Below are 71124 nucleotides of genomic sequence, written 5' to 3' on the forward strand. Positions count from 1 at the left end.
TGTTTATGGTCTCACTTGACTGACTACAACATGTTTTTCCTTTGGCCACCGTATCTAGGATTATACACTTGAATCAGGGACAAAAGAACTCAGTTGACTGATTTCTGCAATCTACTGACATGTAGCGGTTAGATTGTAATTCAAAAACCCGAAGAAATCATGGAATCTCTGTGTGTCCCTGTATTGTTGACTAGACATTAAAACAATTGTTTTGGGCCAAGGAAAAAGTTATAAATATAAAATTCATACACAATTACTTCTTAACGATCACTTTGACATATTTGAATGTCCCATTTGAGTCATTTATTTACCTGTTTAATGTAATGTCTAAATATCATTCTCCACAATTTGCATAGGATCATCAAAACTGAACAACAGAAGATTGGAAAATCATTGCCTGGTCTGTTGAGACTCAGTTTTTGCTGCAGAAATTCAGATGCTAGGGTCAGAATTTTGTGTAAACAACATGAAAGCATGGATCTATCCTGCGTTGTATCAGTGATTCAGGCTGATACTGGTGATGGTGTAATAGTGTGGAGGAGATTTTCTTGGCACATGTTGGGACCCTCAGTATCAACTGAGCATCATTTTAACACCACAGCCTACCTGAGTATTGATGCTGACCGTGCCCATCCCTTTATGACCACAGTGTACCAGTCTCCTTCCAGCATGATAGTGCGACAGGTCACAAAGCTCAAATCAACTCAAACTGGTTTCTTGATTTGTTGAATGAATTCACTGCACATAAATTGTCTCCACAGTCACCGGATCTCAGTCCAATATAGCATCTTTGCAAGTTTGTGGAACTGAATATTTGCAACAACTGTGTAATGCAATCAGGTCAATATGGATCAAAATCTCTGAGGAATATTTCCAGCATTTTGTTTGCTGTGTTTAAGGCAGCTCTGAAGGCAAAAGGAGACGACTGTAATAGCAAAGTATAACTAATGAAATGCCCAATGAGTGTATATTTCTGCTTAACCAGACTTGAAGGTAAAGTTTAGACCTACCAGCAAGTCAGAAGTGAAGCTGAAAACTGGGTGTTATAAACAAATTGGATTTATTTATTCATTTGTTCATTTTATAAAATCTGTATTACAACAAAACAATGCAAAGAATCCCTGATATTTAAAAAGATTGGCACTTTCCTTTTTCCTGACCACATTAGACATCATCATGACATGTTTTTTTTTAATGTCTCAGTTCCTGAGATATAAAACTTGCTAGAAGGAGAATCTCTTTGGTCATTACTTTTAAACATAAGAGGACATGCTTGAGCTGTAGGGTTTTTTAGTATTTTGGGTAGATGGCCCTGGAGATCTTTCCATCTGCCTTCTTAGAGTCCAGCCATTTCCCGCAGAGAAAGATAGTGGTAACACCATTGGCTGTGTTGGTGACTTCCACACGATCGAGGAGCCAGCCAGGGCTGAGACCGGAGTTGTCGTGTTCTACCCGGACTTTCTGCAACTCCCCCATGTCCAGCATTTCCACAGAGAAACGGTCTGTTTGCCCACGTTCAAAAAGGTTACGAAACTTCTGACGCAGTTGCCTGCAACCCGAATCTCCATTGGAGCCATAGAGAGTAATGAAAACATTGGCATCGGTTCCTGCACCCTTTTCATCACCTGTGATGACGATGATCTCATATTTGACAGGTACCAGGCTTCGAGCTTTGCTTGCAAAGCTCTCGATGGTCTTTGTGCACTCAACGGTGATGAAATCGTCCCTCTTAGGAGAAAGAGGAATGAGGGAATTGCATTTGAAAATGTACCTGGAGATAATGGAGCAGAGCAGAAGGAATATAGTCTAACCATTTGAGAATATCAAGAAATTGTTTGATGGTGGAAAATAAATGAATGGCTACAGTGGGGAAGCAGCTGCCTTACTTGTTTCCCAGTTCTCTTTCGGTCACAACAACCTCCTCCACGTGCCAGTAAACCTCCCCCTTTACTTTCTTTCCATCCTTGGGTGTATGGCCCAGACAGATGCCAGCAATATCACCCAAGTTCTTGGATGAAAATTCAAACCTGTCAACATTTCCCCTAAAAAGAGAGAGGAACATGGATTCGTTGGTGAAAGTAGCTATTAGAGCAGGGCGATATGACCAAAAATATTTCTCACGATATACATTTGAAAATTTGCGATAACGATATAACTGACGATATAATTGACACTAGACAAAATACTTTACAACTCCACAATTGTATTAGTGCAAAAAACCCCATCAATGTATTTTCACTTAAACAAGCAGCTGTTTTTTGCATTAAAGTTATATAAAAATGTAACAGTGCAAATGCAAATTCCTTGCTGACAGTTTAACCAAAAAGGCATTTCCAGTGGAAATTGGCCAACATATCCTCAGCATAACCATGTATAATATCCACAAAACTTAAAAAGAGCTTATACACACGCAATACGGTAATATTATGTTGAAGCACAGTACGTATCACTCCGCGAGGCTGTTCCCTACGATAGACGTAATGCTCCGACAATCCATCAAGTGGTGCAGGTTTGTAGCTTAGCAAAGTCGTACTAAAACATCAGTCAGTAAACACAACCAGAATCCAAACATAAGGCACTCGGTATTATAAGAGGCAGTGTCGATTTTCAGAAAAATCAAAGGATTGATTTTAAGTGTGCCGTATTTTCCAAAAAACACGGTAATAACCACGGCCCGCTAGCACGCTCTACCAAAAATAGTGCTTTGTTGTGTATCTGACGGACGAAAGCTAAACCAGTTCCACACCACTGAAGTTGCAGCATTTTTACAAACCAATTATGGTTCATCCTTTTCATTCAACGATCCGCTTTCGCCCATGTCATTCTCCGTCGCCGCCGTGCCTTTTTCGCCATGTGCGTATGAAAACAAAGGCACTGCGCATGCGCGTTTTACCCACATTCTATCGCGATATTTCATTTTCTTGTCATTGCCCAACATTATACCGGTATTACCGTGAACGGTATGATATGGCCCAGCCCTAGTAGCTATTCCCTTAAATTGCTTTGCCTTAATTGAAATTCACATCACTGCCAGTTTGTTCTGTGTCAGAATTAATCTTTAACAGGATGGAGTGTAGTCATGACATCAGAGTGCGGTGCTGGTCTGGTCTTAAGTATTTTGGATAATCATCATGAGGGCAGAGAGAGAGATGCAGAGGGAAAGAAAGCACATTTCTTTTTCATGCAAACAAGCTGCCGGTGACTGAGTTAATCTTGCAGCAAGTACCTACCGCAAGAACCTCTTCTTCTTTGAGGAGTTCTCCATTACAAATTCTTTTGATCGACCCTTTCTCCCTTCAAGTACAATCCAGGCATTTTCCTTGGTTTCAGCTGCGTCTCCAGTTGTGATACAAATTTCATACTCTGTCATAGAGAAAAGGAGACTCAGTTACAGTAAAATGTTGTTGCACTAAACTACAAGGGGGGATAATTGAATGCTGTGAGGTGCTAGCCTTACTGGTCTTTTCATTGAGGTCCAAGTAGTCATTGTTAGCACAGGCCAGCTCTCTCATTATCTGTCCATCATCATCGTTCTTGGCAAGCCAGCGGTCACAGGGGAAACGAAATGTTTTGTCCATGATCTCGTCCTTCACGTCAATATACTCCAAGTGCCAGCCTGGAGCAATACCTGCATGTAACGAGATGCAAAAAATACCAGTGTGCAGTGCTTTCAAACTTTTCATTCTAAGAACAGTTGAGCTCAGTCTAAGCTGTTCACCGTGCCAGTTAGAGCAGCTGACCTGTGTTATCGTGCCAGACTCGTACTTTGGAGAGGTCTCCCATGCTGAGGATTTCTGGGAAGCGAAACGTGTCCACCTGCTTGCGTTCAAACTTGTTGGACTTGTTGCACTCTTTCAGCGCCAGTGTTCCTGTGTCCCCGTTCTCTCCAAAAATAATGATCCACACGTTGGCATCAGTGCCTGCCCCTGAAGAGATGCAGCAGTTTACTATTTAGAAAAAAAAATCCTCGACAATAATAAGGGATTTTTCTTGGTTTGGTTACACTTTTAAATAAACATGGGTGGAACCATGGACAGAACTTTGCTTGGATTTTAGTCTATAAAGTCACAGCTTCCCAGTCTACATGGTCACTGAATGCAATTAACTATAATAAAAATGATTTACTGTCACTCGAGCTAGCTCTAATTATATACGTGCAAAGCAATTAAGCTATATCAAAGAGTTGTATGGCAGTAAAAAGGCTGTACAGCAATAGCAAATCACCACCTGAAAAGTAAACTGGGGAGCAGTGAGAGCTGGGTTCTCTGACTCATACAGCGCATCTATAATCCCCCTGTGCTTTATTATTTTATCACAGTCGGTTAGATCCTGAGTGAAACCTCACTCAGCCTGCAGCATGTTTTCAGTGTCCTTGCTTAAACTCGCTTCTGTAGAGTAGGCAAGAATGTTGATCATTTAACAATCCAGCAGTTGTAATAAGAAATTATCACGCTGGCAATATTTGAGATCTGGATATTTTTAAAGTTATATGTAACATATGTAACTTATGTGACATATATTCTAATGGACACACTTGATCTTCAGTACCTCTTTATAGTATACGTGCATAGGAACAGCTCTGCCTATGTGATGTTGTTTGTGGGTGTGTTTGCATCTATCAGCCTTGCTCATTTTTTCCTCCCAGAGCCTTAGTGGCGGTGCAAGGCTACATGTCAGCTTCCAGTAACTGACAGTGGCAGAGAGCAGCCCTTTGAAGTCGGCTCAGACTTCTTGCCATTCTGATCGTATTGATCAGCAGAGCAACTGAGCTAGATGAGAATCCAGGGTGAAGAAAAGATGGAGCAGCGGTGTGGAGGGCTTCTGAAGAGGATCTCTTTAATTGCCACGAGGGATTCAGCCATGAATTATTCCACCTTTGCCTTTGCCTAGGAAAACAACAAACCCCTGCACAAGGGCAGGCAAAATGAGGCTCTAACTCTGCATTGATCTTTGGGTAGTGACTGAAAACACGGGATGGCAGTCATACAGTAATTAGTCTCTTCCAGGCAGCAGCTCGTTTGGCTTTGATGGGGAGGGTTTCACAGGATGTTCACAGTATAGAGCCACTCACAGGTGCTCAAATGCAGAATACTCTCTGGTGTATCCTTTGAAAGTGGTCCGAAAAACAGATGATGAGGATGTGATCCAGGAAACGCTTGACAAATTAAATGTGTCCGCTGACCACAGAGTCCTTCAGGATCCCCCGGGAAGAGCTGGAGGATGTTCCTGATGAAAGAGGATGTCTACTCTGCTCAGTCTCAGCACCCCTGAACCCAGAGAATAAAGGCCGAATGGACAGGGAATGCTCATAGGCCTGTTAAGTATACTTAGAGTGCCCTCACTGACCCCACAGCTCAGACCTCAACATTTCAGTTATTATTTGGTTTTATGTTGACACATTAAGATATGTGCAATCAAAACTGGGTATTGGGACTCTTATAGAAAAAATGTGCTTCATGTTTCTAATCTTACCTATTTGCTTGTGAATAAGTAATCATTTGATATCGTCAAGCCCCTAAACATGTTCAGATCAAACAATATGAATCTTAAAATGGCCACAACAAATATTGGCAACCTGTAACTAGTTTAAAAAACAGTGTCTGAAAGAAGCTTTTATGCTTTTCATTTCTTCTGTCACATATATCCTGTTGCAATGATGGGTTCTCATATTAAACACAGACAAATTTTCAAATAATTATCTAGCATATGTGCAAAATCCCTTCCCTCATCAAAGTTGTCCCTCATATCTTCATATTTTGCTTCCAAAGAGTCAGACTTTCCTGTATTTTTCAAAAGCACTTTGAAAAATACTTTTCCTGAATTTATGAAGAGCTTTCAAAGTTTTTCTTTGGACACTGGGCAGTCCAGTCATTATGCTTGACCTGATTATACTTGAAATTTCAGAGGAAGGTTTTGTTTGTTTGTTTGTTTGTTTGTTTGTTTGAATCATTTAACATTGATCTATGACTCATTCAAACATAAAAGGACACCTTGAAGATTTCCATGTATGTTTGGACAAGTACTGCATATTTCGAATGGGACCACAGAGCTGGGTTGAGAACCTACCTGCGACGTCACTTGTCTTGACCTGGACAATGTAGGTAGTGACCTCCACCATCACCTCCTCGTCCACCAAAGCTGCCATCTCACAGATCAGTGTCCTCTTGGGTCCATGTGTCCTGGACAGCCACCCTTCATAGGTAAACACAGACACCTCCTCCGTGGTCAGGTTACGCATGATCACCTGAATGCACAGAATTAGCTTATAAATTAGCAAAGCGTTTGGAAGATTGCATTATAATTATTAAAGGTAAGATTTAACAGTAATAAATGCTGCTGTGGTGTGATGTATTACAACAGGAGTATAAATATCAACCTGCAGATGAAAGTTCAGGGCATCATCAGTAGTAATGCATTCACTTATGATTGATATTGCTATTACTTGAACCACAGTACTAGTGTATTGAATGCTGTGTCATATTATGGCTGGATGACTACTGTGTTACCAGCAGGTACACTAATCCTGCCTCTCTGAAGGTTTCGAGTTTCTAATAACAGGAAAAATCTTCTCTGTTAGGCCAAGAATCAGCCAGACATCTATTAGCTCTCCCTTCTGCGTATTTATCTGGACAGATTACTATGCTGGCAGTCCACCTGGTGCACCATTGTGTCAGTTTCAAGGCGACGACCTGTCCATAAAGGCAGCATATCTGCTTGTGATGCTGAACACACAAGGCTCTGTTCAGGGTCAAGTCAAGGAGATGTTCACAGCGGCTGAGACTCGGGCACGGATGGACAGGGCTTTGTATTGTTTCTGACTGCTCTGCCGCCCTACAGGCATGGTGCATTTAGTAGAGAAGACATTTGCATAGGAAATGTGTTCTACTTCATCAAAACCTTTAGCCTGAGACTTCACACTAAATTTAGTGGTGGGAAGTGATATCATCCTCACAGAATCATTTAAAAAAATCTTTCAGTACTGAGGCAGTCAATTCCAATATGTTGCACTAGTATTCTGTAAATTAATTTATATATAAGATGAAATGATTTCTCTCTCGAGGCCAAACACGGTGCTCATTTGTAGCGTGTGCGTACTGTAAGAGAGAGCGTGTCCGTGATTCAAGCAACAGCGGCACGGAGAATAAAATGGGTCAATATGCTCACTCCAGGAGTTCTGGGCCCTGCTCTGTGTGTGTTGTTGCCTGTGTCTTTGTGTGTGGTTGAATCATTGACCGTTCTCCTGCAGGCAGGGGTAGATGTGTGTGTGTGTGTGTGTGTGTGTGTGTGTGTGTGTGTGTGTGTGTGTGTGTGTGTGTGTGTGTTTGTCTGTGCCATTTAATAGATTGAATGATCCTGTGACCTACAGCATGTGGTGCCAGGATAAAAAAAACACAAGCCTGTGAGTGCTTTGTACTATTGATCTTGGAATGAGATAGCGATTACTCTTCTGCTTTTTATGTTGCTGGTTTTATGTTTTATGGTTGAGATCTGCAGTTTCTTCTTTATAACAAATTAGGCCTCGACAAGAACAAAAAATTCTATGCATGATATTACTAAAGAGCTCAATCTGCACACGTTCCCTTTTGCTCTAGCTGTTCCTGGGGGTTTTTTCTAAACCCTTTTTACCAAATAAACATCTTCTAAATGACTGCATTGTATCTGTGTGCCTGGTGAGCCGACCTTGTCAAGAAACCAGTCGGGCCGACTGCCTGATCCATCTATCCGGAGTCGCATTTTTCTCAGTGGGGCAACGTCATCGATCTCCATGTTAAAGGTGTCCTCTTGACCTCGCTCAAACCTTTTGTTCACCACCACATCAAAGCACAAAGTTTAGAATCTTGAGTATGAATTGGTCCTCTCTTTATTTTACAGTTAGATACATGAATGAAAATAGAAATCATTGATGCTACCTGTCCTCATTCTTCTGCAGCAGCATCTCCTCTGTACTGCCGTTGGCCCCAAAAACAGTCATGAAGATCTGGGTGTCTGTTCCCGCATTCTGCACATCTCCGGTTACCACTGTCACCTCATAGATAATCTAACATGGAAAGATTATCAGACATCAAACAATACTATCCTCCCACAAGTACATCTACAGCTTCACTGGACGAGCACATACGAATTAATTCAGTCATTTTAAGGTTGTAAACAGTGATAAAATAAACACAAATGCAGACATTGGTTATTTAATAGCTATGCCATGAAAAGGGAGGTGACAGCCAATATTTTGGGGCTTCCAGTGTAGCAACAGTTGTGAATATCTGGGCTAAGAATTCCTGTTCTGTGCACCAGTGAAATATAAAGGAGCTAAACCATCGTGTAGATGGATGCTGATGGTTTAGAGTAGTTGTAGGCAACTCCAGGCCTCGAGTGCCGATGTCCTGCAGGTTTTAGATGTGTCCTTGATCCAACACAGCTGATTTAAATGGCTAAATGACCTCCTCAACATGTCGTGAAGTTCTCCAGAGGCCTGGTAATTAACTAATCATTTAATTCAAGTGTGTGTATACAGGATGAGATCTAAAACCTGCAGGATACCGGCACTCGAGGCCTGGAGTTGCCCACCCCTGGTTAGAATCCAGTTTGGCAAACACAAATCCTGATGTTGCTAGGATTTTCACATCAACTGCTGTCTTCTGTGCGTGTCAACCACCATGATGTCTGGCTGGTTGGCCAGAAGCTGCGCCTGTGTGACAGTCAAAGTCCCATAGGACCTTCGCCATGTTGCTCTCAACTACCTCTGGAGGTGTCTCCCATCAGGACTTGTGGACTTCTCTATATGCCACACAGGTGTTCATCTACACCATCCTAGCCACTAGGTTTTGTCTCTATGGAGCTAATGCTTAGGTCCTGCTCCTGTGCTGCCGTGATCACCATCTGTGCTGTCCTTTAGGCCAGCTTTCTCTAGACACTGAAAGGATTTCTTAATTTCCACTTCTTCAGTCTGTTGATGGCAGACCCCATGGAGGCCCTTGATCTTCCTCCTGTTCTTTATCACAGTCTCCCTTCAGCTGCCTGAGACACTGTTGTCATGCTGTTGCTTTTCGTTTTATCCTGAATCACGGCTCTGACAGTCACTAATGATAACCCTCCTGCTTAGTAGAGCCTCAGCTTGCAAAAACCTCTGTGCAATGTGAGGTGTTTTCATGTCTTGAAATCAGTGGAAATGATGTCCTCTTGTGGACAGCTTATTATATATTATTATACATGTACTATGGTAAGTTTACTACTTTGTACTTTCTAAATTATTCTCTTGTCTTAATTTAACTCAGTAACACCATGATGTATGTATGTTGCCTGCAACATGGCTTTGCTTTCAATAACACGTCTACATTTACAGACCTTATGGGAGATAGAAATGGCTTCTGAGTCCAGCACACTGAATACTCTAGCAGTCAACCCATCTCCTCGATCTTTGGCCAGCCAGCACTTGCAAGCAAATATATATTTGACCCCTTTGGTTGGCACAGCAACACATAGTTCATCAACCAGCCAGCAGCTCTCTGGAGTGGCCCCATCATGGCCGAGCTGCAGGAAGGAGAGAAACAATCACTGCCAGGAACGTGGGTGTATTTTTTCTGTGTGTTTCAGTGTGTGTGTGTGTGAGAAGCTATGTTAGTGCAAAATCTTCAGTGAAACAAATTCACCTGTCACTCACCTCAACCTTTTTGATCTCCCCCACATCTGAACCGTGGGACTCGAAGCTCTCCAGAGAGCCGGCCTCAAAGCCCTTCCTCCCGTCTTGCAGGTCCAACCACAACCTATCTGTCTGGGTGTGATTAGCCCCGATAATGATGACATAAGCCCTGCTGGTGGTGCTCGCATCCCTCTCCAGTCCAGTGTAGATGGTGATGTGATAAGGTATGACTGCATAGAAAGGGCCGAGCAACTATTCGTTCATTTGATGCATTCAAGGGATTAACAACAAACACATGAGAGAGCATCAGGTGAACTAGCAGTGCAGAAGAGACTTGAGTTTTCTTACTTGGAAGATCAATTTTTTCTTCTTTCTTCTTCTTGTTCTTCTTGTTCATGTTATTGTCGACGCTTTTCTGCATTAGAGCCAAGTTCTTCTTTTCACTGGCCGAGCTCTCTCGAACTCCTTCATAACCCTGAGAAAACAGAACGGACACTTAGTGATGCAGCAGCCATATCTGCAGAGATACAGACCCAAGTCGATGCTAAGCCACTAAATGTTTTACAAAGACTTCAAAAAGGTGCTGAAATTATTTCAGGTGGTGTGCCACGAAAGAACAAAAAATGAATCCTAGTCACTTTGGTGATCAATCGCCATTCACTTTAAAGTGGATCTGTCACACTTTTTCTCATGTTATGTAACATATACAGCAGGGCTCTGTGTTACAGTGGTAAATGCGCTTATACAGCCAAAGTTTCAAAGAATGAGGTCAGCATATGTGCAAGTAATTCATATGAGCCAAACACTGATGTGAATTTCAAACTTTTCAAATTCATTTATTTTTTACTCTTGGCTCTGTTGTTGGGAGAAGATCTCCCTAATATGGTCTTCTCAGGCACACAGGTCCGGCTGTGAGCACAGAAACCCCACCCACTTGCTGTTCTCTGTAATTGAGGGGCTGCCAATGAGAATAAAAGGGAGCTAAAATGGCTTTTATTTGGTCTGTAAATGAACTGAAGGGCAGTTATTATTTTTTTGCTATTGTAAAAACATCTAAGAATAAAAATATGGAGCTAGAACTGAGGACATTACGTTAATTGTGCTCAACTAGTGTAAGAAATAGAAGAAATCAGTATATCAAAACCTCTTTCATGTAAGAAGTAGCACTTTAGATTGTTCATGTTACCTTGACATAAAAGTATCTTTGGATGCGTCTATCCTCTCTCTTCTTGGAGAGCCAGCGTTCACATAAGAAGAGGAACACCTCTTCTGTATCAATGTCCAGCACCTCCACCTGATCCAAGTACCAGTCAGGACTCACCATACTGTTATCATGGCGAATTTTTATTTTGAAAATCTGACCGAGGTCTACTGCCTCTATAGTGAACTTATCCACCTGGGAGAAGAGAAACATTCAGGAAATAACATCAATGTTGTGTACTTCTTTTTTGCTCTGTAATCTGGAATATATATATCTACAGTGTAGGAGACAAGAATTAAAAAGGTCACAAAGTTCAAGCTTTCTTACAGATCCTCTTTCAAACTTGTTGCTGTTTGTCTCCGACTTGCTCAGTTTTCTCTCCCCGGTGTCCCCCAGGTCCCCGTAAATGGTGAGGAAGACGTTGGCATCAGTGCCGGCTCCACACACATCACCTGTCATCACGGAAACTTTGTATGTGTGGGCTGTAGTGGGAGACAGTGATCACAGACAGGCAGGGGATTTTGTGTGAGGCTGCTGCCAGGAAATAGATTGAAAATGAAGCAATTTTGCATCGTAGTTTGATGCTGCTGTCATAACAGAGACTTAGTTGGGGGTATAAAGGACCAGAAGGGAAAACTGTCTCCAAACTAATGCTCAGAAGGGCAGATAAAAAGACAGGATGACAAATCGTTTTTGTGTTTCTAATAATGCAGCCAGCAGGTAACATACTCTCCAGAGCGTCTTCCACCTCGACTTCAGTCACTTTCAGGCTTCCATCTCTTGAAAGTTTCTCTGTGATGATGTCAGAGGGCACAAGCTCTCTCACCGTTTCTCCATCGTCCTCTGACTTGGCGAGCCACCGCTCACAGGGGAAGATCACGGTCTCTGAACCCTACAAAGAGACGATTAAATTCTGCAGTTTAATCTGTGTGTTTGTGTCTCGGAGGAGGATCAGCAAACAGAATATTTAGACTGGCTGAGCAGCAACCCAATATGTTGAATCACAAATGAAATCACAGTGCTGCTTGACCAGCTAAGAAGACAACATCACCACCTGCTGATTAAAAACAGAACTGTTCCGTTATTAGAAGAAGGGAATCAGAGGATGTGCTCCTGAGTGCTGAAATCAATCTTGTGAATGAGGCTTTCGGGTGTGGCAGCCCAAATACAGCCCTAATAGAGTGTCAGTCCTCTGCGCAGTGAAATGTAACTCTGGGCGTTTGATATACGGCTGCACAGTTTTAAAAACTTGAGTGCTGACATTTAATTTATTTTTTATATTTGCACTCAAAAAGCAAATATGGTTCTTTTTAGGTATTTAAATGTTTTAGATTCACAATTTACACACAAAACATGCAACAGTTTCATGAGATATGATCACCTGTACTAGGTTGAAGTACCCATAATATACACTCACTGGCTACTTTATTAGGTACACCTTATTGGACCCCTTTTTTGCCTCCAGAACTCCCTGAAATTTTCATGGCATAGAGTCAGGTGCTGGAAATGTTTCTCAGAGACTTTGGTCAATATAGACATGATAAAATCACACAGTTGCTGCAGATTTGTCAGCTGCACGTCCGTGATGCCGAACCCCTAATCCCACCACATCCCAAAGGCCATTTGAGGACATTGGACTCATTGTAATGATCAAGAAAACAGAAGATGGGTAAACTGTGGTCATAAAGGGGCGGACATGGTCAGCAACAATATTCAGGCAGTCTGTGGTGTTGCTCTGTGGTGCTCAGTTGATACTAAGGAGCCCACATAAAATATCTCCAACACCTTTATACCACCACTAGTCTGAACTGTTGGCACAAGGTAGGATGGACCCATGCTTTCATATTTGTTTACCTAAATTCTGACCATATCATCTGAATGTTGTGGGAGAAATTGAGGGTCAGACAAGCCAACATTTTTCTAATGATCTATTGTCCAATAATGGTGAGCCTGTGTGAATTGTAACCTCAGTTTCCTGCTCATAGCTGACAGCAGTGGTTCCCAATTGTGCCTTTAAGGTATGCCTTCTGCATATCTTGGTTGCAACAAGTAGCTTTTTGTGTTACTGTTGCCTTCCTAACAGCTGGAAACAGTCTGGCAATTCTCCTCTGACTCCCAGCATCAACAAGACACTTTTGCCAAGTGAATTCACTGCATATTATCTCTTGTCCAGGCCGTCCTCTGTAAACACCAAAAAGGTTAGCGCAGGAAAGCCCCAGTGGATCAGCAGTTTCTGAAATATTCACACCAGTATATCTTGCACCAACAACCATGCTACCTTCAGAGTAATTTAAATCACCTTTCTTCCCTATTTTGATGCTCAGTTTGAATTTCAGCAGTTTACAGTCATGTCTGCATCACTAAATACATTTGGTTGGTGCCATCTGATTGGCTGATTAGATATTTACTTTAGCAAACCAGTTGAATAGACAAACCCAACAAAGTGGCCCTGAGTATATCAAGTAGTTCAAATTACCTTCACCTCTTTCTACAGTACAATGCTACTTGCACACTTTCTGTGCTGTCAGCCATCAGTAATATTAATTCACCAATATATTACTGCAATATTCACCAAAGTTTTCTAAACTGCTATTATCAGCTACTATCATATTTTTTACTTAAGCCAGTAAAACACTTTCCCTCTGTTCATGTATCCTCCGCAGACAGTACCTTTCCTTTCCTGAGGAGGCGTCTGATTTCCACTCTGTCCAGATGCCAGCCTGGGTTCACCCCACGGTTGTCATGGCCAATACGAATCTTCTCAATTACATCTCCGACATCTTCTAGCTGCACAGACAACAGAACACTTGGATAAACGGACAACTTTCACAAGTGCAGTTCATTGCTGTAAATGCAGAAACACGCTCATGACTTTGCTGTTCTAGTCCCCAAAGCAGGATGAATGTATTTATTGCTTCCCTTATTTAACTTACCTCAACAATAAACATGTCCTCAGCTCCTCTCTCAAAGTACATTCTCCTCTCCCTCTTGTTGACACACAGGGACTTCTGCTGGGTGCACACTGCATCTCGGCCATACAGGATGATGAAGACGTCTGCGTCTGTACCGGCTCCAAACACGTCACTTGTGAAGATTTTGATCTCATAAGGAACGACTATAAAATGGAATAATAACCAATTAAGTTACACTTTTAATACAGTTAGAATATGGTGCACTTTTCTGACTTACATGGTGTGTAAAACTCTGTTTGAAGAGGATTAGGGAAAAGCTCCCTGACGATGGCTCCATCATCCTCTCCTCTGTCCAGCCAGCGGCCGCAGGGGAAGTGTAGTTTCTGTCCCAGAGATGGAGCATCAATCTCCACCCAGTCAAGAAACCAGCCTGCTGACCCTCCCCCTTAAACATTAACAGAAAAGACTGTGATCATTTATGTAGATGTAGTCGGAGTATTTCTGCATTATTCTCGGCACAGGCAGCCAGTCGGTCCTAATGTACCATTGTTGTCGTGTCCAATACACAGCTTTTTCAGGGGTCCGAGGTCCACGGCCTCCACAGTGAACACATCAATCATACCTCGCTCAAACTTGTTCTTATGGGTCTTTGAAGCCTTCAGGTTAATAATTCCTGTGGATACAGAACAGACTAATTATCATTTTAAACACAGAAAGCAGGCAAAAAGCGCAGCAGTCACTTCCAAAGCTACCTGTGTCATCCTTGGTGCCATACAGGATCATAAAGATGTTAGCGTCTGTTCCTCCGTACTTCTTGTCACCAGTTTTTATCCTCACTGTGTATGTTGTTGACATGGCTGCAGGAAGAAGTTACCACATTTAATAATCTCTGTGTTATATTTCTCAGAAAAACTCAGAAAACGCTCGATATCTGACATCGGTCAGACACTTCTTTCTTCGTACGCAGTAACGTTGCTCTCACCTTTCTGTTCCAAACCAAGAGTAGCTTCAGAGTCATCTTCGTCATCATCATCTCCCTTCTTCATGAACGCCTCATCCACAGGAACAAGCTCTCTGGCAAGCTGTCTGTCATCCTCATCGACAGCCAGCCACCGTTTGCAAGGAAAGAAGTACCTAAAATATATATGCCAGGATACATAACTTTTCCATGTCAAAAAATTTGTTTAAAATATTTCCCACTTCACACCACACAGTGGTGCTCTAGCACACACGCAGAGGCTCTGTCTGCTATGTAGGATGGGGATTTTTTGTGAACCCTTTGTGTTTCTGAATTTGTGTCTAGTATGACTCAGCAAAGTGCAAATTTGCTTTCTCCATTAAGGGGTCCGTTAAACATATAACATCAATGTGCTGGTGACATACGTGGTGTCATCTTTGTTGTCCACAATCTCCACTCTGTCCAAAAACCAGCCGGCGCTGGCCTGGCTGTTGTCATGGCGGATCCTCAGCTTCTTCAGGGTCCCCAGGTCGACTGCAGAGATGTCGAAAACGTCTTCCTACGTCGCCCGCCAACAAGCCCGGTGACAAAGGGTCAAGAAATGCCACAGGTTAGCGGACCATGAGAACCTCATCACTTATTCATCTGATCTTTGTTTAACCCAGAAGGCTACCGAAGCCAAACATTTGTTTGATGAGAGACTTTGCCAGGAAAACAGTATCAATTACAGCAATCCTGACAATGCCAGACGGCATTGTCAGGATTGCCTGACACATCCATTGCCTGACACATCCATGACGGCATTATAAAAACATCAACATGAGATTTAGCATTTTAATAAGGCTGATTTTTAGGCCTTGGTCAGGTCGGGCTGCCTGTTTCCCCCATATACAAAGTCTCTGCAAAGCCAATGCAATATCCTTCATGGACAGACATGGTAGTGATATCCATATTCTCCTTTAACTCTTTGCAAAATGTCAATACATGAGTCAGTGCGATTCAGTTTTCTTTATATAACACTAAGTCACAATAACAGTCACCTCAAGGCTCTTTAAATTGTAAGGTAGAGATCCTATAACAGATGATCCCCTATGAGCAAGCACTTGGCAACAGTGGGAATGAAAAACTCCCTTTTAACAGGAGAAAAACTCCAGCTAAACCAGGCTTAGTGAGAGGGAGTCAATACCACGACTGGTTGGGGGTGAAGGGAGGAAGACAGGAAAAATCAAGAGTTAACAAATTGATTTCCTTCGGATTTTCAGCAAACCGGGTTTACCTGGCCTTTCTCAAATTTGTTTAGGTTGTTGGATTTCTTGAGGTGTCGCTCTCCCGTGTCGCCTGTCTCTCCGTAGATGTTGATGTACACATTGGCATCTGTCCCTGCCCCCCACATCGTCCCAGTGAACACATGTATCTCATAGGAGTTCACTGTCGGAGAAACACAGTAAATCATCAGCGACATTATGAAAATGCACATGAGGGCATTGGCTTGATTTTCAGGCTCACGGGCTTCAGCAGCAGATATCAGTGAGTCAACATGACCACATTCATGCTCTACTTACTCTCCAAGTCGTCATTATCCTCAGTCAGCAGCTCAACCACAATCTCCCTGTCCTCCTCATCCCTGGCTAGCCAGCGGTTACAAGGAAAAATAAATGTCTCCACCACTTCCTGCAGTTCTTCAATTATCTCCACCTCCTCCTCCTCTTCCTTCTTCTTCTTTTTCTTATCTTTCTTCTTGTCCTTTTTGCTCGTCTCTTCTTTCTTCACCTCAACCTGCACCATAGCCATCGTCAGGCGCTTGATGTCCACAGTCTCCAGAAACCATCCGTCTCCAATACCCTTCCCGTTGTGGTAGATACGTATCTTATAGATCTTACCAACATCCTGAGCCTCAATCTGGGTTGCAGACATGAAACAAAAGTCAAACCAGCAACTCAAATCTCTGACAGACGTTGACATAACCTAAGCAGTATTAATACAGACCTTAAAGATGTCAGTGGTGTCACGTTCAAAACTGTTGGAGCGACTTTTTAGAGGCAGAACTTCAGTTTTTCCTTCATATCCATAGATCTGACAGAAGACTTTGGCGTTAGTTCCACCTGCACGCACGTCACCTGTGACTACTGTCACTTCATAGTTGATCACTGTTATAGGCAAAAGGATTAAGCATTATGAGAAGCAGTGTATCTCAACCTATCACTTTAAAAATGATTAATTCTGGCTGTGCAAACTGTTTTTTGCTTTTGTGCCTTTTACATTGTTCAATGTCCAACGTCTCGCTGGGATAGAGCTCCACCTCCACCTTTCCATCAGCTTCATCTTTACAGAGCCACCTGTGACTTGGGAACATGTACTGCTTTCCGTGAACCGGCACAGAGATCTGCACGCTGTCCAGAAACCACCCGGCCCGCAGTCCCTCGTTGGTGTGACCTATCAGAAGTCGGTTGATCTGCAAGCATCAGAAAGCACACAGGCAAAAAGAAACAGAAATAAATGTCTTAATGTCTGTCTAATTACATGCAGTACAAGTCTTGCAAACTTACCTTCCCGATGTCAGAGGTTTCGAAGGTAAAGATATCCGTGCGACCTGTCTCAAAGTAGTTCCTGAGATCATTGTCGGAGACTGCTAATATCACCTTGCTAGTATCACCCTTCTCCCCATACAGCTTGACGAACACCTTGGAGTCCGAGCTGGCCCCGTTCACACTGCCTGTCTTGATTGCTATCTGGTAGCTGACATCTGAGGAGTGAAAACAATCGGTTTAAAAAACTGATGTATGCCTACAAAACTGGGCTTTTTAAAATGTTCTTGTGTACTCACTGAAGAGACGCAGGCCGTCTCCCGCTGGAACTAACTCACGGACAATCTGTCCATCATCCTCATTACGGTCCAACCACCTGAAGAAAAACACACATGTAAATGTACCTCAATGGCGTAAAAACAGAATCAGAGGAGCCTTCCTACACACTTAGAAAATCCCTGGAAATGGAAATATTAAAAAGATGACATAATATTTATGTATTCATAACTTCACTGGAAGAATGATGCTATAGGACTGACAGAACCTCTGAAGCCACTGAACAATAAGAAGAGGAAAGAAGAGGAAACAGACAGAACATGATATTAACTGACTTACATTTTAACGGTTACATTTTCCAGATTAAAATCCCAATCATTAACTTAATAATTACAAAACATTTAAGTGGCCTAACATTATTCATGTAACAATTTCCACACTGAAAGTGGGAATCAACTTTCCCTGACTGCCAAATCAAACAGACAGGAGGAGGTAACACTGCACCTCAGCCTTGTGGTTTTGGCACCACTATTAGAAGCACAGAGCTGGCCACATTCATTTAGTCTCCATTTGTAATGGCACACTCGTCCATCAGCTGCCTAGCTATTTACACGCAAGCCACTGGAGAGCTAGTGAAGGTAAGAGCGGTCAATTTACAACACTTAAGAGAGATTTCGAGCTGGTGGGAGGATTTTGTCTGACTGGATTCTGTCTGTGTTGGTTTCAGAAGAAAGTGGACACTACAAAATTTATGCAATTTCTGTATATAAAACATATATAAATATGTATGTAATATACAAAGTAAAAAATTTTACACTTCTTGTGAAAAGATTGACATCCATCCATCCTCTTAGTCAATTCAATGTCGCCGGGGGGGCTGGAACCTATCCCAGCTGACTTTGTCAGAGAGGTAAGGTACACCCTGGATAGGTCGCTAGTCTGTCGCAGAGCTACCACATAGAGACAAACAACCATTCGCACTCACATTCACACCTATGGGCAATTTAGATTTACCAGTTCGCCTAACCCCACTAACTGCATGTCTTTGGACTGTGGGAGGAAGCCGGAGATCCACTGAAGAATATGAAGATGCTAATTTAACTGGGACTGATCGGGATGAACACAATTAGAAATTAGTATATCTCAGGGTCTCAGATTGAGTAGTTTGGAGGCAAAGCGAGGAGGCATAGTGGGTATACTGGACATAATGTTGAATACGGAGCAGTCAAGCAGAAGCGAAAGAGGAAAACTACAGAGGAGGTTCAGAGAAGTAGTGAAGAAGGACGTGTAGCGGGTTGATGTACCAGAGGAAGATGGGAGGGATAGGGTGAGTTGGAGGCAGATGGTCCTCTGTGGTGAGCCCTAAAGAGAACAGCCGAAAAGAGAAGATGACTGTATGCTAACTAAAGCTCCAGCCCAGGCACGTGCAGAGGGGGGGGCTAGAGGGGCTTGAGCACCCGCCCCTTTCCTGATGGGTGCCCAAAGTGCCCTTTTGTTGAGGCAACTTTTTTTAAAAAAAATTTTTTTTTATGTGTGTGCCCCTCAACAATAATATTTAACTATTAATCACAGTTTTGCTAAATAAAAGGATCTGGCTTGCATCAGTCACATGATCACATTTAATCAATGATCGCCCTTGACGGCAGAACGCGCTGGTTACGAGCCGGGAACGAGCTCACAAAGAGCACGCGCATTTTTAGCGGTCCGGAGCTGTAGGAGAAACACAAGTTAACTCAGAGACACAGACTGATGCGACAAAACCAGTAAGTAGGTGTACAGCGTACACTGTAGTGTGTAGCACCCAGGAGTATTAACTTATTACGTACACGTTGGTAAGTTGTCTTGTTGCAACTGACGAACTGAAACAAACGAGCGTGCTGTGTGTGCAACAGCGCGACAAACATTACCTGTCCTTTTATGAACTGCACATGTAGTGCTGGTCACAGCTGCTGGCTACCTGTGTAAGGCTGTCATGGGTCTGTAGCTCTGTCACCGTTTTAGGGAACATATTTAGTTTTAAAGTAAGTTTCCAGGCTTTTCCTGCCTTTCTGGAGGGATTATATTTCACTAAAAAACGATCTAATATGCATGTCCACATAATAATTATTATAATTATAATATATTAAAAAACACAAGCTGCATTTTAAAGAACATACATTAAGAAGCAGATTATATTAGATTTATATTTTAAATAAGACAAATTTGGATTTTACAGCAGTAAAATTATTGTATCTCTACAGTTTAAAAATGTAATAAGCTTTCTCCCTGCACAGAGTGGATAGTGAAACAAATGGAATCATCATAAATACATTATTTCATATTTATTACTTCCCCCTCCTCATTGCTTTATTATTGTAGCTCTAGTAATAAATAATAATGTAAGGATTCTGGATCAGCACAGTGATGCCCATAGTACAGTATTCTGAAGAAGGTCTAAAATGTCACTGTGTGTGCGTGCATGTGTGTGTTTTATTTAGATGGATTTTTAAAAAAAATATTACTCATGATATAACATTGTCCAGACATGCCTGGTAAGGACATGAGGAGGAAACAGTAGGAGCTGTGTGAGGCTACTAAAGGCAGTGCTATAACATTTTTCTGTCATCATTTTATTATAGATTAAGTGCAAGAGTTGTTAGGTGTGGATAATTAGATTATAGCTTATTGCAATAGCAAGTTGTGCCTTGTTCTCACATATTAAGTGGAGAGTGATATATGAAATGATGGGATGGAAGGAAGAAGAGAAGCAAAGAGTGATTCACAGGCAGAGCCTAAATTATTTCTCACAGTTTTTTGTTGCCTTATGGTTCCAAGCGCTGTCACCAATCTTTGCATTTTGTTATTATCTCATGACACTTGTTTAATCAGCTACCATCTCTCCTGTGGACTTTTTAATGTCTACAGTCTCAGATCAACACAGCCCTGCCCTTCCCATATTAGATTCTTAATGAATGCATGTTGTTGTTATTCAGCCTGGTTCAATGTGCCCCTTTTTAACTTTGAGCACCCGCCCCTTTAAACCTCTCTGCACGGCCCTGCTCCAGCCAACGATTGGTTAACTTAACCTAGCATAAAAACAGGAAACAGGAGAAAACTGCTAGGCCACTGTCCAAAGTTCAAACCTGAGGAGTTCTGTTAGTGATTTTTAATAGTGTCAAGCATCCTGCTGCTTCTAGTGCTTTTAGTTTAAGATTTAGCATATAGTGACAATGAAATTAATAATCTGCAAAGAAACCATATCTGTGAGAGCATTTGAGTTATTTGGAAACTATTGTCTTGCCTGTAACAAGGAAATTCAATGGCCATACTCTCTGGCTGGCCTTCCTCCCTGACCATCACCTTATCGAGGTACCAACCGCAGCCTCCACCACGGCCGTCATGACCCACACGGACCCTGCGCACCTGGCCCAAGGATACGGACTCAATGAGAAACTCATCGTGCTGAGGGAAGAGAAAGAGACAGCCATGTAAAGATGCTTGCTGTGCATTTCACACATATTTACTTAATTATTGGGTTCATTCTTGTTTATTAATACACTCACGTTTCCCTTTTCAAATTTGTTAACGTTGTTTTTGCTCATAATCATGAGTCGATCGCCCGTCTCACCTAGGTCACCAATAACATTGAGGAAGACGGTGGCATCGGTGCCACTGCCACTGACATTTCCTGTGCAGATGGTGACTCTGTACTTAATCACTGAAGAAACAAAGAGAGAGTAAAGGAGCTACATTCACTCAAGACATAGTGTTTGTAATTGACTGTGAACATGGAGTCTGAACATCTGCAGTGTTCTGCAGAGCCCTCTTACAGGGCAGTGGCTCATCAATAAGTACTCCTGTCGCTGGAAGCTCTCTGACAATCTCATTGTCATCCTCGTTGATGTCCAGCCAACGGCCGCATTCAAAAGAATATTTCTCCATGGTTAGCGTCTTGAGCAAGGTGACCTGCAGAAAATCATAATTTGGTTCACAATATTCCTTTCAAACAGGACTGCAGCAATGACAGCATCTAAACTGCTCAAAAAAAGAAATAAATAAAGGAATGCTTTGAAAACACATCAGATCTCAAAGGGAAACAAAAGTCTTGCTGGATATCTATACTGATATGGCCCTGTCCAGCTCTTCTAGAGTCCCTGTCGCTTCCTTGCTCTTGAGGCTGTGCTGGGAGACACAGCAAACCTTCTCACAATGGCATGCATTGATGTGCCATCCTGGATGAGATGGACGCCTTGTGCAACCTCTGTAGGATCCAGGTATGACCTCATGCTAACAGCAGCGACACTGAACCTAGCCAATGCAAAATTAGTGAAAAAACAGCCAGAAAAGATGAGGAGGAAAAACGTCAACCTCTCCAACTGTTAATTTCATTAACACCAAAACAGCTGAAGCTGATGAGATCGGCTTCAAGGTACATTGTTTACTATTTCAATACATAATAGCATGCTAGCATTTGTCAGATAAAGTTGAAGATATAAAGTTAAAGCAATCTTTAAGGTTTCACTTAATAGTTGTCAAAGCACGGGAATCAACAAAGTCCAAAGGCAAACATTCCCAAACAATTGCTGAGATAGTTCACACCGGAGCGAAGTGTTGAACTGGTCCAAAGACTTCAACATCCACAGTACAAGTAACACTTGCTCAGTGCCAGATTCATTGCTCAAAGGTGACCCTGTACAACAGACTTAACAGCTTATACTGACAATTTTTTCACCTTTCCTAAATGCCAACCAGCGAATGGATGTCTCTTCTCGTGCCAGATCCGCAGTTTCAGCAGTCTCCCAATGTCTGGCATTTCAATCTACAATTATCCCCAAATGCAAAATAAGAATGGATAGTTTAGGAAAAAAGTTTCTTTGACAGACTTTATGATTATTGTGCTAAATGAACAATAGATGAAGCTGTTTTATTCACCTTATCAGGTGAACTCAAGACTTACCATGAATTTATCAACCTGGCCTTGTTCAAAACTGTCCGAGTTGTTTTCTAGTTTCATTTCATCAGACTTGCCCTTCTCTCCATAGATCTGCAGAAACACCTGGGCATCTGTCCCTGCCCCTTTTACATCTGAGGTCCAAATCCACAGCGACCATGGGTACTCTAAATGGAAACAGAGTAAGTGTGACACTAAAGTACATATAGAAGATTTATGTTTTGATGTTTTATTCACTGAGTAAAGCAGAATGAAGACACCCACTCATCTGTTTTTTCTGCCTGAGAGAGACCATCTCATACAGCTCCCTCTCAATCAGCCCATCTCCCTCATCCTCATCCAGCCACATCCCACACGGAAACGTCTGCTCTATCCCCGTGAACGGACAGTATATAACCACCTGGATGAGAAATGGTTGATGGATGTATGACACTTTGAGAAGTGATCTGTTCATACTTAAGAAAAAGAAAAAAAATACCTTTTCACAGTACCATCCAGCACCAACTGCGCCATTGTCGTGCCCGATGGTGACCCTGCTGAGTGGGCTCATCAGTTCACAGATCTCCACATTGAAGATGTCGATGAGACCGCGCTCAAAAGCCCCGCCTTCAAGGAAGACTTTGCCGCTGTTTTTTATGCCCTTAGCTCCATGCATCACCATGTGGATCTTAGAGTTGGTCCCCGCACCCCTCACGTTTCCAGTCATCACTTGGACATTGTACACAATTCCTAAGGAGCGACAGGAAAATGCACGACACATTTTTGGTCCAAAGTGTTAACACTGAAATTAACATTGGCATCATCATCATCACACCAGTAGTCTCTTCTAGCTCCTGATGTCCTCTTGACTCATTTAGTAGCTAAATGCTCCACTACATTGACTAAGCACCCAGTGTCACACCTGAGAAAAGAATGTGCAGTACATTTTTAGAGCTATAAACTCTATTGAAAAAAGCAGGTGAACCTGGTATATTTTACTGTTCATATAGGTCCACCACTAACAGTGTTCCCTTTAAAAGTTTCTCAGGAGTTTATGGTTTGTTTGTTTTTTTCTTTATACCTACAGTGGCATCAAATAGTAAGGTGAGTCAACTCTAAGGGTTCAGGACATAATGAAAACAATCTGGTCTTTAGCAAGTCTTAAATTTAGGCCAGCACAATCAAATGATCAACCAAACATGGCATATTACACAGTGTCATTACTTATTTTTTAAGGGGAAAAAAGCCAAAATGCAGTCCACTCTCACTCCTTCGATTAGGATTAGGAGGGTGATGAAATGCACTTGATTTATTGATCATTAGCTATTGTGATCACGTCTATAAAAGCAGAGGTTTAGTCAGTGTGCTGGTCAGGAACAGTGAGGGGTGTGTTAACACAAAGCCAAGGAGGAAAGACATTAGCAACGATCTTAAAGAATCAGTTGTTGCTGTTTAGCTGGGTATTTATGAATAATTTAAAGCCCATCATTCCACAGTGGGAAAGATTATTCACAAATAGAAAAGACAGTTGCCAGGTGGAAATTACGGTAAAAATCCCCTCTTGGTAAGACTGCTGTGCTCAGAGAAACAGCAGAAACCCAAGAGCTACATCACAGACTCTGCAGACCTCAGTTAGCATGTTAAATATTTAAGACTAAACAAGTATTGTTTGTTTGAAGAGGCTGTCAGGAGAAAGTATTTTCTCTCTAAAAAGAACATGACAGCGTAGCATCTGAACAAACCACAAAACCTCTGGTACAATGTTCTCTCGAGACCAAAGTGAAGCTGTTTGGCCTTAATGCACAGAGGCACGTTTGGCAACAACCAAACACAGCAGATCAGCGCAAATGCCTCCTACCAACTGCCAAACACGGTGGTGGAAGGTTCATGATTTGTTTTTGCAGCTACAGGACCTGAACACTTTGTACTCATGGACTTGATTGCAAACTCATCTATACACCAAAGAATCCTATAGTCTCATGTGAAGCCATCTGTCTAAGAGCTAAAGCCTGGCTGAAACTGTGTCATGCAATAAGGGAAAGATTCCAAGCAGAACAGCAAATGTAAAACAGAATAGCTAAAAAGAAAAAACAAACTGGTAAGACCTGGTAAGGACTAGATCACTTTTTATTATGTCCTGATATGTAAAAAATGGACATAGTGTCTACTGTCTTTTTCTGCTCTTTTCTACAGCATGTCTTTTATCCTGTTTTCCTTCTCTCACCCCAACTGGTCGCAGCAGATGGCCGCCCCTCTGTATCTGGTTCTGCTGAGGGTTGCTTCCTGTTAAAATAGTTTTTCCTTCCCACTGTTGCCAAAGTACTCGTTCATAGGGGGTCATATGATTGTGGGGTTTTTCTCTGTATGTATTATTGTAGGGTCTACCTTACGATATAAAGCGCCTTGAGGCGACTGTCGTTGTGATGTGGAGCTGTGTAAATAAAATTGAATTGAATTGAATTTTTTGCCATGACTGTTTACATGCTCTCCAATGTGAATGAATTTTCGTAGAATTTCAATATTTGACCTAAAAAACCTCTACATGGGAATAGAAATACTTGTCAGCATTTGCAGTTGTAACAGGGCTGTTAAAATTCTTCAATTTTAAAGATGTTACGAATTTGAAAAACTGGCCTTTTAGCCAACTGTCTCCACAGACTTTGAGCTTTATACATTGGTCCAAAAAGTCCATTTATATTTTAATATTATCCACAGTAATTTTGCATCAATTTGAACTATTTGCAATTTCAGTTACCCTCGAAAAATTGGTTCCAACAGTTTTTTTCTCACCCATTGGCTGCGTGGCTCCAACCAACACATCTCTCTGTATTTTGCCATCACCTTCATCCAAGGCAAACCAGTTATACACCGGGAATTCGTACAATTCTTTGTTACCCATGTCATCTATTACCACCTACACAGGAACATTACACACTATCATCAGCGTTTTATATATATATATGTACACATCTGAGCAGATTGCGTATGCTGGTTTACATGCCTTATCCAGAAACCATCCAGCTGAAGAGCCTCTGTTGTTGTGACCTATAGTGATTTTCTTCAGCCTCCCGAGGTTTGGGGCCTCTATTGTAAACTTGTCCTCTGACCCACGTTCAAAGTTGTCTTTGTCACTGTCCAGTCTTCTCTCCCCTTTGATAATAAACACACAGTTTATAGCAAACACACACACACACAATAACCACGTATGTCATTGCAAAGCTTACCAGTGATCATGGTTTAATGTACCAAATGTTGAACACTTTCTGGCTTTAGTTTAATAACTATGAAGATTTCACACAGTTACTTCTGTTTGTGTAACTGTACATTTACAGTATTATCTTTCTAATTTTATTACTTTGTACAGCTTTACATTTTTTTGTCAACCATATTAAAAAAAAACCTTTGTTCCCACCCTACCTGTGTCACCGTTCTCTCCAAAAATATTCAGGAAGACATCAGCATCGGTTCCACTTCCCTTCATATCAGCAGTAAACACGCTCACTATATATTTATTCACTGCAGAACATGGGACATAAAACAAGTCAAGCAATCTGAAGGGTATGTAAGTAGCACATAGCAGTCTCTTCGACACTCAGATGGCTTCCATTTTAAATATTCATAACAGTGCGTGTCTGTTCATTACAGTTATATTGCTGTGACCACTCCCTCACCGCACAGCACCCTTGTGTCTTTACGTGAGCCTCAGGTTCACAGTGCTTTGCTTGATTGGCTACAGTCGCTTAAATGCTAGATCACGTTGCCACAGAGGACACATGGGCTGTACCTGAGGATTACACTCTAGTGGAATTCAATGACAGCCTGAAACTCTATCTAAAACACTAAGCTATCGAGCACTGGTTGTGTGCAACTGGCCAGACACATGGCTCTAACACATAAAAAACATCAGACGTAGTTCTCATTTAGAAAAATAAATATTTAAAATGATTGTCCACTTTGAGTGGTAGAGACCAGAGTGCTTTCTAGAGGCATTACATAATATTTGGCTTTTAGACATCTTATTACAACAAGAGTCAACCATTTCTAATCCCCGGGGTTTCTCTGACATGTGGAGAAGGTATTTAGGACTGTTATTTTGTTTTAACCTCTGTGAACATTTTGGTCTGCTTATTATTACAGGTTTGTCCCGGATTGACCTACATTTCGGGACGTCCATGGGGTTCATGCTGCCCAGCAGGTCCCTGACAAACAGGTTGTCGCCCTCCTCCCGACTCAGCCAGTTGTTGCAGGCAAAATAAAAGCGCAGATGGGGTCGGTTCATGTCAGTCACCACCACTCTATCCAAGAACCAGCTGGCACTCATCCCTGTGTTGTCGTGCTCGATCCTGAGGAAATCAGCAGATTCAGAGAGAGACACGAATGCAGCCTGGAGGTAATATCAGATGAGACCCTCACATCTCATTTGTTTTTTATTTTAAATGTCTGTTTGAATGTCTTCAGTGTTTAATACTATACAACAATGGTTGTTGTGTTTAAGTATTGCAGCTTACACTATCAGACACTGAAAATGAATACGATGGGGTAGAATAACAAAATGAATAATGCACTCCCATGTCAAATCTAGAAATCTACACTATGTAGATAAAAATACCAAGCCACCTACACATTACAACAACGGGAGCTGCTTATCCATAGAAACACATGGTGTGAAGCTCCTGGTGCACAATTTGTGTGCTGATGTTATTGCCACAGGAGGTTTAGAGCTCTGCTGTTATTGAACAACATTGGTAACTTTTAAGAACTAACCATCTCAGCATCTGGTCAGTGCTCTGTGTGTGGCTTATATAGTGAGTCACAAACAACAATGACAGGACAGGTTAAAAGTTTTACACTTTTACTGCTGTTTATGTTCGGTTTGCTAACTCAAGATTGGTGGAGCTGCTCAGACTTTCCAAGTAGGAAATCTGAGTTGAAGGGGTGTCTCAAATTGAAACTATAACTGGGAACTTGGAAATGTCGACGTCTGACTTAACCTGGAATGCGGCATTAGTTAGTGACTTCCTTTGTCTCGGGATGCTTGATTAGTTTCAGCTGTGTCTTATTACCCTTATGGTTCCCATCTCCCCGATTATCTCTTCTGTGTATTTAAAGCCTCAGTTTGCTTGTGTTCCTTGTTGTGTTGTCCTATCGCCTGCTGTTCTACATCCAGCATGTTTCCTGGACTTATTATCTTTGTAGTTTGGGCTTGTCTTTGTTTTGTTTAGTTTTGTTTTTATCTGTAGATCTTTATTGGCCGAATAAACAGCTTACTTGTGTTGATCTTTGCCTCCCTGTGTATTTGCATTTGGGTCCCCACCTCAGCCCACTGCAATATATATGACAGCACTTTCATTACAGTAAGGATTAACACTGCCCTGGCAATGTCTACAACAGGAGAAGCTTTATTAAGTTCTAGTTTGGCCAAATAATCCCCGCACATAATCTCCTTACCATTTTAGCTTTTTCCAGAGTTTTGAACTGTATTGCTTTTTTCTACAGCAAATGTTGAATTATTCACATGCAATTTGAGTAGCCCTTAGAATTTTAAGTTCTTCTTAAAATGTCTTAAGCTGATTTGCCTTGACCTTGAAAAAAAAAAGCAAATAGGTGGACCTTGACTGAGGATCGTCTCCATAACAGGTAAGAAAACTGTGTCTGGCATGCTAGAAAAAGAAACAAAGTTTTAAATCAGAATGCAACATTATTCTTTTAGCAAATCCTGACAATTCAGCATGTTTAAATCTTGGGGCCTGTTTTCAGAGGTCATGTCTTGTGGCTGCGATGTAACTCTGTGTCTTTCTCTCTAGAGGAGACAAACTTCACACAGCAGATGGGGCTTAACCTTCTGTCACTGGATGAAATCCTTTGATGGCCCGCCGCACAGCGAGAAATGTTCCTGTGGGATCCTCTTAGTAAGCTGCTGTTATGCTGTGTGAGGAATGCTCAACTATGAAGCAGAAATTGTGATGTTGTCAGTGACCTGTAGTTGTGCATTCTGGGTATTTAATCCAGACACAGTAATGGGGTATTTAAAGCGTGCATACATGTGAGTTTTTATACTAGTTATCACAGTCGACTATTAGCGATACACTACCTCAGTTTCTTTAGAGGCCCCACGTTGTGTGTTTTGATTCGGAAAACATCCGTCTTATTCTTCTCAAATGCAGTCCGGCTTCTGGAAAATGTCAAAATGTGAATAATATCAGTACAATGCTCTGAATGTCCCAGTCTAGAGACCCAGAGACACGTGACCTAAACTCTGGAACAGTAAATCGTATCCCCCTTAATGACGCAGATTTAGGGTACCCTGGTTGTCTCGTGGCAGTGGTATAATCTGAAACCTTCACCTCTCCTGCTTCCTCCTCAAGTACATTTACCCCCTCCCGGAGTCGAACCAGGCCCATGAGCACACCAGACCCCCCTCTGCCCAACACCGTGAATCAGACACCCTCTTTTCCATTAACAGAGAATACCTGCCTTTGTGTCTGACCCATATCTCCATCTGTTCTCATCTTCCTGCAACATTCAGTGGACAGACAATGCCAAGGCTCACAAAATAAGGTGCACAGTGTCATCATACTGCAACAAACTGCCAAGATTGAAATACTGTACAACACACATGAATACATGCCCTCATTCTCAATGTCAAATCACCTGCAAGAGAATGAAGGGGAGAAACTGATTATCCGGTGGAGGGGTGGAGAAAACTCACAGCAAACTTTGGAATTCATGCAATTTGAACGTGTTTTATAATTACACTGAATTTCCAAAGAGTTGCATTTTTAATCTGCCTCACTGATCAGTGGGGCAAATATTCTCGGAGACATAGCAACCCTCCCTTACCTGTATCATGCTGTTAAAGTTTCCAGTGACGATAACACAATACAGGCAGGACCTAACTTATATTGGAGTAAGGTGAAACTCCTTACAATGCAGTTTGTTTAATATGTCACCAAAAGGGGCTCCTGAACATCTGTGTGTGTGTGTGTGTGTGTGTGTGCGTGTGTGTGTGTGTGTGTGTGTGTGTGTGTGTGTAGCTCATCGGCTGAGCAACACTACAGTCACACAGCAGATAGACAGTAAATGCAAAGGATGTGGACGCTGTCTGAAGTGGATGGGTGAGACCACCACAAGGTGTGGGTGACATGGTCCAGAGTGGCTGACAGTAACATGGTATATCTGTTACGCTTCACAGGTAATCCTATCTGTCAATCAATGTGTGCAGAGATAAAGGAAGCCTGCTGCTAAGATCCCCTGAGAGTCATTTGATCGTCCCCAGAAATGACATCGTGGTCTTCTTTCATTTATCTCTAAATGGAAATGAAGACCAGCCATGTCACATAGTTCCTCCTTACTCCAGATATCCTGTGTCCAACACTTAATGCACTGTATATAAGAGACATTCCCATTTACCAACAAACCTCTGCTCTGTTGTCTGATGTCAAAGAATTTACTGGTTAATATCTTTTTTAATGGCTGGTGTGCAAAGTCATTTTATCTTGCATCACTGGTTCTTTGGACATCAGGTTTTGATGTTAAACAGGAATTCTCTCACATACAGTGTTATATTGACAATACAAGCCAACACAAGGACAGGATCATAAGCATCATTTTACAGTTTGATTAAATAAAAAATACCTCTTTTCTGTGCTGAAGGAATGGAGAAGAATAGAAAAGATTAAAAAGTCAACAACTGACATTGAAAAGGTGCTAAACTGGCATAACAAACTGAAAAAGGACGTATTAAACATCATATGATGGTGAAACAGAGTAAGTCACTTAGATCTGATTTAAACAAACGAAAAAAAGCATATTCATCAAACGAATTCAAGAACACCACCAAAAGCCCTTTTAAACTCACTTGCTTGCCAGGTGGACCTTGGGCGTGACGCCAAAGTCTCCAAAAAGGGTAACAAATACATTTGCATCTGTCCCAGCTCCTTTAACATCACCAGTGACAGTAACTACCTCGTACACTGGAAGAGAGGGGAGAAGGGAGAAGAGAATAAAAGGGAAAATACAATCTGAAATACAGTCACAAATTACATTATATCTAATACAAAAACTTAATGAATAATCACTTGAACCAAAGGACGAACACAAAGTCACATCCTCAGTGTCCAATAATCTATAAACATTATGGAGCATTATGTTTCCTTCCATGCACAGTTGCCAGGGAATTCAATGAGGCGAAACTGCAACGAATCCATGTCTGGCATTATACATCAGCCAATCCTCTCTCACATTTCATCCGTCTGTAAAATCTACCTGAGGTGGTGACATTCACATCGTTTGCATGGAGGAGAAGAGAGGACGAATCAAACTAAGAAAAAAATCAAGTCGTGCAGAAAATAAATCCTAATGACTGCTGATCGCTCGACTTCTACTCAAGAAACACCCTTTCAATTTGTGGGTTATTATGAAGTACGGGATAAGTGGTGGCAGCATTTAAGTTCCCTCTGTTTTACATTCATATTCATTAGCAGATCAAAATAACTATTTTCCTAAAAGTAATACTTTGGTTTAATCCATGAAAAAAGTTTTAGTGTTTTGGAGCTTTAGAGTAACAATCTAAACAAAAATCTGCTGTTTTAGAGAAGATTTCAAAAGGATGTTCATTCTGTTACAGACTATAAAAAGGTAACACTTTGGTCCAGCAACGTTAAAGTATCAAATGGATTTCTTCTGTTTTGATTTCATTTGAAAGTATCGGTCTTTGAGATGAAAGTCTATGACCCAGGGATGAAACAACCAGTATAAAGTATGCCATACATAGTGTGGGAATGAGAAGCACCACTAACCCTTTCTAATATGTGGGTAACATTTTGAAAAAGTTCCTAGCCTTATCATCTATTTTGTAAATGAGTGGCTCATTAAATGCAATAGATTTGGAGAAGTTTATATATAAGAGAGTCCTGTGAAAGTATACCCCCCATGATTTAATACCTCGTAGAACCACCATTAGCAGGTGAAGTCTTCATTTTCTATTTGGCTTTATCCATCTCCCTCCTAGCTGTGGAGGAATTTTATCACACTTTTCGTTACACAGTTGCTTCACTCCATTGATGTTTGTGGACATTTGTTTATGCTCAGCTTTCTTATGGTCCAGCATCTCAATCAGGTTGATGTCTGGACTTTAACTGAGCCATTGTAATACCTTAATTAGTTTCTTTTTCAGTCAGTCTGTTGGGCAAAGCTTTAGCTGTCCAATAGATGGCCTAATATTTGACTGTAGAATACTTTGATAAACAGAGGGGTTCACGGTTGACTCAAAGACTGCATGGTGCCAAGGTCCTACAGCTGCAGAACGAGCCCAAATGATCACCCCTCCACCACCATGCTTCACAGTTGGTTTGAGGTGTTTGTGCTTATATGCTGTGTTTGGTTTTTGCCATAAATGGTGCACAGCAAATCCAGCATGTCCAAATTAACACTGTCGGATTTGATTTCAACACTATTAAAGTGTCTATATGGGTCCACACCAGTGTTAATTTAACTCTTTTTGGAGAGTTGGTACGTTAACTCTGATTTAGTGTTAAACACCAAATCTGTCTGGAGTTGATAATTTAACACTTGGTGTTAAGAGTTTATATATTAGCTCTCAAAGAGTATTTTAGTTTAACTACGTAAGAGTTATCTTCTAATTCATTCTAAAAAGCGGGAATTTTACTGTTCTGAACTTCTAGAAATTTCTTTTGGAAATAAACATTTACTAAAAAGATGCAATGGTTTTTGAAAAACATTTATTCTGAACTGTGCACCACAATTTCAAAACATTTTCTGAAAGATGTAACAGTATACATGTTCTCACTTTCATTAGAATTTTGTTTATCAAAAGGTCTGACATAGGTGAGCTGGTAAATGCAAATAACAGCATCTCATCACTTATTTCTTCAATACAATATGCATGTCCTTCATTCATCCCTTTGTGGAACTTCAACGCACTTCTGCTCTCCCCCATATTCCATCTTCACAAGCATATCCTGTGCGGAGATCGAATAAAAATTAGTTGACAGTAATTAATGGCACAAATAATCCAGTAAACAATTGCAGCACAGTAAAAAAAAAAAAAAAGGAATCCTCTTTGAGCCATTACTTGTGTAAAGTATTTTCCCAAAAGACAAAGGCAACAGGTAATACTGAACTAAATGTAAAACCTCAACCTTTTTCATTTTTACCTAAACCGTGTGCACAAAACTCTGGAGGGATCTATGCTAACGCTGAATCCAGTCAGGACGTCTGCTACTGCTGTTTGCTCGTTTTTTTTAATGGGCGATCGTTTTCAGGCTTCAAGTAGCACCATTATACTAACATTTCACATTCTAGACATTGTTTTAGGTGTATTTGACCAAAAGTTTGACTGAAAATTCACATGCAAGCTTTTTTTCAAGGCTGTGGTATTTGCCTGCAAACAATACCTTTCAGCTAGCTAAAACAGAATATTATGCTATCACCGAGCAACATGGCTAATGCCTTTCACACAGCTTTGTCTCAACTCCAAAGAGCCACAGAAGTAAAAGCTAATAACAATTGAAACAATCTTTGAAAAAATGACTTACCAAGCATGGCAAACAACTCAAATATGTAGAGCAAAATGTTCTGAAACGGCTTCACTTCAGCTTCGATTGGAGCCGTGCTGGGGGCGGAGTCTGTGAATTTACTCTGTTGGTGTCATAGCCCCTCTAGGAGTTCAGAGTTAAGAGGTCAAGACTTAATGTTTCCATTGTAACACCTCCAGATTTGACAGAGAAACACTCATTTTTAACACTCGATTTTAACTACTATCATTTTACACCTCAGAGTTACATTAAAAGAATGTGACTCTGCTTAGAGTAAAATTAACTCTACTTTTGCAAGGAGACTATTAACACCAAAAAATTTAACACTTTTGAATTTGCTGTGTGCGATTAATTATGACCACTTTGGTCTCCAAAGGACATTGTTACAGAAGTTCTTTGGTTTGTTCAGATGCAACGCTGCAAAACCTAAGCTGTGCTGCCATGTTGGTTAGACGGAAGAATCTTTCTCCTGGCAAACCTTCCAAACAAGCCATACATGTTCAGTCTTTTTGTACTTGAGCTGTCATGAAATTTAACATTTACATTTAAACCGTGGCCTGCAGAGTCTGGAATGATAGCATTATGTTAGCACACAACACACCTACATGCTCCAGACCAGCAAAATGCAAAAATGTCTGCGTTTATAGAGGTACTCAGACTACATACATATGAGATAGTAAAGTGACTGGTTCTTAACTCTTTTCTACATGTTTATATGACAGGCCTAATTCACCCAAGCACTTTGTTATGCTTTGTATCTAACATTCACACTCTTACGGATGATTATTACGTTGCCCCTACTGAGGCATCCAGGGATAAAATGAGATGACCTGTCCTATCTCCTGAGCTACAGCTGGAGTTGGTGGATAAGGAGCTGTTTCGAGAATGTCCTGCTGCCTCTGCAAGGTACCTACTGTCTCTTTCCTTTGCACCAAAGCAGATAAAATAAATTCACAATGGTTAGTGCTTTCTAACTGGTTGGACTGATATCCCTGAAATTAAGTGGCTTTGTGTTATCGAGCGTTCCCTTCATTTTTAGTATATAGGACTACAAAACTAGACTAAAGTGAATCTGACATATATGCTGCAGGGTGTCCACTGTTCTAGGTAAATGTTAAAAAAGCCAGTTTGAGGTGTCATATGAAATAAAACTAAATACTAAGGATAAATGCATAAGAAGGCTAGACAGCAAGAGAATATCTTAAACCTTCTAGAAGATGGAGAGAGGAAATGTACAGATCTGATAAAGGAGCAATTTGATCAAAGTCAATCTGATACCTAATTAACAGTGAGGCGAGCTATTAAACCCAGCTTAAGGAGAAAGAGAGACACCTGATAAAATCAGATAGACAGTGGCCTGGTAAAACTCAACCATGATAATCTCCTTGGAGTGTCAGAAACCTGAGTGGGTCAGTTAGGTAACAAAGATGTTCTCACTGTAGAGGTGTATCACAGCTACAAATACTTAATGTTCCTTTTATAATCTGCAAGATGATCAAGAGCTTCAAGTAAATCATTAACTATATAAAGTCAGTTTTATGGAGGTGTTTATGTGGAAACACATAAATAATGTAATTGAATGTAATAGACAAATTATGATGTTGCAGTGTTGCATGTCTTGTAAGCTCTTGCAAACACGTTCAGAAATGTAAAAAAACAAAAAAACAAAAACTGAAACAAAGCAAAACTTCTTTTGGGGCAAAAGTACTAAATCTGTGCCTTTCCCAAGGTTGTTTGAATATATATCCAGCAAGATATATATGGAAAAAGTGCTTGTGCATGTGTATGTGTGTTTGTGTGTTTGTGTCTGGAGCACTGAAGCACAGTAAAAAAGCATTATATAAGAGCCAGTCCATTTACCATTTAGGAGTCTGCTCAATTCTTCATTCTGCAAATAGCTTCCACTGTAAAAAGTTCACAAGAAGGACAAGAAGGAATAAAGGGGCTTTTGAGCTTGACCTTTTGAACTATGACACCATCTAATTAATTTCTCTCACTGGATGCACACAAAGAACATTGTGTTAGGATATTCATGATGACTGATAAACTGCGATAAATATTCTAGTAAGCATGTTTTATATTGGGTTATTTCATCAGCAGTACTCGTGAAAAGGCATTTTTAACCTAATCCTACTAACTGCATGTCTTTGGACAGCAGAAGGAAGCTGGAGTACCCATGCAAACATTGGAAGAACATGCAAACTTCACACAGAAAAGCTCCAGCCAGATTATGAATTTGAACCCTGGACCACTTTACCCTGAGGCACGCTACCCGCCTGGTTTTTGTTTTTAGCTAAACTGACAGAAATTTCTTTATCATCATCTTGTCCCCAACTGGTAACAGCAGATGGCCACCCCTCCCTGAGCCTGGTTCTCCTGGAGGTTTCTTCCTGTTAAGATGGAGTTTTTCCTTTCCACTGTCACCAAACACTTGCTCATAGGCGGTAAACTGATTGTTGGGGTTTTCTCTGTATTATTGTAGCGTTTCTACCTTACAATATAAATCAGCTTGAGGCGACTATGCTATGATATTATGGTATTGGTTTTTTTTTTCAGAATAAACAATCAAAACAATTTAAGTAGGAAACAATTCCAACATTCTGTCAAAAAGTCAATGATTTGCATGTCAAAAACCTGACTTGCAAGCTTAAATTGAATTCCATATCTGAAATCAGTGTAAAAAAATAAGTCTAGTCTAATCAGAGGATGCTTAAAATATGTTACATGACAAGAAAATCTTATGCTATTAACATTATTAACAAAAAACACACAAAATAGTCCTGCAGAGTTGATTAACATCTTTCTGAGGGCCTCTGATCTGCTTTAAGAAAGCTCCTTTGACTCGCAGGCCTGATTCTGGCCCCGGCTGTGCTCCCAGCCCCTGGGACTGGGATGGCACCCAGCACCTGTCTGCCCCCGAGCCACTGTTTGGCGTCATTCATGTAGAACATAACTGAGCTTTCACCCAGAACAATAACAGAGGGATTCCCCGGAGCGCTCCAGCTCAGTGCTGACAGAACTGGAGTCAAGGTTTGAGCAGCTGATACACTCCAACATATTGACTCAGATTTTTTATTTTAAAAGCAACATGTGAGGTTTCTCCATCTGCTCTGCAATCAGATGCTCTTACCTTTCTTTTTGAAGTATTCATCTTCATATCCATCGGATGAGTCTGTGTGGTAGTTCAGCAGTTCATTCTGGTAGATTTCAGAGTAGTCCACCTGTTTGCTTTTGGACTTTTTCCCCTTCTTCTTTTTATCTTCATCACTGTCTGCTGATCCCTTTTTTGCCTTCTTTTTCTTCTTTTTCTTTGTTTCCTCCTCCTCTTCCTGCTCCTCAATTAAAGGCTCCTCATCATCGTCATTGTGAGACTTTTTCTTTTTCTTGCCATCTTTGGACTTTTTATCTTTGGAACCCATCTCCGCGTCCCCCTCCGGGTTCTCTGCAGAAGATTTCTTGTGCTTTTTCTTCTTTTCCTCCTTCACTCCCTCGGTCACTTCTTCTTTGAGTTTCTGTGATTTCTTCTTTTTGGTATTGGTTGAGGGATCATTGTTGTTCTGCTCACCCTCATCATCTTTGCCTTCAATCACAGCCTCAGCATCCTCGTCCTCATCTGCTTTCTTTTTCTTCTTTTTCTCTCGTCCCTTTCCCCCCTCTTTTTTAGCTTTCACGTTCTCTGAAAGCTCCTGATTCTCAGTGCTCTCGGAGCTCTTGTGTTTCTTCTGACTCTTCCCCCTTTTAGTGGTGTCCCCTCGGGTCAAACCGTTGCTCCTCTCCTTTAACTTTGGCTCAGTTTCCTCCACTTCGTCATCAACCTCTTCAGTTTCTCCTGAAGCTGTGGATTTTTTCTGTTTGGACGGCATCTTTTATTCATTCACTTCCCTGACCCTTAGTTTCGTAAGAGCTGCGTAGAGTTTCTAATGGTGTAAGACAATTCATTTGACCCTTGGCTGCAGAGATGCTCTGGGATCGTGGGGTCGGAGCAGCCACTGAGGACACACAGATGGAGGGATGACTGCCTGGACGTCTCCTACCTGGCCACACAACCTGCAGACACACACACTCACACACACACAAACACACCATGCATACACACACATCACTCATGAAAAATTAGTGTCACTTCAGCACTCACATGACCCACAGGAGAAAGCCCTGTGAAAAAGGAGCCTTGCACAGACAACTTATCCTCTCTGCCACGGCACCCTGTATTATTCATGGTGTCAGGATCGCTTTACGGGCCGGGGGTGTCTCGCTTTTACCTGCAGTCGCACTCATACAGACAGGACCACAGACACGCATGTACACATCCACACACACCCCTACACACAGACACACACACACACACACAACTTTACAATTACTTCTCTTTGTTTATTGTTGCATCGAGTGTGTCTAATTCACATTCACAGGGTAAAAGCAACTTATAATTCTATGTAATACTCAGACAGCATTGATTTATTCTACTCAGTGCAACTTATAATGAACTCTAACAAAGGTAAGAGCAGCACGTTTTAGGAAATATGCTGCTTGTGAAAAGGCTATTGCTAGCCTGTCTCAGTCAGGAAAAAAAAGTACTGGCTCTGGCTGGTGTCTAGTGTTAAGGTTCACAATTGAGGAGGGAGAGTACAAACCACCCATGGTCCAGAAGGTCTTGGTCAAACAATGATTTTAATGAATACACACGTGTGGGAAGACACTCTGTACGCCGACAGCAAGTAGTCTTCAACTTAATCAAAGCATGAACAGATATTTTATAGCATCAGGGTTTGATTTACTGACGCCCCTTCATGCGTCACAGATACATTTTATACATAGATCAGATCAACACCACAATGACTTTTAACCCAGAAGATCATCTTCTATTTTCATGGCTGGTACTTTCCGTTCTTGTCTTAAAGTGAATTGTTCCTCTTTCTTGCCGAGACAACAAGGACGGTTCCTCTTTCACCGAGACATGACTAATCTCTCCTCTAAATAAATCTAACTCATGTGTGTGTGTGTGTTGACCTCACATGCTCTTTGTGTCACCTCTTCACCTACTAACTGTCTGTGTCTCGTCCTCAAATGCTCTTTCTCAATTCACCTGTTGCACTTCTGACCTTTTACCAGAACAGAGGCTCATCCTTATGTGTTACAACCTAACTGAGACTATGTATATGTCCTCTACTAAATAAATGTTTTAACCAAGAACCTCTACTAAAACCTTAATATAAAATGACCTGATATAAGTGTTTTGTAAGCATGTATTGCAATTCCTTCTATGTTCTAGTTTTCCCTCAGCATGTATCACCTGAACAGTCACGTCAGTGAAGCTTAAGACCTTTAAAGAACCTGAACATCAACTCAAATAAGCACAGATATGCATTGTGTACACAATAGTTATAACTGCATCTGAAATACAAAATTAACATCATCATAAACATCTTAAGGCCATCTTAAAGCTATCTGTTACATTGTTAAAGCCTCGTCTTAGCCTACTGCTCAAAATAACTTCCTGCTTCTGCAAACTCTCTGCAAGCCTGTTTCCTGTCAGCCTGTGACTTTTAGCCTTTCTGAAAGACACACACTGTTCAACCCCTGAATGCAATATAAACTCCAGATTATATTATTAATGCAATGGTAATAATGATGATAATTTAACAATAGCAGTAAAATAATTTCCCTGCTCCACACTAGAAAAAAAAAATATATTTTTACAGTTTCTTCTTTATTTACAGACGAATCAAACACCATAAACAGCATATATAGTTATTTAAAAATAATCAAATCAGTTAAAAAATTAAAATCACTCTGATGTAATTTCCAAATTGAAGTAAATGAGAACGTTTCTAGTTTTTGGACATTATTCATGATGCAAGTCAAAACCAAATAAATATATACATATTTAATACCCCAAATAATACAGAAGAAATTTCCTCACATCATTTGCCCAGAAAAAAAATACTATTTCTGTGGTGCTCTAATGATGGAGAACGGGAGGAACTATTGAATCTAAATTAAAAGTTAAATCATCTGCGGGTTAGCATCATTTTCCATATATCAGGGACTTATACAATAAATTATAAATAGAAATAAGAGAAATAAACTTAAGAAATAAATAATAATGACACCCTGTTTCATGCATAAGTTCCTTTGCATTGCTGTTGTATCTCTGCCTCACTGGCATACACATCTGCATTTGACAATGTGCCAAATCATCCCATTAGCCTTATTGCTGCCATCTGACACCTGATGATGCAGGCATCAAGGAGAAGGGCAGAGTTTGGTCATATTGGTCTTTCAACATCAGATTACCCAAAGATTGGCTGACAGCAAAGAGTCAAACCTCATTGGATTGCTTCACTGCACTTTTCCTCCCCAGGAGTTATTGTTTGTCTCTCGCCTGCCAAAATTTCAAACTTTTTTCTAATTCACATTCAGCTCAGCTGCCCTAAAATTTCAGTTTCACAGGTGTGTAATAATTTTTTGAAAAATGCATCACTCAGCTACTTATACCTGTGAGTTGAGGACATGTATTTGTTTTAGCTAGCCTTTTTTCGCCTGTTCTTGAACAGAATCAACTTTTTAGGATAGCTGTGGAGTGCACATTGAGGCTGTGGTTTTACAAGTTTATTGTTTTACACTTTTTTTAATGCAGAGTTTTGATGCATGTTTTTATTCATGTGTGGTCACATTTTCACTTCACACAGCAGTGCATTCATTCACACTCTCATCCCAACACAAAATAATGAACATACAAGTGAAAATTCAGACAAGTTTATTTACAAGCACAGTAGCAGTATAAAGAATGATCCAGAGTCATTTAAGAAGCACTGTGTTATATATTACCTCCATTCTTTACACAGACCAGATCCCCTCTATTTCCACTCTTGCTCATTAACTGTGACTGTAGAGCAATTTAGCTCGAAACTTTTTGGTGCTCCATAAACACACAAAGAGTCTGTATAAAGACATGAAGGAAACAGCATATTTTTTTTTAATCTTATTTGTAATGCATTTAAAGAAATAATGGACAAGTGCACAGCTGAGCATGAACAGAGGAGTGACTGAAAAGTAAAGTTACAGTCTCACAAGTGAAATAATTTGTTGCATACAACAAAACAAATAGAAAAACCTTTTATGACTTTCCAGTGTACCACAGTAGCATAATACATTTTTGGGGGTCATAAGTGAAAATGATACCACATCATCTCAGCCACTTTAACATATCCATCAATCTTTCTCCAAGCAAGAGTCTTGTGTACATCTCCAAAAGCACTGTGAGCTTCAGTTGAGGCTTAAGTGTAAACATAGGCTATATCAGTGATCGCTGAAGCAGGCACACACAAAGCCAAGTATAGAGTAAAGTCATGCAGAGCACTACGTGGTTATGAGTGGAGTTTACAGGGAGGGACTCCAGTAGAATACAAGCCATGAACTGCACATGAATTGCTTTACCTTAGTGTGCTAGGGTTGTGCTTGGATGAAAAGAGGCAAACTAAAAACGTTGTCTGCACATCATACAGAGGGATTCCATACCTCATAAGGCAATAAGGCTTAAGACATGAAAGACAGCGATAGGCTGGGTTGCTTTAAAAACTGGAAAGCCAAAAGTTCTGTGGAGTTGGTGTATTGCAAAATATTTTTCTAGCTTTCACCCTAATCTATGACACCCCACTCCTCCCCCAAAAAACGAAAAGAAAATCTTGCCTCTTTTCCACCAGAAATGATGAGAAATATTTGGAAATGGGAGAAAGAAGGCCGCGGAAAACAGGCCGTTTCAAGAGTGTTTTTAAAATATTCACCGAGGGAATATGGTGAATAGGAAATAGATTACAAAAGTAGACAACTGAATTTTACAGTTTGATTTTCTTTTCATATTTTTTAAAATATTAGCTGAATATTAAGATTCAGACTTTGTTTTTTTTGTTGTTTTTTTACACAAACATTAAAAGCTGCCACACCCACAGAGTGTCTGAGAAAAAGAGAGAAGAAGACGGGCTTAAATATCTGTGTGACCAAGTAGAAAAACAACACCTCTGTACAGCCGAGCCACTAGAAAACTCCACAGAAACAACATCACTATGAAGACCACTTTGTTCACATTAAAAACAAGCATCCAATGGTCTGACAGTCGGAGATAAGATGCTGGCAGAAGAGAAATCTTCAACATGTAGATGAGAGTGTCCCAAGGCCAACTCTGTTTGAACTGGGGTCAAAATAGTTGCCTGAACTGAGATTGCCGTGATGAAAACTGGCCTAAAGACAAATTAAAAGGTCAAATCTTGAGCAGTTGCATTAAAGCAAATTACTAATTAGAGTGAGGGATCATGCGCATGGCCCTGTGTGTACGTTGATGATCCCACGTGTATGCATGTGAATGAAGTTGAAAATTTCATGAGGCATTGCGTGAAAGCCCGGCCGTGGTTTGACGTTGTCATAGTAGTGGTGTGTGATGAAGATGCCAGAGGGGTTCATAGGAAACGCCCAGAAACCGTAGAGGTGGACCTCCTCGCACATCTCTAATGCGGCGGTGACTAGCATCAGGCCGCTGCTGAGCCGTTTGGCGCGGACGCCCTGCACCGCCCAGAAGCGCTGCACGTTAAGCAGATACTGCGGGTGGAAGAAGAACACACCTCTCTGGGAGTCAAAATCATCCAGCATATACTTAACTCTGAATGACACGTCGGTGTTGCGGGTGTTGTAGAACGCGGGTAGCACCACTGAGGAGTTTTCGTAATTCTGAAGGACGTCATAAAACGGCCTCCGCCATTTCTCCAGCTTCTGAAATCTGCAGAGAAAGTGATTCATGTGATAAAAGGAAAAGATCATTGGCAGAAGCTGAGCTAAAGAGGTGTTCTTTCTCAGACCCATATTTACAGTACCTCTCAGTTATAATGCTCGGGTTTATTGTCACCAGATCTGTTTTAGTCCCAACATCTGCTGAATATTTGTCATTAATGGGCGGTATGTTGCATCTGCAAAAAAAGGAAAATAACGTTTCACTAGAGTTTAATAATCATTTAGATTTGACTTGATATGTTTAAAAAGAGGCATGCTGAGGAGACAACCTGAAGAGCTGCACAAGTAATCATATAATAGTTTTAATAAGAAGTTGTTGGGGTATTTTTCTTTTTACAATAAATTACATAAATTGGTTAACCAACCAAAAATCCAGAAGAAAACACATTACACAAAAGGCATAAACTGATTTGCAGGTCACATTACACAAAAGGCATAAACTGATTTGCAGGTCATTTGGGGCGACCGTGGCTCAGGGGGGTTGGGAACCGTATCTGTAACCGGAAGGTCGCCGGTTCGATCCCCTGGCTCTCTGTCCTGGTCGTTGTGTCCTTGGGCAAGACACTTTACCCTACTTGCCTACTGGTGTTGGCCAGAGGGGCCGATGGCGCGAAATGGCAGCCTCGCTTCTGTCAGTCTGCCCCAGGGCAGCTGTGGCTACAACCGTAGCTTGCCTCCACCAGTGTATGAATGCGAGAGTGAATGAATAGTGGCATTGTAAAGCGCTTTGGGTGCCTTGAAAAGCGCTATATAAATCCAATCCATTATTAAGTGAAATCGGTATTGATCTCCTACCAGCCAGAATTGTGACTCCCACTATTCGTACTATCCTGATCTCAGTTTGTTATGTGCATAAAGCACACCTGTACACACAATCAGTTTCTATTATTCAAACCTGTCTGCCACCATGGGCAAGAACAACGACTCGTCAGAGGACGTCAGAGACAAGATCGCACCATGTACAAGTCAGGAATGGGCTACGAGACCATCAGCAAGAAGCTTAGTGAGAAGGTGACAACTGCTGGTGCAATTATTAAGAAAAGAAAAAAATATAAAATCATAAAGTGATGAGAACCTACTTCCCTCAGTCAGAAGACTGAAAATGGGTCATGGGTCTTTCCGCGTGACAATGACCCAAAACAAACCACTAGGGAAAAGGAGTGGGGAAAGAAGAAGCACATTAAGGCCATGGAGTGGCCCAGCCAGTCTCCAGAACTCAGTCCTAGAAAATATATGGAGGGAGCTGAAGCTGCGAGTTGCCAAACAGCAGTCAAGAAATCTAAATGATTTAGAGAGTTTCTATAAAGACGAGTGGACTAAAATCCCTCCTGAGATGTGTGAAAACTGACCAGCTACAAGAAACGTATCGAGATACTTATCTCACTCAATGACATGAAGCTCAACTTATAACTTTTATGTAATGTTTTTTTTCTTTATCTGTATCAAAATGAAACGACCATAAAAATTAGAAAGTGTTCATTCGTTTGTAAGTGAGCAAACTCATATATTCAGCAGGGGATCAATAATTATTTCCACCACTGTAACTGGAATAAACAGGAATTTTAACATTTGAATTTCTCTTGGTGAAGCGAGGTCTATGGGACTACACTGATCAGCAGCAACATTAAACCACTTCATATTCATTTTGCTAAAACAACTCTGATCCTTCAGGACATTAACAGTACCTCCAGGGATGTCCTTTGGTATCTGGATCTGCAACATTGGCAGCTTGTCATGCTGAATCCCCAGACACTCAATCAAATTGGGATTTAAGGTGTTTGAAGGCTCAATACCTTGGGCTTTTGGGAAGCCACTCTTCAACAATACTTGGTTGGAAGTTAAATGTCAAAGTTACAAAGTTCCATTTTTGTGAATGGTAGAACCAAGGATTTACTAGCAGAAACTTGGATTCTACAACGATCCAAGTAATACGCTTCAGTGGTTTTGATGTTGTGGCTGTTCAGTGTGTAGATTTCAGAATTTAGTGCTAGTTTATTATTTGATGCTTTGAGTTTAAAGGTTGGGGTAAAATTTCAAAGAATTTTGCATGAAAGAGGAAGTACTTTTATGACTTCTTGTCATGTAATTTTTCCCAAGTTAAAGTTTTAATATTCGTTCATTATTATTTTTTATTATTCATTCTCAATTAACCACCAATTGTTCAATGACAATTTGTATGTATTCCTCGAAATTAATATAAAGATCAAGAATATTAAATCAGAACAGAATTCCAGGTAACACTGTACAACTCTCACATATCAAATACTAAAAGACTGCATCGTGAATACCTAAAAACAAAATCTGCTGAGTCAATTTCCTTTCCACATTTGCTGTTCTTGATGATACCACCATTTCCAATGACAGCACATTTCTTGAACTGCGACTTGGAATACGGCATATCCTGAAAGACATGAGGTGGTAATGTCAAATGAACACAACACAAGAACTTTTGAAATAAAACACATCAGATCAGCAGGTTTGGAAATGCCCACAGATACAGTAGAAAATAGCAAACACTCATAAAGAGGTGGTGAACTCACATCTGGTAACATCTTGAAGATCTCAGTAGTAATGGGAAGGATCCCACTGGTGTCCACCTCGTACCTCAGCTTGGTCCCTGCAGGAGTGTTCCTCTTGGTTGTGAACAGAAAGTTAGGAGCATTACAGCAGCGCGACAGAGACATCCTTCAGGACGACACCAAAGAAAAGTAAAACTTAGCTTTAGAAGATGCACGGTAAGATCAAAACCAAAATTATTTCAACCTTTACATCCTAATTGTTTTGGGTTGTTTATCAAAAGATGGTCATTACAAATTAACAATGTCTTTTTAAATAAAATGTTATTTCAGCTCTTGATATCGTCTTAAAACATACCTTTGATTAATGAGTTTGCACATTTTTTAAAGAGCCCAGAACCCAAAGATGATAGTTTTATAGATCACTGGTCACATTGTTAGATACACTTGCTTGTTAATGCAAATGTCATCCAGCAATTCAATGCCTTTTGGCATGTAGAGCTGGTCAAGACAACCTAATAGGTGGTGAATTACTTTGAATGGTTGTTGCCATACAGGCTGGTATTTTTGAGTATTTCAGGAGCTAAGGATTTCCCACACAACTATCTCAAGGATAAAATACCTAGTGAGTGGCAGTTCTCTGGGCAAAAATGTCTTGGTGTTGCCAGAGGTCAAAGAAAAATGACCAAGCTGTTTTGAGGTGACAGGAAGACATCAGAAACCCAAATAACCATTGATTATATACAAAGTATACAGAAAAGCATCTCTGAATACACAACCTATCAAAGCTTGAAGCAGATGGGCTACAGAAACTGATGCTAAAGTTCACATGGGCTCTCCAAGGACGTGATGGAGATTGAGATCATGGATGTGCAGCTAAAAAATCTCTAGCAACTGTGTGATGCTATCATGTCAATTGAGACCAACATTTCTGAATGTTTCCAGCACCTTGTTGAAGCTGTGACACCAAGAGTTAAATTCTGTAGACAAAAAGGAGTCCAGCCCAGTATTAGCAGGGTGTAACCAAAAACGCTCCCATTGAGTGTATATAGTAAGATCCTGAACATGTTTGCTTTTTTCTTTTCTATGTAAGAATATATAGTATTTTATCCAGGATACTAATCCTTCATCTTATTCTACTTGGTTATTTATGATTCCCCAACAGTCAGTTCATCGAAATATTGTTCTATAAAATTTGGGGTTGGTATTCTCCATATTCTGTACTATTTGTACATATTTGGCTTGTAAAGTTTACTGTATTTTAACTACATTTTATCAGCAGAAGTAATCATTAATTTTCTGTAGAGGACTTCCAAACCAATAAATGTCAAGGTGATAATAGATAATAATGTTTCTTTTAAACTATTCAAAAGGTAACCAGTGCACTTCACAAAAAACACAGTCTTTAGAAAAAAGACCTTTTCGATAAATGCAGACATTTACATACATAATTCCTCTGCTCAGAATGAGTAACACTTACTTAAAGTTGCTGGCCTCCTCCTTGTTCTGCTCCCACCTACACACCTGCAGGTTTCGCCATCTTTCAAAGAGATCTGACGTTTTCACCCTGGTAGAGAGACGGACAGGATTGAGAGACTTGTGGGATGAGGAAAGACGACTTTATTCCGACTGACATGGTTTTTCCAATTAACCATTATTTCTGAAGAGGCAACAAATTGAAGAAACACCTTAAACGTTTCAAAAAGATAAACCAGAGGCCAAAAAATTTACTGCAACTTTACTGATCACCCTGGATCTCGACTCATTAACAGAAAGCACATCTGTAAATAGATGTCCTTGAACTGACATGCCCTTGGAGATGATTGGGGCGGCGTGATTTGCTCTGGGAGTCAGGCTTGTGCGTTCATTTTGCTGCCTGCCAGAGTGACAACAGCTGTTCCCTGCCGCAGCCAGAGTCGTTCTAGGGCTTTCATTGAGCACTCAGTATGATTTTGATAATTAAGCTGCCAGCCTGAGGGCCACATGCAAAAGGTCACTGGACATTGTTCATATTCACACAAGAGGAAAGATGCTGCTCAGATTGCCTTTGGAGCAAGTGGCTCATTGAATGAATCTGGCCAGTGATCTACTGTATGTTGTAAGCATGTTATTTATAGTGTCCTGTAGTGATAAGAAAATAAGGAGCGCAACAACTTGGCTCAATAGTGTTGGCAACAAAATGGATGTTATTGAGTAATGAAACTGCTCAAATGGTCAAGAATTGCCTGAAGTAACAACATAAAATAATCTGCGCTAGCAAATGTGTCAACTGTATTGACACTGTGTGTACTTACTGAAACATGTACTTATTTTTGTTTGTCTTTTTGGTCACACTATGGCATGACTCCAGACCTGAAAGTGTTGTTTACTTAGCTGGTTGACCTTTAATAACTCAATAACTATTACTGTGAACTTTTATGATACTGGATGGTTGACAAAATTCATTGGGTTGCCTTGAAATCTTTCATCACGCCAGTGTCAAAAACTGCTGCCCAACAGCAAGAAAACAAATAATATTGGTCTTCTATTGGTGGGCCTCTTCACCATGTTTCACGGTGCTAGTGCTAGTTTAGCCAAAATAAGCAAGTATTGCTTTCTACACTACGCACTAAAACACCCTGTATGTAGGGAGACTTTGCAAATTAAGCCTCCTAATGTTAGCTGATAACACACCACCTTCTCATCTTAAAATAGCCACTTCTAGCGTTAAAAAACCAACATGTCAGAAGTCAAAATGCTAACACAGGGGCTTCCAAAACAGAGCTTCAAAGACAGCTAGTTAACGTAACAGAGCTCTCATCCATCTTTAATGGAATCATGTTCAAGTATCTTCAAATACTATCCTTTTCAGATTTATTTTGTGCCTTGTGCAGTATTAAGTTGTAGCATTGAGAATGTTAGCATGCTAGAATAGATTTAGCCCATTTTTGCCAACAAAGCCTCAGCTTACAAAGAAATAATCAGAATGTTGTTGACACATTTGGCTTGCATTCATCACACTTCACATGATATTGTAATGTGTGACATACAGATGAAAAGTTCTGCAGTCATTAGTTGGCTATAATGACTGTAAACTAATGAGAATTAAAATCTGCTGAGATGTGTCAAGGTTGTCAAGGAGGACAACTTCACTAAAACCTGACCAATACTTTAGAAGGACGAGCAATTCTTGAAAATGCCTGTAAAACTACCAATACTACCTTCACCATGAGCACAACTTAGCTTATTCTCTAAGCTAAGTTGTACACAAGTACAGGATGTCATTTTAGAGTTGTTGTTGTTTTTTTAACAAGATTGTTAAGGGCCAATCTTGTGGCCCTTAACAAAGGGCCACAAGATTGGCCCTTTGTTAAAATATCATCAATATCTTGCCAATACTCTTAGTGGAGCAGTCAGGGATGATAGACATCTCATCATCAAGTTTGAAAAATATTTACACCTAAAATGCTGACTTTAAGTAATCTGATTACCTGTAAATTTTACATGTGATTTGGCTAAACTGGTACAGTGTAATTTAATTATTAATTACTTGAATAAATAAACTTTTCATTTTATGTATTTATGTTGCATTTAGTTAAAATTATTGCTTCTTTTAGTTCAGTTAAGCTACAAAAGAGTTTAGAACTCCTGCTTTGACTTGGATTCATATTGTTGTCATCCAGAACCAGACATTGTTTTGAAAATGCTAGTTACTCTTACGCTGGTGGTGATGCTTAATTTTTAACTTCTTCATGCGTTTTTTTTTTTCTTCTACTACTCAATTTATCTTCACTGACACTGTACCAGTGAACCCTACTCCTGACACATGAATACTTTCATACATGATAAACACGCAGGATTACCTTGGAGATTTTTTTACCTTGTTAGATGAAACATAATCGGACACTCACATTGTCAGCACTTTGACGTCTATAATCTCCTGTCTGAGCTCCCTGCATGCAGTAGAGTTGTAATCAAAGGAGCCATCATAGTTTTCCAGATACCTGGAGGGATAAAAAGAGTCATCCTCTGCTTACATCTATTCAACATAAAAGAATTTAACAATAAACAGAAGAGATAAAATACACTATGCTTAAATAATATATATATATGTAAAACAGTGTGTTTAAAGGTCACAATAAGAAAAAATATTTCATTTTTAATATAAAATGTCTATGGTTTGACTTTATGAAATACTAGAATATCAGTAGAGCATTGTGGAATGACAAATGACAGAAATGATGTCACTGATTTTAGGCGTCACAAACAAGATAGTAACATGTCTACTGGACACTTGCACCAGATTCTGTTACATCTTAGTCTAAACCAATGTCATACACTAAGTGAAGAAACGTAGCACCTCTCATATTTTTATATAGTTCACTGGCTATGATGAGAACTTGCATGGTGTAACATTGGTACTCTGGGGCTAAAATGTGTGCATACACTGTATGTTCACATGTTGAATTAGGAGAGAAACAGACAAGGAAATAGGGCTGATTCCAGTGCTTGGCTTGCTAAAATGGTGGATTAGACGGTTTAGCGGTGTAGCATCTGGTGGTTATGAGCGTGGCCGGGTCGGTGCTTTTGTGTGAGGAGTAAGTAAGTATATCAGCTGTGCTGGCTGGAGTAACGTGACAGTTTGACTGATTTATTACAATTTTGTCACACTGTAAACATGAACACATACAACAGTAGTCATGCAAACAAGTAACCATAACAAAGAGGTAATAACAAACAAAGAGTTTGGGAGGAATTTTATCTTTTTTAATAAGGACTAAAGAATTGGAAGAGCTTCTTTTAGACACATGTGAAACAATCGTTACACTGGAATGGCAACATTAACCAAAAAGTATACAAAAATAATGTCTTTAATGTGTGGTGTGCTTTTGGTTGATTTCACAAAATGGTCGTGTGAAGAACGCTGGAAAAAGAGCCATGCTGGCTGGGAAATTTAAAGTCGGCTGTTGTATTTCTGTGTACTGATGCCTCATTTCTTCCAGCCTTTTGTTTAAACGTGATCAGAAAGCGGTCAGGATAAAATGTGTGTGTGGTGGGGGGCGTGGTTAGTATGGAGGAATAGGAGCCTGCTAGTATTATGTTTTGTTGGGTAGTCGATTTTTAAATATCACTAATTACTATAATGCTTTGTTGAAATAGCTTGGATGTACATCTGTGAAGCAAAGAGACTCCGTTATGGAGATGTTTGGTTTCATCCTAGGGTTAGAAGCACAGACAGTATCAAAGATGCACGTAGCCACCATCACAGAAGTTATTAAGTTGAACGTTTTCATGTGGTCACCCTGCTGCTTTAAAAACCAGGTGTGGTGAGCAGGCTCTGACTGTTCAAAGAGTAAGGGACTTCACCCCCTGCTGACCATTCAAAAGAATGCAAGCCATGGTGGCTTCACCTTCAGACCCAGAAGCTACATCCATCTTTCACACTGCACATGTTTAGAAGCCAGGGATGAAAACTGAACTGAACATGTTACATGATTTAGGTTCTGAGGGGGAAAAAAATAAGGAAACACATGTATTTTCCCTCATGCTTATCCTATTACCACAGCACCATTTGCTATATTTCTGCTGCGATGCCTGCTAACATTAACCCTAGCTAACTGTAAATACATGTGCGACTGAAATCTGTCATGGGTTTTCCACGTGCGCTTCTTTGACACTACATGTAACATGCATGGACTCAATAAAAATTCAGCATTATATAAAGTTATTCTGACATTAGCACTGTAGGCCACAGTCTTGCTTTAGTGGTTATTTAGATGGGTTTTTTTCACATTTGCGGGGGGGTTTTGTTCTTACACCATCAATATGATGCATTTGTAAACTGTCTTACCCTCATGAGATTGCTATCTTTATCCTGATCCAAAATCTTCCTGTTAAGGTTCGGCAGTTTATTTTTATTTTTATTCCTATTTATCCCCTTCGTATATTTTATTTATATATGCCTCTGTATTTATATGTGTGTGTGTGTGTGTGTGTGTGTGTGTGTGTGTGTGTGTGTGTGTGTGTGTGTGTGTGTGTGTGTGTGTGTGTGTGTGTGTGTGTGTGTGTGTGTGTATATATAATATTCTGTAACTGTAACTTCTGTCGGTGCTGTGCTTTTGGAAACCGAATTTCCCAGAGGAACCCACCCGAGGGATTAATAAAGTTTTTATCTTATCTTATCTTATCAGTGAGGCACAGAACTGATCCATCTCTTTCTGGCTTCATTCACCTAAATGTTTTTTGTTGGCTTGTTTAACCCAAAGGACATATTGATCTGTTGTATATCTTGTGGTAGAGACTTTACTTTTCTTTACATCTTATTGTTAAACTGAAATAATTCATATACTGGAGAACTACATCAGAATTTTAGAGGGCTCTTGCAATGCTAACAGTGTTTTTGATAATGCTTGGTTAGGGACATGATGACATGTGAATTGGGGGAACCTGCAATGTGTCTTTGTTAGAATGAATGTTGGTATCTGTCGCACATTAAATGGAGCATTCTGTTTTGAAAGATGAATAAAACTGCTGCATATTACTTGTGGCTGTGAGGTAAATGAGGTGAGTTAACAAAGCAAGAAAAAAAAGATTATAAAAGGATGCAACAAGCAATACAATGGAGAGATGCATTAAAGGAACAAGATGCTGGGATAAGATTGTACAAATAAGGAACGATGAAACTGGTTGTCTACATCCACCTGATGATGCAGTGTATTTCTGAGGTTATACAGAGAGGAGCGGTGGTCTCATAGAATATATTTGACACGCTGAATAGAGGCTGTTCATTCTTGTTTTAGCTAAGATGATAAAACCTTTGCAAGTGTTCTCTGTTCAGGTCTGAAATCAAGACAACAATTTACTCCATGAGGTGAATTTCGTCGCTTATGGCTTCTTAGATTGACTGCGCAATTGCTGGTTGAAAAAACCAATCCAAGATGAGCATTTTAGCACAATTTCGTGGGGTGTGGGAGGCGGGGAGGGAAAAAAATCGGGCACGTTCCTGTCTTCTTGTAACAAAGAGAGTACAGTGGGGAAAAGGGGTTAAATCCAGGTCGCAGAGAGAGACAATGCAGATGTGAGAAGGGGAGATAGGAGGAGCGGAGAAGTGTCCACACTATGCATATGGTATACACACAGAGCTGTGCAGAACAGTATGAGACATAGGTTGACAAGGCATTTTGAAATGGGTGCTGGATGCGACACAGAGATACAAGGAGAAGCCAGTACATCAACAGGAGACCGTGGTTCAACCAGCTTCTGAAAGGGGGTGGGATTTAGGGATTTGGGAGGGGTCGAGGTGGACGGGATCAGACAACATGCAAGAGCAAATCTGAAGTGCAACCACCACTGAAAAAAATATGAGAGTTTATCCCTTTTAAACTAATGAAAAAAAAAGAGAGATATTCTTGGGTTTCTGTGAAAATGCTAAAAATGCCTTCAAACTGGCCTACCTTTGAGGGCGTTTTTTTTTCTTCTTAATATCAGCTAGGCAGGGTGTGACTATTACGGAGATCTGTGAATCTGGCTGAAAATTCTGACGGAAACATCTGTCAACATGCAGACAGGTTAAGTTAGAGTTAAACGTGTGATGTAGCCCTGTGACATCAGCAACCCCCTGCTAGCTTCCTAAACCTGCAGATGTCAATAACAAGTAGAGAAGAAAAGTGCAAATGTGCCTCGGCTTGAGCCCTTTCTACAGCATCTGAGGGGAGTCATGGGGTATCAGCGGCCCAGTCCACGCATGCAGGGCTGGGTCGTCACTAGAGATGGTGGATTTGAAACTTGTGATCTCTCATTCACTCTGCCTTTCAGTCTCTCTCTCACTCTCTCTCTCACACACACTCTCTTTTGTCAGAGGTGTTGTGCAGTCAGTGGCGCTGGAAAGGTACCTTTTCCTTCCATTTCTGGCAGGCTTCAGAGATCCGTCATCGGAGAAATTAACGGGACCGGTCCAATTTCCTGTCTCGTCCCCTTTGAGTCGGCTAAACTGTTGCGCACTAGTAAGAAAATGAGTCAGTTTATTTGGGATTTATTTTCCCCATTGTGCAAATGTCAAACACATACTCCCAATCGCATATGTTCAGTCACAAAACCCAGAAAAAGTTGTACCTTTACACACTCACACATGCACATACAGAGGAAGAGGGGACCAGCTTTTTGGCTAAAGAAAGACAGTATATGACACCAAGCAGGGTTACAGTGACACCGTGATCTGAATGATACATTTATGCTGGGCTGATGCCACTAATCTGAGTGTGATTCAAACATTCACACTGTGCAATATTTGCTTGTGTGAGCGTTAGACTTGTAAATCAATATATTGAAGTGAGTGATTTAAGAGATGAGCGATAATCAGTGCCAACCGGCCAGCAGATTTGCCAATATAGTATTAAGCTGCCAATCTAGACCATCTTTTCATCCAGATATTACTGAGAAACAAAGGGAAGATTGGTTTAAGCCACCAGATCTAATAGTATTCAGTGAGTGAGAAGAACCCAGGTGAGGTATCTCAATTTAGAGCTAAAGACTAATACATCGATACTGTACCTAACAAAAAGATGCAATGGCTTGCAGAAGCTTAACCTGACCTTTGGTCTCGCTATGTTAACTTCAGCTGGATGCCATCACAGTACATTTATCAGAGGAGGTCATTTGGTGCATGTGTTTTATAGGATGTTATAACTGTGCCCGGAATAAAAAAAAGCTCATTCTACAGGAGCGAGAGCCGGGATTTCTTTGAGGGAGAAAATGGAGGAATGCAGCTATTTTTAGCTGTCAATCAAATCTGAAAATGGCAGTATTGTTTTGTTGTTCTCAATAAATCCATCCTCCTTTGCTGCACATGCAGCAGATGTTACTTAGACAGGAGGAAAATGTGTTGAAAGCTATTTTCAGCTCAGTGTTTGTGCATTAGAAGGGTTTCTGGCACCAGGATTAAATGGTAAATGTGATCTTTATGAAGGGAAATGTCAGCACGTTAAAGTATATTCCTTAGTTTTGTGGGGAAAAATGTCCAGTCATTTGAAAACTTTTGTGCTTTTCACGTGTTGTTTTTTTACTTAAAATTTGATCTTTGAGATTTTCTCAACATCATCACATTCCATACATCTAAATATCCGGAGGAGTACAACTTCTCCTGTTATGCTGACTATTATGCAAGTACTCATGCGTGACTCATTTCTAGGAGTGCTTTGTGGGTGTCGTGCTAATTTCAGCAGGAGGAGATTGAACCCAAAGAGCATTTCTGGATGCATTATGTGATGGAGCATTTATCATCAGGGGCTCGCATCAATACCAATCGGCAGGCGCGCTTAGCTGCTCTGAGTGCCACTTCAACATCTCCATGGCAGCGGCTGCAGAACCGAACGCTAAAATTCGAGAGGCTTCTGTCCCTCTTCTTGTGCCTCAGACAGGACAAAAGCTAATCAACGCTATTCAAAGTGGCACAGTTTGGTTCATTAGGTTATCTAACCTACACCTTAAACCCATAAACTTCTCTTCCACAGTGTGTTTTTTGTCCTGTCTTCCTCCCATCACCACCAGTCCTCCCTAAACCAGGTTCTCCCTGAGGTTTCTTCCTGTTAAGAGGGAGTTTTTTCTTCCCACTGTCACCAAGGGCTCGCTCAAAGTCGTCTGTTTGATTGTTGAGGTTTTCTCTGTATTGTTGTAGGGTCTCTGTCTTACAGTATAAAGCACCATGGGGCTACTGCTGTTGTGATATAAATAGAATTGAATTAGTCATAGCCAAAACAACAAGCCTACTGCAGGCTTGAGTTTAATCTGACATACTTCCGTGTTGTAGCAAAAATTCAAACTCCAAAAGTGATTACTTGAGTGCTTTGACAGGCTGGTAAGACTAGAAAAGCTCCATACAAATGTAGCTACATTAGATTACTTCTGACTCACAGATCAGCTTAGGATCAGGATCAGCCCTTAGGAGCCCATCTATAAGTCCACATGAGATGCTAATGCAAGCATTTGTAGACAAGCAACAATCACTAAGTTGCCCTGTAGCACTAATGTGCTCTGACTCCATCAGCACATCGATCTGGATGCTTTTTCACTGCTGTGTGTTTCTCTAAGACGACCTCGTCTGTTGTTCAGGCCAAAACTGAAAACTGGGCTGTAGCTGAGCCTCTCCTCTGCTTGTGCTCTTACTTTTTCTCTTCATATTCCTTCATATTGTTCAAAGTGCGGTGACTTGATACCATGTGCTAACATCAATGCTCAGTTACAGCTGTGTCAACAGCACAAAAACCAACAAAAAAACCCCACACGCACAAAGAGAAAAGGCTCAAAATCAGGGAGATACAGCTCACTTACATAATGCAACCAGAAGATTTAATAAACATCCATGACTCCACAGGGCAGCCAGTAATTTTGTGAAATGATTAATTGAAGCAGTAATAGACTCACTGATAATGACTATCATAATTAGTTGCATTTACACTGCCACTCATCATCTGTGCCTTTCTTAATCCCTTCCTCCCTGCAGCCCGGGGTGCTATTCTCTCTATCCAAGAGTATTTTTAGATCGCCCTCCTCAAGTCAAGCGGAGTTGAAAGTTAATGTCTTCGTTCTCAGAAGTGTGTCAGCGGTGTCCCTCAACGATCTCGGGCTGCCACTTTATAATCCTACACTCTCCACTTCACCCCTTTGGATGGCACCAGGATGGCAGACAGGGAGCGGATTTATGTGTCTCTCTAAGGTGCCTCCTTTCAAACTGAACGGTCAGATTCACAGACAGATTTATCAAGTACATCAATGTGCACGTCGTACTGTTTGACTTTAATGGGTATCCTCATGCATTGAACCGAGAGCCCCTTCAGCCATAACACTGACGTATACACAGAGTGAGTTGATGTAAGAGTGATGATACATCTAAACTGTTACTCCATAAGCCATCATTCAGTTTGCCAGCACCCAAATGTCTCCTCTGCAACCATCCTAGCCAGCCTACATGCCTCATGTAATTACCAATCTGTTTTTATGTTTTGTTTTTTTCTGTGAAGCACTGAAGCAAAGAAGTGCACAGCAAGCATCCTGCCAATGTGTTCTCCGGCCAAGGTTTGGAGGAGGGAAGAGGCTGGGTGTGGCCGAATCCATGTGGATGACTTTGGATTGTTTATGCATGGGTAGGTATCATAAGATGACGCTTCTCTCTCTCTCTGTTTCACACACACACACACACACACACGCATGCATGAAAACACATTCCTTTTATCACACTCCTTGGGTCTCTCACAGTCCCCTTCCTCTTTCCCTCGCTCCCACTGAGGTGTGTGCAGACAGACTGTAGCAAAATGGCTGCCGCTGAGCCAACTGGTTTCTGTTGTGTGGCTTGTTCCCCTTCTCTCCTAGGCCGAGCTCTAGGAGGAGAGCAAAAAAAGGCGCAGGGGCGAAACAAAGTGTGTGTGCTTCGCGTCTGAATTCATGCATCTCACTGAAGAAGTCAGGATGCCATGAATCCATGCCGAGTATTATCAGACCAGCCCGGCAGGGTGGCAAGGGAGGGATTAGTTGTGTGCGTGTGTGTGTTTTTTTGGGAGGGAGGGAGGGGGACTTTCAGATTGCAGCACATATATGTTTGCTTTAGTGAGCATATATGTCCTGTCGGTAAAGTATCTGGAGGTGGTGGTGAGGGGGGGGTAAAGTTTTATGTTTCTTTTTGAAGCACCTGAAGCTCAAACATCCCAGCTTCTCAACATCTGCTCGTCTCACGGGGATTTTAAGCACAGAGTATAAAAGAAAGTGACCTGAAAGTTGGGAAATAAATCTTGCAGTGGGTTTACAGTGGACTACAAACCAGGGTCCAACTAAAGAACGCCTCTGTCAAGGGGTTAAATACTGATGCAGAGGCATGAAACGTGGCTCTGCAGTGGCAGCATGTGCACTAGGGTGCAGCCTGGTAAAATGAATTATTTAACAGGGACCAAAAAGAAATACACATCATCTTCAACATGCTGCTTTCTGTCATCATCATCACCATCATCATCATCACCATCATCAGCTCCAGTAGCGTTCATATGTGTTATGAAAATCTGATGCCTCTGTCAGATGTAGGCTACGACCAGTCAAGAAGGCTGAAACGGAAATCAAAGAAAGGTCTTTGAAGAAAAAACGAAAAAGAAGGGGAAAACATTACCATGCACAGCTGAAGCACTGTGTATGGTATGAATGTGATGCTTCGTTTTCTGAAAAGATCAAAAAACAAAAATAAAAGGAACAAAAAGGAAAAGAAATCCAATGGAAATTGTTTCTATGCCACTGGGGAGAAAGAAAAACATGGATGGTTAATTGCTATTGTTCTTTGCAGCCACTAAAGCTTGTCCCGACATGTAGACCATCCAGACTACTCTCATTTCTACTGAGCATGTTCTTACCTCATCACTCACATTTTTACCTTTTCCATTAAAAGCCACTGATATGATCAACAACGACTACAAAGGCATGCTTCTTACCGCTCACTGTCATCCTTACACTCTTGGAAACTGACTGCGCTCTAATGTTCTTTCTAATCGTGGCTGAAGAGAAGAAAGGAGTGGGGTAAAAAAATATCAGCACTTACCTCTTGATGTAGTTTTTCCCGTAGAGAATCTGCTGCAAAAGTGTGACGAGCCCAAACGCGCAAATAAATATGAAACAAAGAGATCTGCTGCCGAGCAAGTCTTTACCCGACGATGGGTCGGAGTATCCCATTTTTCGGCGCAGCATCCAGGGCTGACGGTGACACCCGCTTCGGTGTCTCTCTTCGCTGCATTCAGAACCAGGATGGCAGGTGTCTCGTACCCGCTGGAGTGGACATTGTCCATCACATTGTTTTCCCTTTTAGTCTGTTTTACTGCTCTCTGACCACAGCATCACCGGAGGAAGGTGATGTGCACCGGGATCTGCGCTTGAGATCTCAAATCGTTAGTGACCTTGTTTTAAAATACGCGATTCTTATGTTTTGTTTTTGTTTTTAATGTCTGAGTAAAAAAGCACGAACGGCCCCGGAGGATATTCTCGGTGCCTATCGGTTATCGCCCTATACCCGCTTCGAGGAGGCGCAGTCTCTCCGTCGTGTGCAAGCGGTGCAGATTTGTGTAAAATGCGCGCTGGGTGCAGAATAAATCCTGAGATCTCAAGTCAGACAAAGCAAAGGCATCGATTCTTATAAGCGCGATTCTCGCTCTTTTTCTTTAAATCGGGGGGGCTGAGAGAATAACAGCGAAACACATCCCTCGTGCGTCTTGTCAAATCTGAGCAAAGGTGCGTGACTGAAATCTAAAAAGGAAGGAGGATGCGCCTTTTCCCAGCCAGGCGGACGGGGGCGCGCCGTAATTCATTTAGATGCTCCATACTCAGCCAAAACGCAAGGTCACGGTCTGCCGTTCAAGGATGCGTCTGCGCAGACACGACATCTACAGCCGCCCACTTCACATGACCTCGCAAAGCTGATAACAAAACAAAACAAAAACAAGTTTACCATATTCCACCTCTAAACTGCGAGCCTGGGCAAACTTAAAGAAATGACCAGATTATCTTCCATTACAAAAACGACACTAGCAGTAGGCGGATGGAGTAAGAACTAGAGAAGTACTATGAGTAAAGACTGTCCTGCAGAGCCAGACCATCGATGCCAAGCTGATCTGTAACTGGACGGTATCTGCAGGACTCCTTCTTCTGACTTCTCCTATTTCTGACTGACCCGTTTTAATACAAGGTACATACAATACATACAACTAAAAAATAAAAGATTTTTTTAAAATGTGTCTTGTCATCCTATGGCATGTGTTGCCTCACAGCAAGAAGGTTGTGGGTGTATAGACTTGGAAGATCTCCTGGGGCCTGTGCAGATTCACTCCAAGGCATTCCAGCTTGCCTTGTTTCTACCTGTTAATACCCCACCTTTAGCCTTTTGCCTTATAGGGCAGCTACGATAATACCAGCATCCCTGAAATGGGTACAAGGTTAAGAAAATGGATAGATGGATGGAGGATTGATTGATTCATTAAATTGTCCTCTGTCTGGCGAATAATCAGCAAATGCACCTCACACAAAGACTATGTCAGTATTTTGTTCTGAAGCTAACTAAAATGTGGTCTTTTATTCAATAGGTAGACAGAGTACGGATGGAACAGACGGCCAGTTTACCATATTTGAAACACCTCAAATATGTAAAACATGTCCACATGTGTTTTAGCATTCTCTTTGGTCATAGGAAATTTGTAGTAGGCGAGCCAAAAGTTATTGTCCCATCAGACTGAATAGTTCCTTGTGCTTGTATCACTGTTAAACCAAATTGAGATCTTTGTCATTTTCCTGCTGGGCTCTAAAGCCTGATATATGGCACAACATGGTGTTATTCAAGGTTATCAGACAATCGAGACAATTGTGTGCAGCGTGGTGGTGAGATACAGTTGAGACAGTGTCTGGCACAATGTCTAGCTGAATGCGTGAGTAAATTAATGAGTGATTATCTTTGTTTTTTGAATAGTTTATTAGGCTGTTGTTATGTGGTTGTACCCTGCAGTGTTATTACTGCTGTTTGCAATCACTCTTCAAGTGAATAACTTTCAAATATTGATAGAAATGAAATGAAATGCAATTAAATACTTCTAGACAATTGCAGTTGCTATTATGTGTTTTAGAAATTCTAAACTTTTTACTGCTGCTCATTAAATTAAATTGTTAACAGAAATTAAATTTTTTTTTAATTCATTTTTTAAGACTTTTGCATTTGCATTGAAGTTGTTAGGCAGCTATACAGAATTATGAATGGATGTTTCAATAGCACCACACTATTGTTTCAGCTGCACTTGACATGGGTACAGTTGAGGACAGTTGGAGTAAAAGTGGGAGACAAATGTGGAAAAAACATAAACTACTTATAAATAGTATTGTTTATTATTTTTATAGTACACATAAGGGAAGCATCATATAAAACCTAACTTATTTTAATTCTTGGCATTTGTAAGGTCTACCGACACATTTGCGCATGATTGTGGTCACAGTGCGAGTGAGGACTTTAAGGTTGTACTTGTACTATTCTTCATAATGTTCATTATAACAGCATATTTGGGAAAGTACTGTGAAGTATGGACTAAGGAAAGCAGCCAAGAGGCAGTACAGAGAGAAGCTGGATGGCTTCTATTCTACTGCTAACTCCAGGTGGACGTGGCAAAGCCTACAGCACATCACAGACTACAGCATCAGCTCCATAGACAGTCTTCCAGATAATCTTCACCTTCTACACCCGCTTTGAGACGCCCGGGTAAAGCACAGAGAGGAGGCACACATACAGGACAACCTGCCCTTCACCCCCTCCCCTAACTGGCTCATCGGGTCAGGCACATAAAGAACTGAAAGAGGTCAACCCTCACAAGGCAGCAGGACCAAACAACATCCCTGGGCAGGGTCTCCTCAAGCATGTGCCAGTGAGCTAGCTGATGTTCTCAACTTCATCCTCAACATCACCCTCAGCCAGAGCACTGGTGCCCCTTGTTTAAAAAAAGCAACCAGTGTCCTGCTTCCCAAGACGAGCCCGCCAACCTGTCATGAGCACTCACTCTGACCATCATGAAGTGTTTTGAGAGAGTGGTGCTGGCCCACATTCAGAACAGCATTCCGGACACTCTATACTCCCTTTAGTATGTCTACTGATCCAACAGGTCCACCTCAGATCCTACACTTTTCTCTCCCTCACTTATATAGACACACACCTATCAGAACTTCAGTCAGCATTACTACAAACATAGGCTGAGGGATGCGTTGAGGGATGCATCCTCAACCCTGTTCACCTACAAATGGGTCGCCTATCACAAAGATAGCATCATCCTAAAGTTCACGGATGATACTGCAGTAACAGGACGCATGACTGGCAGCAACAAAACCTTGTGGCAACACCAACGCTATGGACCACAAACGCCTGCAGAGAGAGGTTGGGACTGCTGAAAAGAGGATTAGAACTCCACTGCCCTCTCTGCAGAGCATCTACCATCACAGAGTTCATAGGATAGCTGTCTCCATCCTCAGTGACTCTACCTACCCCCAACATGGACTGTTCAGACTTCTACCCTCAGGCTGGAGGTATAAAAACATGAAATCTAGAATCTCCAAACTAAATAACTCTTCCTTTGCTACTCCCATTTGGGCCCCATTATACCTGCTGCAACTTCATCTCACAGTCACTTGTATTCATACAAACCATTAAGGTGCAAGAAGCCGCTGCAGTATTCTCCTGAACAGGTGTGACCACTCAGACAATATCGCTACATAAGTGCTGATATAGGAAGAAAAGAAGTCAAAACTGGAAGCCATTGTCAAGCTTTTTCCCCCCCCACAAATTCTCAGGTTTCCAAACCGTTCCAATATCTCACTGTACATCTGCATGTCTCTGAGCTTCTGTACTGGAATATCATTAAAGTGGTGGTAAAAACCAGCACAATTCTACACTCCTGTCTTCAGCCCAGCTGTGGTGGTGGCGGTTACAAAAATCGAGAGGTGCACAACCAGCCAAAGTGACACAGGATGCGATGTCAAATTCACCGCACGACACCCATGACAACCCCGTCATGGGTGTCACGGCAGGTATAATGGGGCCATTAGACGTCATCTGACATGAGCGTGCAACCATGGTTTTACAACCGTCTGCTTTTTCTCAAGTTACACACAGGTGATTGCCACTCATTACTGTTTCTACTGCACATGCTACTGTAGCATGCTAAAATGTAAATTGTGTAAATGTGTGCATAGCCTTTTTCAGCTCAGTCTTTTTATTTTATTTATATATATTTAGCATATCTTATATTTCTATTGCATTAATTTTATTGTACCTAGTGTAGTTCTTTATAATTGTTTCTACTGTTTTTAAATTATGATTTTTTTTCTATTTTTTTCTGCGGAAAAAAGAAAGGATTTCATTGCATAGGAAACATGTTTCTGTGTAACTTGAATCTAGAAGATAGGGTTTCAAAAAATTGTTCTAGTTTCTAACTAAATATTGAGTTTTAATAGATATTATGAAGTACTGTACAAGTATTTTTAGTTTTTAGGCTACAGACATTAAAAAAAGCAAAAACACAGTTCTTATTTCCTTGAGCTCTTGATGTTTTTATATACAATATCAATGTAAGCCTTATAAAGATGACATGTGTCATACTACGATGTAATAATGAGTGCGTTTCTTCTGTTAACTCATCAAATTCTTATATTTTGAATATCACTCTTAATATGAAATAAATACTAATCTGAAACACGTCTTACTCGACATACAATTTATAGAAAACAAAATAAAACAAAAATACTTTTTTACTATAAGTTTTTTCTTTCATACGGGAATGCGTCCGAAAGGTCGTGTTTTCATTAAATAAAAACATGCACGCCGGTGTCGCCACTCAGACCACCAGTCAGCCGGTAAGTAAATAAAATTATATTTTTGTTTGTTTTTTGTTTTACCTTTTGCACAAAATGCTTTACGGAGGGGTCACATTTCTTTGTTACACAGGAAAAAGCACGGATGTAATTTGATGCAGCTCCAGCTCCTCTTCCGGTCTCTTTTCCCACAGCCACCGGAGAAAAATGGTATGTAGCAGCGCTGGTAGACAGAAATCTCGTAACATCTGTTTAATGTGCCATGTATCTGACACAAACTGAAGCCACTTCTGTGTCGGATAAACACTGTAACCGGTTGGATGATGTATTTTTGAGATAAAGTTTGATTTTAGTAAAAAATACTGTTGTTCCTGTCACATCCATCCAGCACTTGTTTGCTGTCGTTAGCCTTTAGCACAGTTGCACTGAATGGGCTAAATAGTGCTAGAAGAGGACAAAATATCGTAAGCTTGACTTTATCATCGATTGTGGATTTTTCCGGTAATCACAAAAATAAATGCATGGAAAATACATTTACGGTTGTTCGTTGGCAAAATGGCAACCGGTGTTTTTCGCCGATGTTAGCATAGCTAGCATCTTTTTCATGTGGTCCATTTCTTTTGGTAACGTGTACAAAATTAGTGTCGTCAGCCACTGCAGATTTTGTCTGAGGAAAGCACGCCGGCTTTCATTGGCCGTAAAGTAACTATCATTTGAGCATGTGTGGCAAGCTGAGGCCACGAGTTGCTGCAACCACTGTGATTAAGTGTTTGCTACCACCTGAAGTTCAGTCTTGTCAGTGATGTTTTTAAAACACAAATGTCTGAACAAATGACTGCCTGTGATTCCTCCTTTTTCACTGAGACAAGACTGGCCCCGGCCTGGTCTACAATCAGATCTCCTTGAGTTGTCCCTGATCTCACATGTTTGTCTTGCTTCTCAGACCAAGGGGACATCATCTTTCGGTAAGCGCCGGAACAAGACGCACACCCTGTGCCGTCGTTGTGGGTCCAAAGCCTACCACCTGCAGAAGTCTACCTGCGGCAAGTGTGGCTACCCTCAGAAGCGCAAGAGAAAGTGTAAGTAACCTTAACGCATGTAATAGAATACACTGTTTTTAAATGTGATATTGGCAAACTTTATGCTTGCTTCTAGTGTTAGTGTATTTTTTTTATTTTTTGAAATGGCAAAAACCAGCAGGTTGCTGTCTTCCAGCATATTTTAGTGTAACACCCCACTGGTTTGCACCCATGCCCTGTCAAAAAGGCTGGAACTTAACTCATTATGAGCAGCACTGTCAGTATGCTGTTTAGCTCTTCATTGATGTGAAGTGCCATGCTCCCTTGATTTATGGTGCTGTTCATTTTCAGACAACTGGAGCGCTAAGGCCAAGAGGAGGAACACCACTGGCACAGGCCGTCTGAGACACATGAAGGTCGTCTACCGCAGATTCAGGTAAGATGTAAAAAGGAGCAGATCACAAAGTGTTTCAAGGTGTTCGGTGTGTTAATTTATCATGCTTCTCTCTGTCAAAATCTAACAGAGGTGCACACCTCGTTTCCTTTTTCCCCTTAACATGTTTTTGAAAATCGTCACACCGACAGGATTTTATTTTTGTAAAGCTTTGTTTGCTGAAACATCATTTAGGTGTGGATGAAAGGCCAAAACATAGAAAATGGTTTACAATGATACCTGTGTACATGTGAATGTAGCCTTTGTTTTGTTTGGCGGTTTTTATTTCCTTAAAGAATAATAGGTTACAACTGAGGTTACAAGATTTTTTTTCATGCACTAAATAAATTAAATTGCCTTTTCGTCTTATATTAAATTATTGTTAATTACTTGTACCTGAGGGATACAGGTTAAAATTTCCCTTTAGCTTGAAAATGTCGTTTAAAAAAAACTTCCCATGGTGCTGAATGGGTAAACATAAGTTCCACTTCAAGCAAACTTTACTTCAGTTCTTCACTTTCTGAGTCTTAAATTGGTTTTTAGCCTTAGCATCAGTATTACAAAGTTGTCTTGATGACAGGACTCTTAAACGTGTAATGAATTTAAACACCTCAATGAAAATGTTTGCAGGAAATCACAATTTGTTAAACACAAGTAAACCTGGAGTAAATTCACTTGATTTACTAGCTTGATCTATAAACCTTGGATATGTTGACAAGTTGTGTTGATGTGTTTCCAACAGGAAATATAAGCAGGATTTCTGTATCTTCTATCAGCTCGATAAAACCAAATAATTTTCCCACTTAGACAAAAAAAATTGACATAAAAAGATTAATAGTTTATATAAAGATGTCTTATAAGACCATAATATTTGCCTTTTGACTTTAAGGGATGGTAAAATTTGTGTGCACAAGCAAATATTTGTATCAACAATTCAAGCAAGTGTTTACAAAATCTAAGAAAACTCTCAATACTGAACTTGTTTGGCAGTTGTAGTTAGCATACCACTCTTTTTTTTTTTTTCTTTTTTTTTTCTTCCCTTTTTTTTTATTGGTAGACTTTAAACAGAGTGTTAGGCTTGCAGTGTGCAGCTGGGGTTTTTCTTCCCTCTCCCACTTACTCGTCTTGCAGCAGAAAACTGAGCATAAAGAAGTTGCCAAACATTTAGTATTCACACTTCCTATTAAACAGTTTGAACATAGAGTAACGGGGTTGTGTCCTGCTGCAAATCAGGGTTGTCTTGTCATATTTAGCCCACATAGTTTTAATGTCTCACAGACTGGGTGTATGAAAATGAGGTTTGTCTTCCTCAATGCTGCTCACCAATGATGGTGAAAAAAAAAATGTCTGAACAAATGAACTTAATATGACATCACTCTTTTCTCTGAGGTGAGTGGCATTTCAAGACAAGTCATATAGAAGGAAATTTTGTCGGTCTTACTACTTCTTGAGAGTAAGTGGGTGGTTAAAACTCGTACGTTTTGATATTTATGTTATCATTTACAAAACATTCAAGCTGCACAGTGAGCAGTTATCCTATTTCAGCTTATGTAAACCAAGTCGATCTATATAGGGGTTTTACTTATTGAATGATTTTTTTAATCTGATGTTAACATATCAGCTGATTTTCCAGACACATGAAGCACAGGAACATTTTCCTAAGATTTGTTGTGTGTAGTAAGTAGCTTTTTGTTGTTTGTGGCATGTTGTCAAAAAGGAAGTTTTAGGGTGCCCCCTGGTGGACAAAGCATGTGTAAGGTTAAACCGTGTTTCTCCCATCTCTTCTTTAAGTGGGGGGGGGAATAATTGACCAGCTGTTAATAATATTAAAACAGAGATTGGAAAATGGCTAATAGCGGCTCTTGTTATAACCCCTTTGATAAGATTTATATCAGGCATAAATTATATAACCATTTAATGTAAGAATATGAAAGCCGTACTTAATGGCTCCAATTATGCATTTTCATTTTTGTATTAGTTTATGTAATGATGCTAATAACTTGCTTTTACTCCAATCTGGCAACACAACCTTGGCAGCAGCTGTTGAGTTTCCACTGTCTCAGGCAGAATGCCTGTTTAGCTGCAATTCAGTTAAATCACCTTCACTGGCTCATTAACGCTGGCAGTTACTGCACAGTTTCACAGTTCTAGCTGTTAGAAAATATTCAGTGTAAATAAATAAGGGATGGCGATGTGTGTGTGTGTTGGTGGCATAATGGGTGAAAGCTGCGTGCAAGCCTCACAACAGTTCAAACGTGGCCAAAATTTACAAAACACAGTAGATCTGAGGGCAAACTATCTTTAATCTCCTCTCCGCTGCTTCTGATAACATGAATAATTTACCTGAGCCCAGTCCAGCTAGCAGGCATCGAGTCTGTGTTAAATTGGGACAAATCAGGGAACCCAGTAAATATTTTTAGTAGTTGCGTGGGTGTTTTCTCCTGTCGTGATGATCTTAAGCTTTTACATGTGGTACAGCGGTGACCCTCCAGAAGTGAAGCATCTAAAATGTCTGACTCATTTGGACCTGACATTTGGTGGTCTCCTCCCTCCTGAGCGCTCGGTCTTTCAGTGTTTGAGGTAGAGAGAAGTATTATGTGCTGCCTGTAGGGGAGGACCACGTCAGTACCAACATTGTGTGTAGTTTGTGTATGAAAATGGTTTACTTCCGTTGACTCAGGGATGTGTTTTCCAGAATGACGTTTTTGGTGAAATAAACATTTGCATTCTTAACGTCACAAACTTCCTCCAGTCTCAGTTGTGCCAAGGTGCCCTGCATTTTCTATTCATTCTTCATATAAAACAAGTTAAAATCATTATTTATATTAAGATTTAATCATCAGCATTCAAGCAGGTTAGTTGGGAATAATATTTGGATCGATGTAGTGGTTTTAGCGTTTTTGTAGAATAACAAACAACGTGACTTGGACTTCTTTAGCATGATTACCTCTTAGTAAGACTAGTCTAATATGTCAACAGCATAATCAGTTTTGTTTTTGTTTTTCAGGAATGGTTTCCGGGAAGGCACCACCCCCAAGCCCAGACGCGCTGCAGTGGCCGCCTCAAGCTCATCCTAAAAGACACATTTTTGGTTAAATAAATGTGATGATAAACAGGAGTTGCAGGCTCGTTTTGTGGTCCTTGTTGTCTACCCATCCATCAGTGGCCATAAACAGTGTTGTTGTAAACAGATTTATATACACACACACACTGACTTTGTTTCTTCTTGATTACATTGTATACATCTCCAGTGTAAAGGGGGGGGGGGAAATCAGGAGTTTGTGAAAAGTGGAAACGAACTTGGAATAAAAGGTTTTCAGTCACATGAGCTGGTGTCTTAATGTTGGAGGTTTTCTTACAAGACCAGCCTTATAAGAGCTAATGTCTGGTTTATGGAAATACTGGGTTAAAATATAACAGTCTCATGAAAGAACACCTATGATACTGTGAAATGGTTTTAAATAAGGACAGGGGTTGTAGACATACAGACTTACAGAAGTGGAAGTACAGTTTTGTTTTGTTTTTTACAACATTGTGGTTGGAAGCACTGATTAAATTAAATTCAGTGAAAGTAAAAAAAACATAATTCATATTAACAGGATTACACAACTCCATGGAGTGCAAACTTGATTATAGTTTACGTTGAAATAATTCTATGCAGCTTGAATGTGTTTAACACAAGCAGCGAAAAACTAGCGCTAGTTGCTATCGTTTATGCCGGGTGCCCTTCCCTCTACATCCAAACAGGAAAATAAGTATAGTTGGGTTCACGTGAGAGGTGTAGGAACCCTAAAGTTGGCTGTGGTGGTGAAAGGGGATAAAAAATGTCGGATTTCTGTTTTGAGCACAAGTAGATTTTGTGCTGATGTTGCTCTAAAGCGAACTGCCCTGTGGCTTTAGCATAGCCTGCAGTAAACTACGCAGTATTTCATGCAGCCTTTGAATAATCCGAAGTTGATAAAGCTCAGTTTGTTTTGTGGGAAGTTCGGGGGGTGTAATTTCCAGGGGGGGTTATGACCCCCCCCCCCCCCCCCCCCAAATAATCAGACCCAACCAATATAACATCCCCCAATAAAATTATGAACTATCTTGCATAAATAGGCTGTTGATGTTCTTTACTCATTTCAGTTATTACCAGCAAAATAGTTGCATGTTTAATCATGTGGGAATTTACCCAGATTTATTTATTTAGACAGAGATCTTGATCCCACCAATGTTAGGCACAAAGTTACGCCGATGGGTCTATCAAACATCACTGAGCAGTCCTTACCTTTTAACAATAATCTCTCTTCTTCATCTCTTGTCTCTTAAATCTTACAAAGAACAATATCTGGCTAAATCAGTTTAGTAGGAAGCAAAATCACTCAAACCATAAGACACTACAAAACACTTTAGCATCTTATTCCAGGTAAAATATTTTTAAGCATATTGTTCTAACAGTTTGTAAAGTTAAATTATCTGCTTGAAATATCTAACATTAAGCTTCACAAGAAAATATTTTTTATTTGCTCACACACAATGCTATGATAGACTGAAAGGCTGTGTGAAACAGAAAAATGGAGACAGACTCTTGGCCAGTCATGTAGTCAGAAGCCCCAAAACACACACACTAACAGGGAAGAGAGAAATCATAAAGGGGTAACAATAATCTGGAGGTTGTGTAATCCTCATCGTCCCATTTTCTTGTGGGAAACACAAATCTGTTTGTATGTGTAGGAAAAATGTTGGTGAGAAAAAGTTGTGCTTATAAAAGTGTTGTGAAAGAAAAGAGACCAACTCCAGTGACGTGAAGACCCTACAATAACACAGAGAAACCCCAACAAGCAAATGACCCCTATTTTAACAAGTACTTAGTGACAGTAGGAAGGAAAAACTCCCTTTTAACAGGAAGAAACCAGGCTCAGGGAGGGTTGGCCGTCTGCTGCGACCAGTTGGGGGTGAGGAGAAGAAGACGGGACAAAAGACGTGCTTTGGAAGAGTGCCAGAGATTAATAGAAGAAAAAGAAAATACGCATTCCTGTGGAAAAGCTAAAGCTAATAGTATCCTAGCATGATTCAGCGTAACAATACTAGCCTGCAGTGTTTTCATTGACATGAATTCAGTTGAGGGCTGAACTGTTTCCAAGCCGCAGCTGGTCTGAACATCTGTACACACAGGAGAGTCAGTGAGGCGAAGTTGTTTATTGGATACAACATTGCTTAAATATCAATTAGTCTGCCCACTGATTGCTTTCGGACAGAACTGATCTAGATACTAGAGTTAGTATTCGGTGGTCCCAGAGCTGGCCTTTTTTCAAGCTACCCAAAGTCGCTAACAGCACCCATGCCTGCATAGTATAAGTGCAGCTGGAAGGCGAATAGCAATTAGTTGCTGTGTAACATCCTCAATGACAAAACAAGTCTAAATATTTAAATAATATAAATAATGCAGAAATTTCTCAGAGGAAAGTCTGTTTACAAATGAGTCAAAATACAGAATTTTTATGGCTGCGAGTTGGAAATTCCCCAAGAGGCATCGCAGTGGAGAAAACAAGCGGTAGGAAGTATGTGGTGATTTCTCAACAGAGGTTTCCTTGAGACATGAAATTACCAACAATCTGAATATGGTGATTACCAGATAGAGACGATGGATGTTCAAAGTATTCCTGTTACCAGTAAATCCAAACATTTTCTAAGAAGTTGGAAAGCTTCTTAGAAAAACTTTGCAGATACAACACCAGAGCCTCGGGAGCTGCTTTCAGCACTGTTCCCAATTGCCTGTGCTTATGCATGCGTATGCTGACAAATGTAATCTACCGGGCAGTCTGTCAAGTTGATTTACAGCCTCTTTGTGTGTAGGGGTAGGATGGCTTCAATCACAGATAAGCCTCGAAGGCTTTTGCAGCAGCTGTAATTCCCAACATTCTTCCTGATGCTGTGGCAGAGTTTCTCCTTTGCACTGGCAAAATAATCCTCCACCTCTGTGAAAACTGTGTTGTCCTTTCATATTTTTAACTTGTAAATCTGCCGCATGGCCAATGCACAGTCACTCACTGACTTAGCATATATCAGACAACCTAATTCAAAAATGATGCATGAACGAGTCACTTTAAACTGACAGTAAAATGCTTTTCTTTCTTTTTAAATACAGTTGAATGCTGTGAATGCTGCAGCACTGCAAAGACTCATGGGAATGTAAATGTCTAACAGGATTCGCTTACAAGTGCTATTATTAAGACTTTGTAGGGCATGTGTGAAGTGGTTTAAAGTGCTCGCGTGGACAGGAGAAGAGTTAAGGTTTAATAAACAATGGACCTCCATGTTTCTAGTTATTAATGTTCTCCAGCCAGTTGTTTTAGAGCAGACAAATGTTGAATCAGGGAACTGAGACGATTCTTATTTCTGTCATATTCTGACACAGACAAACACACAAAATACATAAAAGTTATAAATTGATTGATATGTCACATTGAGTGGCATAAGTATTTGATCCCCAAGCAAAACATGACTTAGTATTTGGTGGAGAAACCCTTGAGAAACTTTATAAACAGTTTAGGGTTCTTTCCTGCCACTTGGCAACCGCCTCGTGGCTCAGTCTATTGGCCCTTCAGTGTGATGAAGTCGACCTTAGCAGAAAAACACGCCAAACGTTTTCCACCTCCGTGCTTGACTTGTTCGAGTTGAGTTTGATTTTGGTTTCATCTGACCACAGCACTTTTTCCCAAGCTTGTTGTTGGCCTTACAGCCCATTCCAGTCTTGTGCAGATGTACAATCTTTGGTCTGGCCCATGGTGGTGAGAATAGAAGAAATTGATTTTGTGCAAAGGTGAGCTTTTAATACAATGAGCTGACAGGTATGTCTTTTATGTAATGTGTTGTTTTCTGGATTTTGGCTGAGATTCTGTCTTAATCTGACTTCCTGACTTCTTCTAATGGCGCCATCATGACTTCCTCTGAACTTTCATAAACTCCAGTGGCAGAGGTGACATTAAATCCTTGGCTTATCTCTCTGAGAGTTTATCCACGGCTGCTTTTCCCTCATCTCAAGCAAACATCCGAGGCAGGATGTAAAAAGCACCTGCCAAGAAACCACTCAGTTGGAAAAGTTTATTGTTCTTCTCAGTGCAGGGGAAGTGTCCTTATTAGTGTGCCATGTTAGTCCAGACTGAAATATCTCCACAACATTTTGTGTCTTTTTTATGGAAATGCAATGGGTGATGTTTTATTACGTTATACCCAGAAAAAAATGAACCAATATTAAAGACATTAAATTGAAACGATTACAGCGTCTAAAACTATTTAGCTCCATGATTTACAAGGCTTTACAATCTTAGAAGACCTTAAAACAGTGAACATGGCAATAGAAAGTTAGGCAGTATTTAGGAAGTAGGGCCACTGATCACCAGTAGTAGGCGGTAAAGAGCGGGGAAACCCGCACTTGGCTCCAAGTCACCGTCGCTCTTTCTCTCCCCTCTCCGGGGGCCATAAAGGCGCAGTGCAGCTTGGCTGTGCTCACACACAGGAGTAACCTGTTGGATAGCTGGTTTTGCTTCTCTTTCACGCTGACCCAACACCCGGATCGTCTCCATACTCCTGATCCTGTGTTTACCTGCAAAATCTGGATCCCTGCACCTTCCCACCCGTTGTATGAGTTGGTATGAAAAACTCCTGCTGGAATGAGAGGTAAGTAGAGATCGAGCCCTTTACGTAGAGGTGCTGCTCGGTGATTTGATGTTTCAGCTGCTGGACACGAAACTGACTGACTTTTAATCATGTGGGGAAGCCTCTGTCCTAGGATCAGCCTGTGCGCTTTTGTTGCTGCTGCGGGAGCCTGCGTGTCGGGGTGATGACGTTACCTCGAGCACAGGTAGGTAAAGAGGACTGGTGGGGTTTGATGCTCTGACTTATAGCATTACCTGTTATTTGGAACATTTGCTGCTTTAATAACTGCAAAGTCTGCAGCAAGAAACACACGCAGTCTGTGTTTTGACTAACACTGGTTGATATCAGGGCTTTTTTCTGAGTGATGTGAGTGAAGCTGCCAGCAGCTACACATTCGTTTAACCCCGATAATAAAGACAG

The 71124-nt window shown here is 40.8% G+C and overlaps 5 protein-coding genes and 2 non-coding genes across 8 annotated transcripts in view; 4 read left to right on the top strand and 3 right to left on the bottom strand.

Moving 5' to 3' along the window:
* Positions 1 to 223: 223 nt before the first annotated feature.
* loxhd1a (lipoxygenase homology PLAT domains 1a) lies at positions 224 to 33105 on the bottom strand. Its single transcript, XM_085414188.1, has 42 exons — positions 32975 to 33105; positions 32227 to 32398; positions 30277 to 30391; positions 28510 to 28590; positions 26577 to 26761; positions 25836 to 25934; positions 25420 to 25568; positions 25209 to 25332; positions 22918 to 23168; positions 22704 to 22839; positions 22446 to 22606; positions 22221 to 22307; positions 21319 to 21454; positions 21052 to 21206; positions 20790 to 20950; positions 17533 to 17609; positions 17255 to 17451; positions 16968 to 17160; positions 16695 to 16855; positions 16271 to 16607; positions 15985 to 16136; positions 15134 to 15267; positions 14733 to 14884; positions 14503 to 14607; positions 14295 to 14423; positions 14028 to 14195; positions 13772 to 13953; positions 13509 to 13625; positions 11568 to 11730; positions 11166 to 11320; positions 10824 to 11033; positions 9986 to 10112; positions 9659 to 9867; positions 9343 to 9528; positions 7911 to 8038; positions 7681 to 7798; positions 6067 to 6244; positions 3741 to 3926; positions 3458 to 3628; positions 3231 to 3363; positions 1887 to 2042; positions 224 to 1771 (listed from the first exon to the last, which is right to left on the bottom strand). Coding segments are annotated over exons 2-42 (6546 nt in total). The 5' UTR covers positions 32228 to 32398; positions 32975 to 33105; the 3' UTR covers positions 224 to 1290.
* A 2985-nt stretch (positions 33106 to 36090) lies between these two features.
* Positions 36091 to 36837, bottom strand: LOC146666267 (uncharacterized). Its single transcript, XM_085410975.1, has one exon. The coding sequence runs from the start codon at positions 36835 to 36837 to the stop codon at positions 36091 to 36093; it is 747 nt and encodes a 248-aa protein (XP_085267101.1).
* A 2899-nt stretch (positions 36838 to 39736) lies between these two features.
* st8sia5 (ST8 alpha-N-acetyl-neuraminide alpha-2,8-sialyltransferase 5) lies at positions 39737 to 57589 on the bottom strand. 2 transcript variants are annotated; one of them, XM_085414189.1, is made up of 9 exons: positions 56825 to 57589; positions 52146 to 52253; positions 51708 to 51803; positions 48165 to 48257; positions 45755 to 45841; positions 44299 to 44443; positions 44047 to 44159; positions 41842 to 41934; positions 39737 to 41747 (listed from the first exon to the last, which is right to left on the bottom strand). In XM_085414189.1, exons 1-9 carry the CDS (start codon positions 56968 to 56970, stop codon positions 41285 to 41287), a joined length of 1344 nt encoding a protein of 447 aa, XP_085270315.1. In that variant the 5' UTR covers positions 56971 to 57589; the 3' UTR covers positions 39737 to 41284. The 2 variants fall into 2 exon arrangements, with proteins under 2 accessions (XP_085270315.1, XP_085270316.1); XM_085414190.1 differs by lacking the exon at positions 51708 to 51803.
* Positions 57590 to 61697: 4108 nt separating this feature from the next.
* Positions 61698 to 66181, top strand: rpl37 (ribosomal protein L37). Its single transcript, XM_085414191.1, has 4 exons — positions 61698 to 61821; positions 62555 to 62690; positions 62982 to 63066; positions 66071 to 66181. The coding sequence occupies exons 1-4, from the start codon at positions 61819 to 61821 to the stop codon at positions 66138 to 66140; spliced, it is 294 nt and encodes a 97-aa protein (XP_085270317.1). The 5' UTR covers positions 61698 to 61818; the 3' UTR covers positions 66141 to 66181.
* Positions 62402 to 62482, top strand: LOC146666270 (small nucleolar RNA SNORD72). The gene has a single exon (XR_014912882.1). It is a non-coding gene; the product is annotated as a small nucleolar RNA SNORD72 (small nucleolar RNA).
* On the top strand, positions 64380 to 64459 carry LOC146666271 (small nucleolar RNA SNORD72). Its single transcript, XR_014912881.1, has one exon. It is a non-coding gene; the product is annotated as a small nucleolar RNA SNORD72 (small nucleolar RNA).
* Positions 66182 to 70504: 4323 nt separating the features above from the next.
* The window catches only part of LOC146666272 (prostaglandin G/H synthase 1-like), a 12757-nt gene continuing 12137 nt past the window's right edge, over positions 70505 to 71124 (top strand). The window contains exons 1-2 of the mRNA XM_085414192.1: positions 70505 to 70725; positions 70826 to 70909. Coding sequence (XP_085270318.1) covers positions 70719 to 70725; positions 70826 to 70909 — 91 coding nt within the window. The 5' untranslated portion in view covers positions 70505 to 70718. The remainder of the gene's footprint in view (positions 70726 to 70825; positions 70910 to 71124) is intronic.

Source organism: Rhamphochromis longiceps, linkage group LG7 (assembly GCF_057381845.1).
Source record: "Rhamphochromis longiceps isolate RC_006_pf linkage group LG7, R_longiceps_female_GT1.1, whole genome shotgun sequence".
Classification (NCBI taxonomy): Eukaryota; Metazoa; Chordata; class Actinopteri; order Cichliformes; family Cichlidae; genus Rhamphochromis; species Rhamphochromis longiceps.

Excerpts from the sequence above, each read along its gene's own strand:
- loxhd1a (XM_085414188.1), bottom strand. Across the intron at positions 25,935-26,576 it reads CCCCATGGACGTCCCGAAAT|TGAATAAATATATAGTGAGC; the intron begins GTAGGTCAATCC and ends CATGTTCTGCAG. Across the intron at positions 22,308-22,445 it reads GCCAGGTTGATAAATTCATG|ATTGAAATGCCAGACATTGG; the intron begins GTAAGTCTTGAG and ends GGATAATTGTAG.
- LOC146666267 (XM_085410975.1), bottom strand. The coding sequence starts at position 36,837 with ATGCCGTCCAAACAGAAAAAATCCACAGCTTCAGGAGAAACTGAAGAG.
- st8sia5 (XM_085414189.1), bottom strand. The coding sequence starts at position 56,970 with ATGCTGCGCCGAAAAATGGGATACTCCGACCCATCGTCGGGTAAAGAC. Across the intron at positions 44,444-45,754 it reads GAGGAGGCCAGCAACTTTAA|GATGTCTCTGTCGCGCTGCT; the intron begins GTAAGTGTTACT and ends GTCGTCCTGAAG. Across the intron at positions 44,160-44,298 it reads TCTTCAAGATGTTACCAGAT|GATATGCCGTATTCCAAGTC; the intron begins GTGAGTTCACCA and ends CATGTCTTTCAG.
- rpl37 (XM_085414191.1), top strand. Across the intron at positions 62,691-62,981 it reads TCAGAAGCGCAAGAGAAAGT|ACAACTGGAGCGCTAAGGCC; the intron begins GTAAGTAACCTT and ends GTTCATTTTCAG. Across the intron at positions 63,067-66,070 it reads GTCGTCTACCGCAGATTCAG|GAATGGTTTCCGGGAAGGCA; the intron begins GTAAGATGTAAA and ends TTTGTTTTTCAG.